Source organism: Diuraphis noxia, unplaced genomic scaffold, assembly GCF_037042655.1.
Source record: "Diuraphis noxia isolate RWA-SAM2 unplaced genomic scaffold, SU_Dnox_SAM2 contig0003, whole genome shotgun sequence".
Classification (NCBI taxonomy): Eukaryota; Metazoa; Arthropoda; class Insecta; order Hemiptera; family Aphididae; genus Diuraphis; species Diuraphis noxia.
This window is the reverse complement of record NW_028301713.1, coordinates 52,448,504-52,520,592: the sequence shown is the minus strand read 5'-3', so window position 1 is coordinate 52,520,592 and position 72,089 is coordinate 52,448,504. Positions and strand designations below refer to the sequence as shown.

At 27.8% G+C, this 72,089-nt stretch overlaps 1 protein-coding gene across 3 annotated transcripts; it reads left to right on the top strand.

Annotated features, from left to right (window-relative positions):
* The first annotated feature begins 13,169 nt into the window (after nt 1–13,169).
* Nucleotides 13,170–68,692, top strand: DAAM (disheveled-associated activator of morphogenesis-like protein). Of its 3 annotated transcripts, XM_089222812.1 has the most exons (16): nt 13,170–13,331; nt 17,784–18,535; nt 53,240–53,338; nt 59,199–59,324; nt 61,935–62,033; nt 62,103–62,375; nt 62,953–63,432; nt 63,506–63,623; nt 63,699–63,831; nt 63,892–64,018; nt 64,678–65,241; nt 65,307–65,605; nt 66,682–66,985; nt 67,121–67,375; nt 67,453–67,623; nt 67,711–68,692. In XM_089222812.1, the coding sequence occupies exons 2-16, from the start codon at nt 18,521–18,523 to the stop codon at nt 67,972–67,974; spliced, it is 3,327 nt and encodes a 1,108-aa protein (XP_089078938.1). In that variant the 5' UTR covers nt 13,170–13,331; nt 17,784–18,520; the 3' UTR covers nt 67,975–68,692. The 3 variants fall into 3 exon arrangements, with proteins under 3 accessions (XP_089078938.1, XP_089078939.1, XP_089078937.1); XM_089222813.1 differs by lacking the exons at nt 13,170–13,331; nt 17,784–18,535 and adding an exon at nt 30,883–31,035; XM_089222811.1 differs by lacking the exons at nt 13,170–13,331; nt 17,784–18,535 and adding an exon at nt 39,821–40,182.
* The last annotated feature ends 3,397 nt before the right edge of the window (nt 68,693–72,089 follow it).

Genomic DNA, 72,089 nt, shown 5'->3' with positions numbered 1-72,089 from the left:
CAAACTGGTAGTATATAAATGCACATTTTTCGATACATTTCAAAATTTTTTGAGAATTTGGTTTGCGCTGTTTTTTTGAATAGCAACACTTATTTTTAACACCATATTCGGATAGGCCTATTTTTTTGAAGTAATTTTCATGTATCAACTATGGCTCTAAGTTCAATATTGACTGAATAAGTGCCATGTCAATTTAATTAAATAATACATTGTTTTAATTATTTTTAAACATTTATAATTAATTATTATTGGTTACTTTTTGAAAAATTGTACGAATTTTTGTTTTAGAAATGTTATAAACACGACTAACATAATATGGATACAAAATTATTTATTAAAAATCGACTAGGTACAACTGGTACAAGTGAACAATAGTTATTTAATAATTACACAATAAATTAAATAAATTATAAACCATACAGTAGGTATGACCTAATAATATATACCAATAACCCATTATATTTACAAATTATATTAGATAGAATTACCTTATTTAAGTGAATATAATATAAAATGATTATGATACAGATTACAATAAATAGATTTATCGTACCATTTATGTGAACTGCACATAGTCACATAGATCTACCACTATTTTCCATTCGATTAAAATCCAACAATAATGAAGCACAGCCAATTGCACAGCTAGTCAGATTATACAACATAGGTACAGGTTTATTATTTGATCAAATTGAACTTATTACCTGCTACTTCCCAGACTACACTTTATAATGGGATTAGTCTTGTTCAACCGTACGTACGTCTTGTACTATACCGCTACAGTGATTATGCCTATATCCATTATCCAGCACTTGTAAAGTGTCAATAGCGACACTTAAAACATGAGTCTAAGATAATAGTGGCCACACGCTACACGCCCGTTAGGTTTTCGATCCTCAAAATCGTTCAATAAGTAAATATTTTTATACAATACAATAACAGTTGCATTGCATAATCTTAGTGTTATCTATTTATGGTTATTCTTAAGCTACAGCCGTTAATTGAATTGTCGTGTATTAATTTTTGTAGTGATGATATACGAATCACATGCAGTGGCAAAACTACGGCGATGCGAGAGTGTGCTTAGCACCCCCTGCATGTTCCGTGTAGTTATATTTTCAAATATCTATAGTTTTAAAAATGTAATTTTATTTTTTCCCTCATCTTGCATTCTGAGTTCTGACTATATCATAATATTATCATTGTACCTATTATAATCTAAAATTACAAAATATCAATTTATAATTTTAGGAATTGTTTTAAGAGATTGGTTAGGAGTGATAGTTGATAAGAGTCTAGTAATATAGACATACTCAGTATAATTCAAAACAAATACATTTTTATCGATATTAATTTTAAAAAAACCTAATAATGATCGAAAATTGCTTATGCCTATAACTAAGTCAAATTAAGTAGAATTATTTTAAAAATTGCATGGTAGATAGAATATACTTATATAAACATTCGGTGAAAATTTCATGTATCTATGGTAATTTGTTTGTTACATCAAAAACCAAAATCGATTCTGTTTAATAGGAAATTATATTTAACAGTTTTAATTTTAATTTAATAAAAAATAAAACTTTTCTCTAATAATGGTATTTTGAATAATAGAATAATCTGTATATTGGTAGTAACTAATATATACATATAATATTAAGGATGTGGGGGGGGGCAGAGCTCCCCAATGGTTGTTGAGTGTGATTCATAATAATTGCAGTTATTAGCAGCTTCAAAATTTGAACACTAGTTGAGCCACTGAGTAGAGTCGCCTGCACGAACCGCTATTATGGAATACTACCATGAACTATCACGATCTTAGCTTATAGTCACTACCACTTAGATAAGACTAATAAAACGATTAAAAGCAATGATATTATAGTGATAACAACTACATAATAATGCATATTAATTCATATTATTAAAAAAATAATAATAATAATGAGTAAACCATAAAAAATTATTAACAATAAGAAGTAATTAATATATTAGTAACTTTTTTCTCCCTCTAAACTTGCTCAAAAGTATCAAGTGTAACGTCTTTTCTGAAAAGTAATGTTCTTGAGCTAGTACTTTAGAAAGGTCATTTTTTGATTTTCGAAACGGTACTCGAAATAAAAGCGGTTAAAGGAGAAAAATGTACGATTTCATGATTTTATAATATTAAATTATTACGGACGACGTTTTCTACCAGAAATATTATTTCAAATGAAAAATGACAAGAGATCTTTTTTGTAATATTTTAGATTTTGTTCCTTACGGTTTAAAGTTCGGAAAATTTTAGCCATTTTTGAGCTATTTAAAGGCATTTTAATTTTGGGAGTTTTTTGTTATAATTCGATTAAAAACATTCGTAAAAACTTGGAATTTGGGTTGTTTACTTATATTAGCCTTACCTAAATATGGAAAATTTTTCAAAAAAATTCAGCGACTTTTGAGCTTTTTCTTTTCTTTTATATTTTTTTCATTTTTATAATATTTCCTAATTATAAATTATAATTATAATTATATAAATCGTACTTAAGCTGTTTTTATAACGCTTTGCAGTTTATCACCATTCACCATCATAGAAACGAATAAAATTAAATAAAAAAGATTACCTCGTCCGCTCAAAATCGTTTTTTATCGAATGCAATCATTGCATTAAAATCGAATACAGTAAAATTGCACTATATCCTGTCCGAGGACCGATGGTGCGATGGACAAACATCCACCGCCGAAATCCTGACCTACTTTTTACTTTTTGTTGTTGTTTAAACTTAAATAATTACGTTTAAACATTGTAAATTAAAACTTAACATTTAATTATCTAAACGTCAATTAAATTGATGGAGTCATGGAGAACGTGATGTGTAGTCTTTAATCACTTTTCGTAGATTAGTAGTTATAGCCGTATAAGTATGTATGCACTTACACTTTATTGTAAATAAGACTACTGATAAAATATTGTTCATATAGACCGTATATGTCTAATTGTTTTTATTTCTTTTTTGTTTTTGTTTTTGTTTTTATTTTTTTATTAAGATAAGATTCTTGCCTAGGGTATATCTACATCTATTGATATTTACAATGGTACATTTTTAACAATTTGAACATGATTATTAATTTATATAGACATTTAAATAGTTCGTTTTTGATAAATACGTACTTTTAAACATTAGATTGATGTGTTTTACGACTTTTTTTATATCTTTTGTTGTTTGTGGACTTGTGGTATAAGCTCACTTGTGCCTTATGAAGTTATACTAACATTTATGACGTTTTGTATATAAAAGGCATTATAATAGTATATCCATGGCTAGGTACATCACACTGGGGGGAGCATAGCCCCCCACTAGGACGATACCATAAAATTATATCCCACCCCAGAACGGCCAGAACTAATTCCATATAGGTATTACGCTACTGTATCAGAGCAATCAAAAATGTACAATTACACGTCAAAAGGTCATGATTTAATCAAGTAATTGCGTTGAGCAGTGTTTTGAAACTTGATCCACAGTTTCTCATATTTACAAGTGGTTCAGACTTGGTGATAATAGTGACCACAATCCCAACATTACCATGACAACGACAATCACCACCTGCACAGTCAACCGGTAATCGATATGGTACATATCACGTGGTGCCATCTTACGGACTACTAACGTCCCAACTCGTACGGTTTCGTCATAGCCAGCTGCCGCATGGTGGCGTGTACTGTGAATGTGAGTAGTGAGTGTACGCCGATTTGGTCGACTTATGACAACATATTATTTTATTACAACGTTTTCTCTCGTAAAATACAAAAAAATAAAATACAATATTAAATGGAAGTGCAATAATGTGTACCTCCCTATATTTTCCGTATCAGTGGCGGCGATCCATTTACTTAACGACCAACAGAGCTCTACTTGAGGATTTTGGAGCCTAAAAAAATTTTTTGTGAGGCCTCAGCTTAAATTTTAAAATCGGTTTTATTCTTTATTATTTTTAGAATTTTGAGCGGAGCAATGAATGTATTGATTATACATTTTACATTTTATTTTATTGATGTGTTTTTTTTTTGTGTCCATCTACACCATATGCATTGTTGAAATAATGCTTCGATTTTCAACTTAAGTAGCTTTTCCGGTGGAAAAGGTAATCTAGTTAGTATAACAGTATTTTTCAAAAGTGCAGCGAAAAACAAACAAAAAATTAAGAAAAAACGGGAATTATCAATACGAATCATTAGGAAAATATGCAAATTATTTTGAGTAAGAAATTTATATTTTTAAATCTAAAATTTGAAACTTCAATACAAGATTCTTCATAAGTTTTTCTAATTTTATAACATAATAAATTTTTACTGGAAAATCAAAGTTATGAGCGTTTGAATTTCAAATTTTTACAACATTGGATTTACTCGAGTTCACATGTATCATTATTATTTTGTTGTTGTTCAAAACCAAACGTTATGACGAACAATAAATAACAATTTTACATCAAATAATAGACATGTCAAATATTTGTTAATAGTTACTTACATTGCTGTCATTTAAAAAATATTAAGATGATCTATCGTTAATGTATGGAAATCTCTACTGTAGTACTATTACTTAGATTACCATTTTCTATATGCATAATGAAATAATACAAATATTTTAACTAATTTTTAGCTATTAATTGGAATTTTTGAATTTATTTAGAATTTTTATGGTATTGAGCTTTGAAAATATGATACAATTTCTTACAGAAATTAAAAAGTATTGAATAGACATGCTAACACTTTTTTTTGTTAAGGATTGAAGTACAAATTTTCTTTCTCTTCAGTTCAAATTTGTTTTGGTATAAGTAGATATTGAAACATAGTTATATTACAGTGTTTAATTAATGAAATATAGAATTCCAATATAATATAATGCATGTAGTAGAAATGATATCTTAACCCTTATGTTTTTTTTTACAATTTATTTTCTAAAATAAGTATAGGTATTATTAAAATATTAAATATATATTTTACTATTGAGACTATATTTTACTTTAATATAAACTTTTCATTATAACATATTAATTAAATACATCAATGCAGTACTAAAGTTTATGATTATTATAATTTTGTGAATAAGTGTTATTCACTCTTGCATTGAAAATAATATGTTTTGGCATCCAACATTTTTAATATTTTATACATAGATGGCGACGTAGATGTCGTCAACTTGAGAAATTGTGTTATTGTTGTTGTAAAATAAAAATTATTATCACCTTTGAATTATTTGTTATTAAAAAGTATTGCTTATCGGTAACAACTGAATTAAATAAAACACATTAATTAATATTATATATTGATAGATTTTCAATTTAAATATTAAGTCAATCGATGTTCAAAAGTCCTTAAAATAGTGCACAATACATACAAAAGTACATTCTCGTAAATATATTGCCTAAAGAGTGGGGCACATCTTAATCTTGAAAGTTATTTTTCAAATAAGATTGTATTGATAAAAAAAATAATTTAAGATAACAATATTAGTTTAAAATCCAAAAAAAAATGTTTTTTTATTTATTATGTGAAATATGGTCAACCTAAAAAGCTTAGTACCACATTATGTCCAATTATGCATACACACTCCAATAGTCCAATATAAACATAAGTTAGAAATTATTTTTAATAAAAAAAAAGCGGGTAAGTCGTGGATGTCGCTCTGCTGTACAGTAGTAGTAGTAGTAGTAGGTTACAAGTGGGTTACTGTAATGGATGAAATTAAATTTGAATCCAATGATATTATATCATTGTATACGAAAAACGATTCAGAGCGAAGACGGTTTATCTGTCTAGGATATATTATAGATTATTAAAAATTTTCAAATCTTAGATTTAAAAAGAAAATTTTTTATGAATTTCTAGTTTGAAATAATTTGCGAATTTTCGTGATTTTCATGATTTTTACATATGTTGTCAAAATTCAAACTTTAAATGCTTGTAAAAAAAAATTGTGACTATGTATTTCTTATATTTTTCAATTGGTATTGTAAAAATATGTCAGGAGCCTTGTATTAAATTTCAAATCTTAAAATTAAAAAGAAAATTTTTTATGAATTTCTAGCTTAAAATAATTTATGAATTTTCGTGATTTTTACGTATGTTGTCAAAATTCAAACTTTGAATCCTTGTAGAAAAAAAAATTGTGACTATAAATTTATTTTATTTTTTAACTGCTATTGTTACAATGTGTTAGAAGCTTTGTATTAAATTTTCAAGCTTTTCTGCCTAACAAATACATTTTTATAGATATTAAATTAAAAAAAACTAATAATGATCGAAAATTTCAAATGCCTATGAATTGTTCAACTTAAGTCAAACATTTTTGAAAATTGCATGGTGGATAGAATATACTTATATACACCTTCAGTGAAAATTTCATGTATCTATGGTCATTTGTTTTAAAGTTACATCAAAAATCAAAATCGATTTTGTCGAAAAATGAGTGTGCGTAAAATTTCCCGTTTTTCCCTTAATTTTTAGTTTGTTTTTATCGATTATTTAGAAAAGTATTAAGAATTTTTTACTTTTGACCCCCCAAAGTACCAACTAGATTCACTTTCTGATCGAACGAGGTACTGAAGTCAAAAATCGAAGCATTTTTACTGCCCCAAAACAAGATGACAGACCCAAAAAAAAAATAAAAACACACATCATGGTAAAATCAATATATTTATCGCTCCGGTCAGAATCTAATACCACTTGAATGTTTTTATGGTCTCGAATTAAAATAGCTTTAAAAAGTATCGGTAGCGCAACAAAGATTTATTTTCAAAATGCCTTAAAATACATATTATAGAAAGTAAACTATAATTGTATGAGAAAACTATACCATTCCTATTAATGGACATTTTTAAAAATGTTTAAAAGAATATTTTTTATATTATAAATAATAATATAATTATGTTAACTTGGGATATTAAATATTATCGATCCATATACGATTGGTATGGGTTAATCTGCCTCATGATTATAACTGGTGTTTCAAAAGTTAATAGTTTTGTTTTTAAATCTATATATATATATATATATATATTTTAATTTATTTTATATTATATTTATTTGTGTATAAAAATATTCGAGTATAAATTGTGTGGCGTCCTCGTAATTTATATTATTATTTTTTTCTATTTTTCAATATCGATAAGTAGCCTGTTACGTCCATGAGTTATATGGCTTATGTCCACGACTGTGGCTTGTGTGTAGTTGGTAATAATAATAGTTGATACTATATCATATTATCATCTTCACTTCTACAATTGTGGTCATTGAGGTTTATAAAAGTGAATACTAGTGTTATAAGTAACATTTGTAATTATTAATTATACTATAATCCCATTGTGTAGACTAGAGCAGTCATAATATATCCAAAATGATAGACACATGATATACAGATATAGTTAGTAATTATTATCTACTAAACTAACCAGTAATCGTCATTTATAAGTTATCCCAACATTTGATATTTGATATTTAAAAAATTTATTATTTGAACATAAAAATATTTTATGGGCGATTACACCTTCCCCTCCCAATGCTTATCATTAATTAGTAAATAATGCAAATCAATTAGTTTTGAATATTTCATAACCATAACCAATCAAAGATTAAAAATCCATAGATATCTACAGCAATATGATATCTTGACGTGTTAGAATTTATGGTTTTTCGCAAATAAAAAGTGATTTATTTAATGAAATATTTAACCACTTTGCTGTACAGTTAAAGGTGTGTCGAGTATACTTCGTGAATAAGTGGTGTTTCGTGATAATTTTAAAAATTACTAAAAGTTTTCATTTTCAACCTGCCAAAAGTACCGACTATAGATCCCATTTTATACCAATAAACACCCTTGAAGTTAAATCTTAAAGATTTTTTTTTATAATTTGTTTACAAGACACAAAATTATATACAACAAAAATTGAAAGATAAATCAATACATATTAAGAAGATATCAGCATAAAATTTGGTTCCTCTCTTTAACCCACGTAAAACACAGAACCACAAGGTCAGTTCAGATGAATACCTTGTGGCTGTGTTTTTAGCTTTAGAATTTACTTTTTAGTTAACGACTATTGACTAATGAATGAATTGAACTATTATCAAAGTTCAAGTTAAATTATTATCTATTAAAGTTTAATAATAGCCAATAATGTCTATTAAGAATAATACTAAAACCAATGTTAGAAATACTGAGTAGTTATGCTGAAAAAAACTGTCCTATGTTTCATGTGCCGTGTGAATCGGATCAGAGTGAAAACAAACAGCGAGCTGACGATAACCTCTAGAATTTTACAAATATACAATACAATTGGCTTGCAAAATCTTTTATGGTACCTACGGAACATTTGAAAAAATAATTAAATTTAAACCCAAATTGAATAAATTAAATTCTGATTTAGATGATTCCAGATGAATTGCTTTTAGTTTTTGATAATAATAGTAAATCGTACAAATTGTATAATTTAATGTAATTAAAAAAAAAAAAAAAAATGTAAGTAACACAAATTTAGGTGCGAAATTATACTAAACTACGATGTAGTTTTCGATGTATTTCAAGATAAATAAGGAAAAAAGTAAATCGTATAAATATAATGTCATCGATTGGAGGAAATATGTTTGAAGGGTGTTTGGTTGATTTACAATTTGTGTTACCAACAAATAAGTATACTAAAAAAAAAAAAAAATATTTACCAATTATACAATAACAAAATATATACGTCATGTATTATACATAGTATAATATCTAGCACTTTTATTATGTTGATATACCAATAGGTACCGATCAAGTTGAATGATATATCTGAGATTTCCGCAATTTTTAAATTTTGGATAATACACTAATCATTTTTGTTATAAGTTAATATTATTATTATATACGTATACAATGTTAAGTAAATTACCATTGAAAAGTGATATAATTTCGTACCTCGTTACATTCATTTAATATTTTTATTTAAATAATACGAGTATTCACATTACATTACATAAGGAACATTGTTTTTATCACGTTACAATACTTTTTCATTCAAAAATAGTGCATTCTAAATGACGTTAATTTATCAAAAAATTAATTACAAAATCAGTCTATTACGACTAATAATTAGTTAAAATTAATAAAATAAGAAATACAATATAAATTATAATATTATAGGTGTTTGTGGAATATTAATAATACTATAATATATTATAACTTGTAGAGCATGTATAGGTATAACATCAATGACGTATGTACATATTAATGACTTAATGTTTGCATGAACAAAACGTATAAGTAATAATTCCTGGGATCTTTAATAATATTGTTGATTATTATTCAAAGATTTCAGAGTCGTAAACAAATTAGTGAAGCATATATATAGGTATTTATTATTTTCCAAACATTTCATGTTATCTATAATTATTAGTAATGACTATGCATATTAACGACGTGTAATTACGTCATTATTGGCTTTTATTTCTCACAGCAGGGGTGGTCAAACTTGTCTTGATATATATCTATTGATGATAATATGTTATGTTTAATTTGTAGAGCCATAAAAATACAAACAACTATTGTCGACAGCGGTCACTGTGATTTTATTAGGGGTGGGGGAGTACTAAATGTATAATAATAGATTCTAACAAGGGGGATCGGTTTTGAAATCATCTGTGACCGACCGTTTGGTTGCCCCTGTTCTAGAGTTTATTACAGAGAAATAATTACGTGTATTCACTTAATTTTTGAGATGTCTGTCTAATTTTAGTTATTGAAAATTGGTATTCAAACTTCACAGATTTCAAACATCTAAAGAAATATTCGTCATATATATTTTATTTATATTTTATATTTTGCTCTTACTTCCTACATAAAATACAATGTGAATTTACCCTACGTCATTACTTTGCAAAAATGTTAGATTTATTATTATTTTTATATATATATTCGAATTCCTGTAGGGGAGTCATTGTAAAAGGCAGTTTTATAAAATGCATTAAAAAAAATTTAAATATTTGTTTCACTTGTAGTATAATATACTGTATAATATACTAGGTGATATAAATTTACTTCAATTTAAAATTACTTTTGTGATGCTTCTGTCTCGATGTTTAGTTTTAAGAAACGTATATAGAGTACCTACCAAATATAGGTATACTCCTGATGAGTATTTTATTTTTTGATGGGATATGTTTTTGATAACCGATTTTCTAAATTCAAAAGTATGGATGGATATCTTTTGAAATAGTTATTAAAAAGGAATCTAATTAGTGTATTCGATAGTATCTTCTTTTTTTTTAATATCCTCAAACGACAGTAAACTTTAATTGCTTGTATTTGATTATTGTTAGACATGTCAATTGTCTATGTTCATAAATGCACAATTTATTAAATCAGTTAATGGTCAATAATTTCTGAAAGAAAAACATTATTTTATACTTCAATTGAGAATTAACTGTCGAAAAAAATATACCATAGTTAATAATAATAGTTATAAAAAAATACTTTAATAGCAAAAGCAATATTATTTAATTGGTATAAAAAAATCGTTTGAGAATTATTAAAATATTGAAAATACCAATAGATCTACGCATCTACCAACACAAACTACAGCTTTCTGCTAAGTATTATTTCAAGACATAAAGTTTCAAATTTTTTGACGTTAATTGTTAATGATCAACAAAATTAATTAAGGTTCTTGCAGTAGACCATACATTTTTTTCATAAATATTAACATTAAAGAATCTAATATTTATTTATTTTAACATTGTACATTATTATACCAGAATATATAGTATAATTATTTATTACGCACTAAGTACCTGCTATAAACAGACAAAATCTATTTCTGCAACTTTAAAATGTGGTAGATTATAATATATGGGATGCACGTGTCACCCTTCGTTTATAATAGACATTTCGTAACCAAAAATAAATGCCTGCTCACGGACAGACACATTTCATATGTATATCACTCGAGGAAAACGTCATCTGCGATCATTTTTTATTTTTTTATTTCAAGGATTAAAATGGAAAAAGTCATAATTAATAATTAATATTTAATAATATTATATATACATATAGGTGGTATAGGCAACGTCTTTTGAAACATATTTTATAATATTACATGGCATAGGTTAGGTTAGGTATTTATATACATATAATTATATAATTTATATATATATATATATATATATATAATTCAAGAAATGCATATTGTACAAAATACTACATATCTTATTATTTTGAGTAGGTACTTGGCTAATTACTGTCTATAAATAGCTAGGGTCTAGAATCTGCATTATATTTATTACTTATACTATAATGTACTATATTATAATAATCATCATTTTAATACTATTATTCCATGATGGGTATATATATATATATATATATATAATTCAAGAAATGCATATTGTACAAAATACTACATATCTTATTATTTTGAGTAGGTACTTGGCTAATTACTGTCTATAAATAGCTAGAGTCTAGAATCTGCATTATATTTATTACTTATACTATAATGTACTATATTATAATAATCATCATTTTAATACTATTATTCCATGATGGGTAGATTTTTTTTATAAAGTTAATAATACATATATATTTAAAGTATTTACAAAATTTTATTTTTTTTTTTCATGTGTTAAAATGCGAACATTTAATATTATTTGTCTGTTTCAATCACTTTAAGTTTTATAAGAAACTAGCTGATCCCGGGGCACTTCGTTGCCCGTTAAAAACACCAACTCTAGGTATACAATATGATTCAAATTTTTTGATCAAAACTTCTCGTGACAAATTTTCGTGGCTTTACCCTATCTTAATCTCCATAAATGATTTTTAACATAGTTATTTATAATATAGGACTAAAAGTATGTTCAATCATAATATTTTATCGCATTTCAGCTTTGTATAATAAAGGTGAAACAATTTTTAGATTGGTACCTAACAAAAAATTTCTAATTTCTTATTATTCCATTCTAAATTGTATAACCAATAACAACCATATAATATACACAAAAATATATTTAATATTATTATTTCCATACAAAAATATCTCAAATTTGCAATAAAAAAATTAAGGGTAACTTATATCAAAATAAAATATAGCCTATAGATTCATGGGACTGTGTAACTTTCTGATGGTAAAAAAAAAAACTTTTAAGTTACCTAGTTTAATAGTTCCCGAGATTAAACCGATCAAACGAACAATTTTTCTTCTTTATATTATATAACCTTTTTCAAATTTTGAAAAATCTTGTCTTAGGGGGTTTTCGCATTATAAAATGAACTTACTGAGTACTGACACAATTCCATACTCATATCTTCAGTGGTTCCAGCTAGCTGATTTTTTCATTTTTACCCTTTTCACCCCTTCTATAGCTACGGTAGGAGTTGAATTTTGAATAATCTTTTCTTAGTGAGTATCTACACCATGAAACAAAACTACTGTCCATATTTAATACTCATAGCTTCAGCGGTTCCGGCTAATCGATGATGAATCATCCAGGACAAGTAATTTTATTTTTATAGATATAAGTACAAGAGCATGTAATATAATATAGTGCATTGTGTTAAGACTATATTATGTCATGTAGACATTTATAGTATTTAAATTATAATCCTTATAATAAAAATATATTTTTATTCTTAGGAATAGACATATAGGAATAATATAAAGGGAATAAAAGGATTATTTTTAATATTTACTGAAATAGCGGGACGATAAATTAATACGAATTTGAGGAAAGCCACAGAGTTATTGCCGAAATTGGAAAAGGTATACAACAATTTTAACTTACTCGTTATTAGTTGTATCTGTATAATATTATAATATACATGATATACGACTTATATATGAATTAATGCATTATAATTTATAAGTAAGTACACTGGCAATTTAAAGCGATTAATGATTATATTAGAAAACTAATTTAAATTAATGTATAACAATATTTATACTAGGTGGTACTCCTAATTTAATATTATTATGAAGACTAGGTACGATTTCTTATACAATTCTTTAAGTTTCGGAAAATGATCGCTGTTGAGCAGGCGTTACAAACCTATTTGAAATTACCGCCGCTATAAAATAGCCAATGGGGTCGAGGTGGTTCGTATTATCGATCGATCTGAGAAGCGACGTACGCGCCGCCACTGGTCCACTCGCGCTTTCAGTCATCTCGGCCGCGTACGAGAATCCGGACTTCCGGTTATCCATAAGTATTGTTATCATTTCATAACCTGGGTCCAGTGATAGCGATTGTATAGTTTTGTAATTGTGCGAATAGTGTGCTCGGCAGCAACTGAATTAATCATATTATCGACGAAATAGCCAAATAGGTAAGTAGTAAATATGATATACACTACAATAATCCAACACCGTATATCCGGTGTAAACGTATATATTTGTTGAGGAGACCGGTACACCTCACCCTGCTGATAATCACCCTTTGTTTTCGACTGTTATACCTACCTTATTAGGTATTCGTAGTGTGGGCACACGTCACACGCGGCCCTACTGTCATATATACCAACTATACAATAACAATATTATATTCCGAGTGTCTGTGTTGATTTTCTTCTGTAATTTTTTAATAATCGTAATATTATAATTCTTTTATATGTAATAGACAGTAGTCATACAATGAGATTATGAGAGAGTTGAAAGTTTTTACTAAAATGTTTCAAATTTATATTTACCATCATATTAAGTGCTTATATAATATACTTATTTCAATATCTTTTAATCTGAATTTGAATTATTATTTAAAAAAAAAATGTTTTATTTACCTGATTAATATATAGGTATTATTAAAACTATAAATTTAAACTCAATAAAATTTAATCATATTAAAAATATTAAAAATTAGATTTATTATTTTAATTTAATCATAATAGTAACACATGTAAAATCATAGAGTAATATTATTAATATTATACTTTATGTGTAAAATAAACAAATAACACATGCGGTGCAGTCACTCGAAAATCAAATTATGTATGTATATGACTGATATTAGCTACGTATTTCATACACATATTATTTGAATAGTTCCATCGTTGTAACAGAATGAATGATAGAAAAAATGTTATCTATGATTAAACGAAAACGAAGAATGTAGGTATTGATTTTTTCAACTACCTCATCCATAAAAATAGTAAATAATCAACTTTTATTTTTATATAATTAAACGGTGTTTATAATGTATCTAATTATTCATATTGATGTTAAGTAGTTCATACGTAATCTCATTAATTAATATATTATTATATCACCAATCACCATGGAATCTGTAATTTTATATATTATATTTAATATGCTTTAACACTTATAATATCTACCTGTAATATTTCTATTAATGTATGATTTCTTTATATATTTAAAGTGCTTAAGCACTCAGCGCTGCAGAGCTATATACATCACAAGTGTTTTCATACTGATTGCAACATAATAATTGAATTCTGAGTAAAGAATAGGTAGAACGTATAAAACGATAGAGCAGCATTTCCCAAAATTTTCTTCAGCCGGATTCCTTAGAATAAAGTAAAAAAGATTTCGGACTCCGTTATAAAAATAATTCAACCTATCCATAATAAGTAATAATAATTTGAGGGCCCTTTTTGGTATAATGGCACACGTCACACGATATGCAAATCACAGTTTAGAAAACGCTGCGATAAAGGAATAATGTGCGAATAGTTATATCCATGGCCACGATCAATTTTATAACATTAGGCAGATTATAATTGGTTACAAATGGTACAATATTATTGATTAAAAACTCCAAATTTTTTCATTTTTAAGGCTAAAGGCTATCATACGGAGCGAGGGAAATTATGATTTTTAAATTGAACACCTAGTTACATAAGCGTGCCCAAACATTACCGACAGGGTAGTCAAACATAACATATTAACATATCTATGTAAATAATATACCTATATTCTTATCCGCCACTAATTTATAAAAATGCATCTGTTTAATTAATTTAAAACGTATGCCTTCTATAAGATTATATTGCTTAGATATTATAATGATATTGAATATTGAAGGGGAAAAGTAGTTCGCAGAGTAGTCAAGTGTCTACCTTGACTACCCGGGTGCACGCTTGTGCCTAGTTATATATGTATATTGCAAGTATAAAAAGTACTTACCTAAATATCTCTAAGCTACTTTTAGTTTGTGAAACAATTACTCAAATAGTTAAATAATATAATTATTAAATGATTACGATTACGTGTGATATCAGGTAAGCATCGATACAAAATTTATTTACTCCGAGTTAACTAGTTTGAAAATAATAATTATTAACCAATTATTAGTTATTAACAGTATTCGAGAAGCAATTTGATTATATGTACAAACAAATAGTAAATTAAGTTAATCAACTACAATTTATAAAGTATAAATTATAAGTATAACTTAACAATATTATTTATTAATAACTTTAGGTATGCGCTAACTTATCAGTGGGTTTTATGTATGGCATAATGACATAGGTATGTTGCAACACATATTTAAATATGACAGTTTAAGTATATTTAAAATTAATACATGTAGGTATTGGATAGTAGATGATTTTATTTTTTAACAAAAATAGTATAGGAGAACTTTCTTAAAAATGTTAATACTACGATTAAATGGTAAAATTAAATAGTAAGTTATTGATTAACTTTGATCGTCAATCATTTTGTTGATTGTTATTTTTAACACGCATATAAATCGAATGATTTAAATATGTTTTGACAATTTGAATTAGAATTGACAACAATTAAGGGTTGATCAATAAATAGTACTCATAAGTTGTAATAATATTAGGAATTACCTACATGATTATCAAAACATTCCAAACTATGAAAAGCAATGGCGTGTTTACGTATTGCGTGCGTGCGATGTATGCAAATTCCACAGGCCCTTAGCAGGGGTCCATTATAAGCCAACAAAAAAAAAAGCAAAAAGAATTATAATTCGAAACAATCATACAGATTACAAACAAGTACAAAATAACGTAAAAAAATATTTTACATTTTGCTTTTACTTTTATTAAAATAAATTAAAATTTATAAGGTATACAATTTTTTTATAATTATTTATTTCCTACATACGTTAATGTCATTATAAAATATAGATTTTAAAAAAGTAGCCTAATATGAAGTACCTACCTACATAAGGCATTTATTTTTTATTTTTCATTGATATCCTTTTTTGAGTATCTAGTTATCTCAAAATTATCGAATGTTGAACGATTAGATAGTTATTGAGTCCAACCAGCAGTCTTAGAAAAATATTTTTCTTCCGAATATGAAATTAATAATGTTGTAAGTGAAAAAATAAAGAAACAAAAAATATGATTACATAGGTACGATAAAAAAATAATATGATTTGTTATGACTTAAAATAATTGTGTATAAAGTAAATATTTTCAAAACATAAATACTATTCGAGACGGTGAACTATTATAACTGGGCAGTGGGCACCGTGTAGGTGATATACATATATATACATAAATAGTATCGACCAGGCAGCGCACCGGAATAAAATCTACCGACCGAACACCTTCTCCAGCACCCCAAAAAATAATAATAATACGTAACCTGATGTCTCGCGTGGAGTCTCTCACTAGACGCCGACCGCCCCCGCACGCACATGCCTGACGATGAAATACGATTTCTATCAATCCTTTCCACATGTGGCACACGCGCACGCGTTTACTGAGCACGGACATTTAATATCCATTAACGACAGCGGCACCGTCGACGTATGTTAATGTAACAGTATAATGGCTATATACTGTGAGCAGAGCGTATACTGGAGTTTACAAGACTACACATATTAACATAACAATATTGTATTCGTGTATTATATGCGACGAAAAAACGAAAACAGTATTGGCCATATAATATTTTGTTTTCGTCCTTTATCTAAACGCCAACGATAAGTTTTAGCAGCACTTACCTTACGTAATATACTAATACGTGAGTTCCACGCATTGGTGCAGGTCGTTTCACTAATCACTACAGATTCTGTTGGCCGATTAATTCCATAAAATATGTTTTATTATTATTCTAAAACATTTAAAAAAAATAAAACAAATTTAACGTACTATATTTAGCTGGTACCATCGAATAAAACATAATTTACAATAAATGAAAGAAACTACAATAGACAATAGTTTGTTGACTCCCCACGCGATTTATTTTCTACATCAGTATTCAAATTAAAATTATAACCATAGGAATATAATTCCATTTTGATATTTTAAAATCATAATCATACGGTATGAGTACTGATATGAGTATATGATATGAGATACTGATATGAGTATATGACCACTACTCCGCTATGTTAATAAGGCCAAAAAGGATTCAATTTAATATTACAAATACTCTTAGTTATTATTAATTACTTGGTTATAATTATTAATTATTATGTAATAGTAATTTGTTTAAATTTTAAATTTTTTGATCCTATAAACCATCTGTATATCTCCTACACTGTATCTAATATTTTAATTAATAGTTTAAAATAATAATATAAAAACGAGCGGCAACGTCGTCGACCGCAATTAATAGGTATAGGTATAGCGTGTAGCTATATAGGTCTTCAATTAATAGGTTCACCTATATACCTACCTACCAATTTATTATTATTTACCTTTATATATTTTATAACGGTATAGCACATAGACATAATAATTATTATTATGTCTATGGTATAGCATTACACATTTATACAAAACTATTACGTATAAGCGTTGAATCGTCAAAAATGCAATGATTTTTTTTTTTTGCAGCTGTTCCGGTGGTAACGGTCCCTAGCCCAGCCTCGGCGAATCCACCCCTGCAACGTACGTGTCTCCCCGTACAGCAGGTATATATATATATAAACACACACCACATATATACATATATATACCCTACGCACGCACACGAGCCCGCGCACACAAACACACCCAAACGGCGAGCACACCCAGTCCGTCGTGTGTATAGCATTTAATAATAATAATAATATTATAAAAGAATAATAATAACATGGCGCGTGCGCCCTGGCACAATGGTCTTTCGACGGCTTCGGCGGCGGTGGCGGAGGAGAAGCATCGGCGGCGGCAGCAGCGAGCAGCTGTTGGTTTGGTGGTCGTGACGTAGTCATCGTCGTCGTCGTCTGCCGTAGAACAACTGAAATATTATTACTATTATTATTATCCCTGTCGAACCGGCCGTCGTGCACACACCGCGACCGCGTCCGAACCGGCGACCGCCGCCGCCGTGCGCGTGGAGGTGCCGCCGTCGTCGCAGCAGCAGCAGCAGATAGCAGAACAGTCGCCGACCGCAGTGTACAGCCGTTTGCCGCGTCCCGCACGGTCCCGTTCAGCCGTCCCTCGGTACTCGTGTATCCCGACTGTGAACGTGAAATCGTTACGAGAGAATATCGACATCGATCGTCGTGCGATCGCGATCGGCGAAACGACCTGCCGCAGTCCTCGTTGACTCGTTGTTATGCCGTCGGCGCCGGACACTCCGTAACCGAGGAATGACGACCGGTTTGGTGAGTACCAGCTACTATAGCTAACTAAGTTACGATAATGTTATTATACTTAAGTGAAAAATGTGCAAACTGTTTTTACTTTTTCTTTCCTGGTATAATTTTCCCGGTGTAAATCTGCTAGATCCCAACGGCCAGGATATTGAGTGGGATGATAAACCGGTGCGCCAAAAAGCGTTACCGATTTGTATTGGTTCCGGTAAATCAACGCGGTTTTTAAATGTTCTACACGTCCGGTTTACCCGGGGGTTCTACACGTCATGTTGTAAATTATTAGATATTTACGATAACGATATTAATTTGATAACAATAATTAATGATAAAAATTAAGGATCACGACTTTTGGGATGGCGACAAACCGCCATCGGTAAGTTTTCTCGACCCCCTTGTAGTTGTGTTTAAAAAAAAGTAAACCACCAATGTTTCTACACCGGTTCGTGCCGAAGAATTTTTTGCATAATATGCTCCAAGTCTATGAAAAATAATAATATTATTTTTATCTACCGGTTTCCGCCGACCGGATTTCCCGCCAAAACAAATATAAATATAACATTTTATGCTTTCGTCCTCGAAATTGTTCGGGATACCGGTTACCGTCATCATCACCATTATTTGTTAATAATAATAAATATTATAAACATTTAACACTCATGGATAATTCTATAAAGCATACGATAATAATATGTGTCGTGTTAAATTATTGTACCCAAGTATAAATATAACTAGGTACTGTAACTAAACTGACTGTCGTGTCGGTTCTTAATCGGATAACAATACAATTTCATTATTATCATCACGATACCATTCGATCTTTATGGTTTGCTGCGTAAAATACTGAAATGCACGTCTGGCTAGTGATAATACTGATAACGACCATAACGTTATACCGTTATTCGACGAACTACATTGACGTTATAACAAATATCAATAATATCAAATTATTATTTTATAATATTAGTTAATGTTATATATTTTTATTATACAACATTATAAAGCTGTTAGAATTAATTTTAGTAAACTTAAATTATATCCATCTAGACATTCAGATAAAAATAATAAAAATACTAGAAGTTTGAATTAGTTACTACTTACAATATTTAATATTATAAAATTATAGGTACATAGTTATGGTGTTATATAGTGTGGTGTCATATAGTGCAACCTATGTTTCTGTCGTCTGCCAAAAATACGTAAAACTATAATTATTTTAGTCGTCTAATCTTTAAAATTAACAGAATTTTGTTTAAAGACAATTAACAAACAGTAAAAAAAATATAACATTTTATGCTCCAATTTAGCCCGTATAATATTATAGAAGGTAGGTTCTTATTCAACTTGTTTTACTTGGTTAATTTATTTTTTAAATGTTTAAATGTGTTTAGTTAATAATCCGAGAAATAATCTAACATCAGTGAAATTATAGTGTGTGTGATAGTTGGTTGATTGTCTATTGGTGATTTGGCGTTTAATGTACAAAGTTCAATGTTTATACAAGATGAAAAAAAAAAATCAAGATTTGTTTGGTATTTATCTGAAAATTCAAAATAATATGATATATTTGAAAAGATGAACATCGACTTGTACATTGGTTAGGTATCCTCTGTAAATTATCCATACTTGAGTCATAGAAAAACATGTACGTGTTCTCAACTAAAAACTAAATGTATTCCTTAAAAGGTCTGTTAAAAACATACTGCTATAATGTTGTTTTTTTTATTATTATTGAATATAATGATATTGTACGATTCCGATAAGCTAAAAAAGGATTCTGTTTGTATATAAATGTATACAAATACAACTTTTATTAATAGTTAGGTACAGATTATAGAAATAAAAACACAATAATATATTATTGTGTCAACGTACTCGTATATGCGTATTATAATATTACGTTATTTGAATAACGGGTAATTTATTACAAATTCAGAAAATCTGAGAAAGTAAAATGTGTATCGTAGTATGTAGATAATAATATTTATCAATTTACGTCAAACGACATTTTAAAATATTATAATCTACCTATCTCATTTATGAGTCTTTGCCACAACAGAAATGCTGTCGAAATATCATTGTTCGCATCAAACGCATTTAATAATGACGATCAACCAACCAGTGGCGGCTCGAAGGGAGTATATTTGAATCACGTGATTCACAAAAATATTAATGGGTGGTTGGGTGGGTAGGTCTTATAGTTGGAAAAGGTAGATTGGACCATTTTTGCAGGTTGGTATTTAAATATTAAATTATAAATAATAAACATAATTTGTGTACTCAGCAGATAATGTACAATAATAAGTAATAACTAATAACTATATTTTAGGGTGGGTGGTGTAAAAATATTAAACGTGATTCGAGGGAAAAAAAGTTCAAGCCGTCACTGCAACCAACAACGTATTAGCTTAATGAATAGTTGATACCTACGATTATATTGTATAGTATAACGTTTGTGTGTAACACTATTTTCGATTTTATTTCTACCTATTAATTTTAACTTTTCTAGTAGAGCTAATTTTTTTTGATATCCGCCAAAAACGGTATGTTTTCTGTTACTTTTAACATATTACATATGAATGTATTTTTTTCAAATATGAACTTTTTTTATGTAAAGCTAGATGTACTAAACTACCCATAACATGAATATAGATTAAATGGGTGCTTGAAATCACGTCATAGAGATACTGAAACGTCTGAAACTACTAAATAAAAACTAACAAGCTTAAATTAACGGTTAATCATTGGACGCAACGTGTATGAGTATAATTTTAACGATAAGAATGACGTGTAACGATGAACAACGGAAATCCTAATTTAAACCGAATAATGCCCATATCATTCTGTTTTGTTTAGGATTTCAGGAGAAATGATTTAAAAATTTACCAATTCTTGGCAGATATAAATCGTCTACCATTTAGAATTTTAGACAGATGTTTCACTACTTGATTATTCAACCATTATAAGTGTACCAAAATATCAGCTGCTAACACGTCAAAATGAATCCAATATATTAAAATATATTATCGAATTTTCGTCAAATATTAAGTATATCATGTTGTTGAATGTTTTGTCGTGACTCGTGGTGTTGGATGTTGGTATACTATTGAGCTCGCTATTGAGTATAATATCTAAACTGTAGATAACGTTAATAATACATTATGTAAGAAACTGGTCAGATTATTATATCTGCTTGTTGGAGTTTTACATAGTGTAAATAATATAATTATAAAACCATTGGTTATACTTTATACTACACAGGCTTTTACTAAAAATACATTAAAAGTATCTTAGTATGTTACTTCACGTATATCATATAATCATTGGTTATTTTTATTATTATATTAGATTAAACCTCGGATTAAACAATAATAAGTATATTTAATATTTATAATAATATAATAAATATAATAATTTATCATATAAATGAAATACTATAGAGATTCTAGTTATTTTAATTAAATATTTCTATATTAAAACACCCATGACATAAATTTCATACCGTAATGTCAATCCTAAATGTAAAAACGTGGTTACTAAATTATGCAGGCACGGCTTATCGATTTTTATGATAATTTTTGCGATTGTAGTTGAGAAGGGTTATCACGTTCACTTTTGGGTGCATCAAGAAGGGGCCACACTACAATGCTTGTTAATGAAACGTAATCTAAAAACGGCCATGTATTGTAGGGAACAAGTTCTTCCCTATGTATAGTATAATATTCTAGGTACCTACTTCCACAATGGTTGAAAGGTCTGATGGGCCGCGGCGCTGAGCAATAATAAGCGACGAGTGTGACCCTTCGGTTTTTACGATCAACGACAAGTCATTTCGGCGAATACTTGAAATAATGTATATTATAACAACTGTAGTTTGATGTTTTCAAACTGATGTTTTTTTTAAACATTGTATCGGCTATTAGATTTAATATTTTGTGTTACACGGTCATTTGTCAAAATTAAACAGAAACACTAAGCGTAAAAAATTGTATTTTTCTCTCACGAAAAAAAAATAGTACCTACTTAAAAATATACGAAATTATTCGAATTGCCATTTTATACTCTGAAAATCAAATACTTTTCCGTTGTGTGAATATCATATCGTTTAAATCAGTATGATGCTGATCGCTGATGTAAATTATTGTGTGATCCGTCAGAGGTGTGGTTTAAAAAATGTTTTACATCTTCATGCCGTCTATCGTAGACTACCCAAATATTATTACGTATTATTATATTATATTTTAAAACTTTTATTATTTTTTGTAAAAAATTGGGCAAAAAAATCCCAGTAAAGAAAAACCTAGTTCTATTATACTGATGATTGAAGAGCACGTTAAATTAATTTAAATATAAACAATTTTTTTAAATGTTTTTTAAAATTGTATATTAGAAATAAAAAGAAATAATTGATATTTTATACATATTAGTTATTTTATAAGAATTCTTATATCCTAAAAGGCTAAAATGTGACTGTGAAAGTACTATTATACATATAGAATATTGTACACAAATATATAATATTGTATATACATAAATTAAAATATAAATAATATATATGGTTATATTACTCAGTCAGCCACGATACGGATTATAATAATAATAATAATATATAAATTTAAATTTAATATGATTATAAATATTATAATATTACCAAGTCATTACAGCGCTTTTCAATTTTATGAGCGATTGCTTTTAGATGGTCTTCAACATTTTATTTCGCAATTTTGCATTCTTGAACAAAGTTCTTTCAATCTCTATTCTGTACTTTGGGTTCCAATTTTTTTTCTTTTGTTGAATGGCTGACATGCATCATTTAATGTCAACTTTGCTAGATCTGCAGCTATACTTGATTTTTAATTTTTTCAATTCACTTATACTTACGTATTGTAGGTTGTTTTTGATCGACTTAATGTGCAAAGCGATTGTTCCATCTTTCGGTTGAATTTTTTGTCTTGTGGGTACCATGAAGGGTTATGAACATTTCAAGTATCAGGTAGAAACATATGTTGTAGACTTCGAACTTCACATTAATATTAATATAATTAAACGTACATCTACGACGATTAAGCATCTTGATCACTTTTATTTCGAATATACTGTTGAAAGTTTAACAATCTGAGATTTTTTCCTAGTAAAGGGATTTTTTTTCCACAATTCAAAAAATTGCTATCACTTAATATTTTTTAATATTAATAGTAATTCGACAATTAAGTTTCAATGTAGAGGGCGATATGAATATGGTGATAAGTCACTGCCTAATATAGATTTATATTCTTTATATTTATGACTATATAAGTCACGTAACATAAAATATCCAAACAGAAACAATCATTGATCCACATTAAATATAATAAGCAGTTTCATTACTTAAATGTAAGCCAATATAATTAGCATAATTCGTATGAATACTTATAAAGAGTAATGAATATTAAAGAAGTTAAATTATAATTTCCAAAAAAATATTTAAAAAATTTGAGATATATTCAACTCATAATTTTATAGTTTAATAATATGTGTTGAATATATCCCAAATATTTTTAACCCTATATTTTAGATAAAATATAATTAATAATTGTACACCGTTGTACACTGACATAGAAACACTCAAACACATAAAATCAATATTCTACAACTATATAATATATTATGCCCCTCATGGCCTCATCTATTCAACTCTTCACACGTTTCACTGTGCTTGAAATTTTCAAAGTATGCACTTCTTCTTTTCGAGATGATATCACCACTTTTATAATTTTTTACGTTTTATAATAACACTTTATCATTTTCACAAAGGCTAATGCTTCAGTATAATGGAAGGCAATTTTTAAATTTCTGGAGTGCTTTGAATTTGTATATGTACAATGTACAATGTACTTGGTTATATTCAAATGATTAACTGAATTTAGAATTTAGATTCAAAGTATATTGAAATGCATTACACACAAATAATAAAATTGTCCTATATTTAAATATTTAACTATCTTTACTTGGTTTTATTGCGTGCTATAAAAACAAATTGGAATGCAAATATTTAGTATAGTATTTAATTTAGTTAATGGTAGGTATAGTATAGACATTACCAAAAATATTACAATTGCATGATAATCTCAATATACATATTTTAATTTATAGCACCTATTAAAAATTAAAATACATCAGTAAATATTCGTTTTTATTTTGTTATAATTTTTTATTTTTTGACAATAATGTAATATATAGGTAGAAGTGTTATGGGCGATTGTAAATTCCAGTAATTCGTTCAGTAGTCGATTTTAGGATTGTATTGGATTCATAACATGTTAATTTCACCGATACTTTTTTTAACCTGAAGAAAAAATTCAAATTCCACCAGTATGTATGTTTTACCTGAAAAATATGTTAACTCCACTGGTACGTATATTGACCGGGAAAACACGTAAACCTTAACTTTCCGATGTTGAAATCCACAGATAATAACTGATTTTTGTATAAATATACATTGACAACCGTCGACCGTCTTACTAACTGATATCTCAACTCTCGACGACTGCAGATAATTGATAATTATCATATATCTTCGTGATAGGTGAGTTGATTACCGAGATCTATTTCATATTAGTTGATTTTCAGGTCATAATAGGTAGGTTGATGAGTTGATTCCCTATTGTTGTAGAATCTTATTACCGGTAGATACCAATTTATAAAAACAATGTGATAGACATTTTTACCAAATTACTATATAAATATGTTTTACATGTTTTTACTAAATTACTAAATTTTTTGTATTTTTTACCTAATTACTATATATTTTTAATAATTTTTTTTTATAAATAATAAATATAATATATTATACAAAAAATATTAATAATAAAAAATTGAATGATTTTCAAAATATGAAAAAACGTGGTTTTTGAAACATTAAAAAAAATATATAATGGAGCCGGTAATCAACTCGTACATACTTCTTGATGACCTGGAAATCAACACATATACGTACCTCTTAATCACCCGGGAATCAACTCAACGGTATCGGTGCAGGTAATCAGGTACCCGTGAATCAACTCGTACGCAGCCGAAATTTTATCTATTATTGAGTATTATGTGCCTATTCCCGAAGTGAACACGTTCGATAACATTTTTTTGAAGGTACATTTTAATTTGCTAATTGATTTGAAAATGAATATAATATTAACCTGAATACCTAATCAGTGAACGTGGCAATGTTTTAATTTGTTTAAAAATAATGTTAAGTTTAAAAACAAGTAATTTTAATGTTTGGTGAAGAAATGTGGTGGTGCGAAAACTAAAAATTATCCACTGTTTTAAAAACGATTGATTTCGGAAAAAGTCGAACAATAATTTTCCAACGATCACTACACATCATAACCACAAATCGTTAACCGTTACCGAAAATGCACTTAGAAATTTAACATTAAGTACTGGTTTAAAACGAAAGGCAACTGAGAATAATTGTAAAGCACCGAGAAAAATAACACAGATGAAAATTCATTGAACGGAAATAGGTAATAGCCAAATACAGGTTAGAGATGTACATTATGCTAAAAAAAATTTATACGACGCAAGGAGAAAGACAATAATGTCAAAAATACCTTAAAGTTCTTTGGACGTTCATAATTTTTTAAGTCTAACCTTATGTATGACAAACAGAAACGAAAATTTTCTTCAATATAAAAGTAATGAAAATAGTATTATTATATTCTGTTTTAAAATAAACTCTGAAGCTATGTGTAAATCAGAAATTGTTTACATGGATGGAACGTTTACGTATTGCGTCAAACATTTTTATGCAGTTTTTCACTATACATGGACACTTCAATGACCATTACGTTCCTTTGTGTTTTTACGTATTAAAAGATAAACAGGTGTCCTCTTATATTGAGTGCTTTAAAATTATTAACGAAATATATTCATTCTATGATTTTGTTTTTGAAACAAAAAATACCATTATTGATTTTGAAAAAGCAATACACAACGCATGTGAATTAATTTGGCCAATTGTAAAATTGGTTTGTTGTAGGTTTCATGTTACACAAATTTGGTGGAGAGAAATCCTACTATTTGATATATAAATTTAAATCTGTAGTCTGCAAAAAAAATATATAGGTAATATTAGGTATTTATATTAATTATCGATGATGATCATTATATTTATTTTATTAATTCTTTATGTTTTAACTCACTAATGATCATTTTTGATTAATAAATTATTGTAGGTATCTAAATGCATTACATATTATATAATAAATCTGTATACCTACATAAATCATGTAAATAGTAAGTATCTATATTTATTATTTCGTATATAATACCACTGAGATTTACATTTTTTTTCTGGTAAAATAAATGTACTGGTTGAATTTACATGTGCTGGTACATTAGATATGTTATACAGTGTGTAACAAAAATGTCAGAAAACAAATTGACATAATATATAGGTAGATTATATGTAAGGTATGTTACTATTTTAGATTCTGAACGAAGTGATGAATGTATTGATTTTACAATGATGTGTGTTTTTTTTTTTTTTTTTTTTTGTGTCTGTGTACATCATAACTAGTCGAAATAATGCTTCGATTTCAAACTTTAGGGGTGGTTTCCGATGTAAAATTGAAGATACTTGGTGCATTATAGAGGTCAAAAGTAAACATTTTCCAACAGTTTTCAAAAAAATCGAGAAAAACAAAAAAAAAATGACAGAAAACGGGAATTTTTACGCAAAATCAGTTTTCGACCAAATCGATTTTTTTATATGGTTGTAATTCAAAAAATAATCACTTTAAATACTTGAAATTCTCACCAAATGTTTATGTTAGTGTTCTCTATATACAGTTTAATTTTCAAAAATTTTACCAGTTATTAGGATTGGTATTTTCTTTACATGATTAAATTTTCAAAATATTTTGACTTTTTTTGAGTTATTTATAGACCACTGAAATTTACACTTTTTTTGAGAATTTTTTTTTGAAGTGCCGATAAAAAAATGTTGGACGACCAAAAAAACTTGAAAATTTAATACAAGGTTCCTTATGAGTTTTTCTTATTGTAGCTAAAAAAAATTAAAAATCGTAAGTCACAATTTTTTTTAATAAGCTTTTATAGTTCAAAATTTTACGAAATCTGTCGAAAACGCGAAAATTTGCAAGTAATTTTGAAGTTGAAAAATCATAAAATTTTTTGCGTTTATAACTAAGGATTAAAAATACAACACTAAGTTCTCCATAAGTTTTCCTTCAAGTAGCTATAGAGAAAACTCGAAGTATCATTATAGAAAAAATTTTAAGTGCGTTTGAATTTTAAATTTTTACGAAATAGCGTAACGATAACGATTTATCCTGAAACGATTTTAAATATTTGTTATTATTCAAAAAGTATAAGTCCTAGATACTTGAAAATTTTACCAGTTATTAGGATTGGTATTTTCTTTACATGATTAAATTTTCAAATTATTTTGACTTTTTTGAGATATTTATAAACGACTGAAATTTTCAATTTGTCTGAAATTTTTTTTTTGAAGTGTCGATAAAATTTTTTTGGCCCTATCAAAATACTTGAAAATTGAATACAAAGTTCCTCATAAGTTATTCTTAAAGTGATTAAAAAATTATAAGAATACATAGGCACAATTTTTTTTTATAAGCGTTTATAGTTCAAATTTTTACGAAATCTGTCGAAAATGTGAAAATTTGCAAGTAATTTTGAAGCTGAAAAATCATAAAAATGTTTGTGTTTATAACTAAAGATTAAGGATACATCACTAAATTTTCCATAAGTTTTACTTCAAGTAGCTATAGAGAAAACTCGAAGCGTCATTATAGGAAAAATTTTAATTGCGTTTGAATTTTAAATTTTTACGAAATAGCGTAACGATAACGATTTATCCGGAAACGATTTTAAATATTTGTTATTATTCAAAAAGTATGAGTCCTAGATACTTGAAAATTTTACCAGTTATTAGGATTGGTATTTTCTTTACATGATTAAATTTTCAAAATATTTTGACTTTTTTTGAGATATTTATAGACGACTGAAATTTTCAATTTGTCTGAAAATTTTTTTTTGAAGTGTCGATAAAATTTTTTTGGCCCTATCAAAATACTTGAAAATTGAATACAAAGTTCCTCATAAGTTATTCTTAAAGTGATTAAAAAATTATAAGAATACATAGGCACAATTTTTTTTTATAAGCGTTTATAGTTCAAATTTTTACGAAATCTGTCGAAAATGTGAAAATTTGCAAGTAATTTTGAAGCTGAAAAATCATAAAAATTTTTGTGTTTATAACTAAAGATTAAGAATACATCACTAAGTTTTCCATAAGTTTTACTTCAAGTAGCTATAGAGAAAACTCGAAGCGTCATTATAGGAAAAATTTTAATTGCCTTTGAATTTTAAATTTTTACGAAATAGCGTAACGATAACGATTTATCCTGAAACGATTTTAAATATTTGTTATTATTCAAAAAGTATGAGTCCTAGATACTTGAAAATTTTACCAGTTATTAAGATTGGCATTTTCTTTACATGATTTAATTTTCAAAATATTTTGACTTTTTTTGAGATATTTATAGACAACTGAAATTTTCAATATTTCTGAAAATTTTTTTGGAAGGGTCGATAAAATTTTTTTGGCCCTATCAAAATACTTGAAAATTGAATACAAAGTTCCTCATAAGTTATTCTTATAGTAATCAAAAAGTGATAAAAATACATAGGCACAATTTTTTTTATTAGCATTTGAAGTTCAAATATTGACTTAATACGTAAAAATTACGGAAATGTTCAAATTATCTTAGATAGAAATTCATAAAAGTTTTTCTTTTTAAATCTAAGATTTGTGAATTTAATACAAGGCTCCTATCATATTTTTACAATAGCAGTTGAAAAATAAAAGAAATATATTGTCACAAATTTTTTTTATAAGATTTTACAGTTCAAATTTTGACTAAATACATAAAAATTACGGCAATGTTCAAATTATCTTAGATAGAAATTCATAAAAGTTTTTCTTTTTAATTCTAAGATTTGAGAATTTAATACAAGGCTCATAATATACTTTTGCAATATCAATTGAAAAATAAAAGAAATATATAGCTACATTTTTTTTTTACATGCATTCAAATTTTAATTTTGACAACATACGTAAAAATCACGAAAATTTGTAAATTATTTTATTCTATAAATTCATAAAAAATTTTCCTTTTATACCTAAGATTTGAAAATTTAATACAAGGCTCCTTACAAGTTTTTCAATCTTTATCACAAAAAAAATGTCCATCGGAAATTCAAATTAAATTTTTATTAGCATTTGAATTTCAAATATTGACAAAAATTCGTCAAAACCATGAATATTTGCAAATTATTTTGTAGTTCAAAATTCATAATATTGTTTGTATTTATATCTAAGGTTATACAATTTAACACCAAGTTTTCCATAAGTTTTGCTTCAAATAGCTATAGAGAAAATTTGAAGTGTCATTATAGGAAAAATGTTTTGAGCGTTTGAGTTTTAAATTTTTATGAAATCGCGTAATGATAACGATTTATCCTCAAAACAGGTATTCGTATATCTATGATAATATAAGGTATAATGAATTATGATAACTACACTAATTAATTAACCGTGCCTTATGCAAAATGAGTCTTAATTGAAAAATAAAATATTTGTTTCAAAATAGAATATATGACAATATTTAAATATAATATATCCTAGACTGACAAATCATCTCCGTTCAGAATCGTTTTTCGTATACAATGATACCTATCATTGCATTCAAATTTAATCCCATCCATTACCGTAACCTACTGTACAGCAGAGCGACATCCACGACTTACCCGCTTTTTTTTAAATTTATATTTATATACATTTTTAAAATTTAAATATTACTTGGTTATTGATCGTATAGATTATTGATAGGAACAAAAGTTATTACATAGTAATCTAAAGTTTTCAGCTATTTTTGTTACATCTATATTTGGGGTTTTTGTAAAAAAAAATGTTAAAATTCAGTATGAGCTTTTTATAGTTATATTTTAATAGCTCATTAATCAGTGTTATATATTTAGTATGCAGGTACATTATAATAAACTATTGACGAATGTATAAACTTGTCTTATTAAATATTTCATGGGTGACGTCAAGATAACATTTCAACCTTACAATAATGTACAAATTACAATGAATGATTACATATCTCTTAGTCTTCCACTATAATCTCTATTCGCTATACGTAGGTAGTTCAGTTATTTATTAATCCGTGCTTATTTTGATAAACAAATTTACTCATTTTAGGTATGCGTACAATTGTGTTTCAAAAAATACATTTAGTCTAACTTGTGCGGTTTTGTTGTCCTCTATATAGTTTAAAATAAAAATCATTCTTGTATGATCGTATATTGAATAGATTAAAAAAATTCTCTTTTTTATACTTAAGAGTCATCTTGGTGACTAGGTTGAATGGTTAACGCGTTAACTGAAATACAATTTTGGATATCCGGCATTAGAAAGGTCAAGGGTAAGTTTTGGTAAATTTTTATTGATAAATTAAATGGTTAGATTAAATTTGACAGAAGTGATTAAAGTTTATATTGCATTCAAGTGGAGACTGTGATTCCCATACTGTAATAACGCAATAACGCCCATTGAATACAATGTTGTTTGTTGTTTTTAATCGTACACACATGTCATAGAATTATGACAGCCGCAAGTAATTTATCCCCACTTAAGATTATTGTCCTTCCTTAGGGATACTGTGTAACGTAAATAAAACGTTATATATATTGTTTATTATAATCAAAAAACTCGACCAAGTGGGAACAAAGAATTATATTTTTACTATATACGATTTAAGACTAGATACTAGACTACGATTTATAGCATAGACGTATGATAGTACACTTGCTTTAGATGGATTTCGATAAATTAAATAAATAACATTCCAGTAAAAAAAAGTACATTCCTAAAAAAATGTTGACGTGTTATATTATAATTTACATGCTCGCGGCTAGAATTTGTGCGTATATTGTTTTGCAATTATAATACGGTTATTTAGTTAATGATTCTCCTTACAAGGTAATCTAGTTGATATAGGTATTCCAGGTTATCATTTCATATGTTTTTTTTTTTTTAGTTTCTAAATAAGTATAGTTATATAATTTATTGGTAGTATGTTATCATTGTACAATATTATGACGTTTCAGATTTTCAGATTATAAATTCATAGTTGTCTATGTTTAATAGAAGATGGTATCTATTTATCTATTTAGTATATATTTTTAATTGAATAACAAAAAACCATTTAAGTATTATGCCATGTGTAAACAATATTTGTACATTTTTAATAATAATAAACTAATTATAAGAACAAATATAATTGCATATTAAAAGGTGGTACAGCAATAAATTAAAATGTAATTAAAAATATTGTTGTTCCTTATTAAATTACGTAGTTACATATTTGAGTTAACAACAATGTCTCTTTAACATGCAATATTGATAACGTTTTAATTATCATCTATGTTATACCTACGCGTCCGTAATTTAATGTGTAATAATAAAACAACATAAAACAATGTGATATGTGTTATGTGTGTGACTGTGTATGTGTAGCGTGTAGTTATATATATAGTCAATAAAAGTATAATGATGTATATGTGTTTTTAAGTTTGTCTATTATTTTATTTATGATTATTTGTTATGTATTTAACTCAGTATTTACTCATTATGACGATTTACTTACCTATTAAGAACATTATTTTAAAGTCACTATCTCATAAAAAAAACGCCATTGTAATACCAAATTGTTTAGTCTCATCCCCGCGTACTGTTTACCAAAAATTAAAATTAACTAGCATATTATTTTATTTAAATTCAAGAACATTATCATTTACCTATTTGTATGTGTAAGTTGTTTTTAAAACATTGTATTTTTTAAGAGAGTTGTAATAGTTGATTTAAGAGCATTTTAAATTGTAATATTTTACAATACCTACTCACAATTTGCTTAAATTTAAAACATCGTTAAAAATTCACAATCATAAATACAGTTCTTACCTATTATTTGATAATAGTTCAATTCACTGCAATATTAAAGTTAAAATCAGACAATAATTGGTTATGTTGAACGCAAAATTATAGTATGTTAGACGTAGACAATATGTCATATAGATGATACATCGATAAACCGTCATTTATTTAAAAAAAGTTCTATAAGTTTTGAATACCAAGCACAACACAACAGTATTAAATTGAGCTTATATGCAAGTTTTTTTCAAACTGTTATTGTAGATTTGTTTTGAAGTTCTCATGAATCTTTTCATAATCATTGTGCTATGTAATTGATATTATACGTATTACATTAGCACGAGGTTGCAATGCGGTGTTAATAATAATAATAATTTAATAATGAAACAATGTGTTACTCAATCATCCGTAGCTTTAATATTATATTTTTTCTAGATAATTTTTAATGCATAAATATTAGGTACCATAGGTATTACCTACTATATTAATTACTATCAAAATTATAACTTAAAACAGTATAAAACGTACGTATATAGGTTAAATTTATGAAATTTTGTTATTTTATAATAAAATTAGAACTAAAATATTCTGAAAAATGTAATATTTATGCATATGAATTATGTAATACACTATGGAGATAATTAATAGTTATAATATAAATATTTAATTTATTAACAGCAATAAATCAAAATACCGAGACTAATATTATACATTCTACCGTTCCAGTAGTCAAGATTGATCTGAAAATACGATAATGATTAATGAGTCTACCATAATTAGGTATTGTATAATACCTGAATTTTTATATCATGTTCACTTGACTAATAGGTATTTGTGTTATATTATGTAGAAACATGGGTCATCTTCAAAATATATCTTTTGTAAGTGTTAACAATATTATGCGAGCAATGAGGTAGTGATAAAACTTAATTAGACCTCTATGAATACCTACCCTAAAATTGTATGTAATTAATGTAAGCTGTTTAATTGTTGGGTAAAAATAATTCGGAATCATTGTCATGACTCATGATCATCATGTTGGCAATATCAGTATTTCCAACATTTGTAGAAAAATTCAAGTACCCACAGGTCTTTAATTTTGAGTTAGGTACATAAAAGTGAACAAAATAATACTATAGTAAAATATAGTAAAATCAATACATTTGTCGTTTATTCGAATTGCTACGACGTTCATTTTTTAAGTACAAAATAACCCATAAATTATGTACACAAATCCGTATAATATATATATAATAAAAAAGGGGGGAAGCGCTTAGCTAAATAATTTAGTGTACCACACAAGGCCGTAGCTAGAAATTTTCTATAGGAGTGTCCTCTTTCATACTGCCTCTTAAAATGATTTTCTGGTAACCACATACTAAAATCCATTCAATGATTGGAATAAATTTATATCTATTTTGTTTTATTATTTAAACTTTTATCTATTAGTACTGCATTATTATTATGCAATACAGGCACTATCAATACACATTGGGCACTATACTATGCATTTACTATAATATTATATTAAGTGTTTATTCAATTTAAAAAAAAAATGATTTAAAAAATAAATATTTTAAATTTTAGAATATACTAGACATTTTTACATTTTCTACTTTGTTAAAGGGGGTTTGAACCCCCTAAATTCTCCCCATAGCTACGGTCTTAGTACCACGTATAGAATAGGTCAATGACAGTGTTAAATTTAAATTTGTAATTTAAATGATCAATAATAATTGCATCATGTAGAGACGATGTGACAAGTAACAATAATCTCTGTTTCTAAGGATATTTTTTTATTAATTTTCATGTGGTGGGTTGAACTATATTTTTTTTATGAATACTTATAGTAGGTACAAGTCAATATCGCGAGTCGTGACGTACCTACTTAAGAAATTAGAACATATTATTGTTATTCAAAAAATATAATAGTCATTGAAATTTTAAATATTCTACTATTACTAAAATTATGACTTCCTAAAAAAAATAAAATTTTAAATGTTTTATTCTTATATTTTTCTTGGTTATAAATCTTGAAGAGTGTTATACAAGATTGAGGATTCCTCATTAGATGTTCTTAGAGAAATTTAAAACTCAAACTAGGTATATAAGAACAATTATTTAATAAGTGTTTGAAGTTCAAATATGTACTAATATGTTAAAATTATTTTTTACTTTAATAAAAGATGCATATAACATTTTATTTATGACATTTATATTTTATAATAATTTTAATAACTAAGACTTGAAAATGTACGAGATTTCTTACAAATCAATATAATTTGTTACTGACATTTAATCTTCAAATTTTAACGAAAACCAACAATTTTTGCTGTAATAATATTTTACATATTATAATAATTAATTAATGATAACAACATTTTAAATTAACTACCATCTCCCTCCCTGGATAGGCTACTGATATAAACTATGAAGCATTATTAAATGTAAACACACTTTTATGATAAAATACAATTATCCACTTCTTAGTAAGTATGTGCAATGTGACGACTATCACTTTTTTCTTGATTAGTTATACGAGTACTTATATTCAAAGTTCATTACACATTTTAATTTTAACATTTACACTGTAGTCACAACAAAATAACTTACTTAATAATATACTGTATTTGCAGCATATGTAGGTACATTGGTTTTACACGCATATAGTACAGATTTCGTGCTGTTTACTAAATGTGGACGTATTACGTAATATACATAATTTCTTTTTAGATTTATACGGTTTACTATAAAATATGTGAGCTATACTGCTATACTAGTATCTAAACAAAAGATACTTATACAATATACATAATAATTTATAAGAGCTTATCTGTATGACGTTATGAGTGCCGTAAAAACCAGGTGTGTTGAGTGTGTGCAACTCCCGGGCCCAGAGCCAAAGGAAATTTTTAAGGGTCCACTCAAATCTCTCAGACTTAAACTTTAATTTTTTTAATTATTTAATTTTTATGTTGTTTCTAAACTTAAAGTTATACTTATTGTTAAAAAAAAAATGTCTTATCAGGAAAATAAATATGGAGATTTTCAAATAAGTAAATCTTTTAGGATCTAAAATCACAAAATTTTAGATTTACATAATATAGTTTTTGCTGTTAAAAAGGGGGCCAACAGAGTTTTCACATACGGGCCCAATCAAATCTATAGTTACGGCACAATTTGTGATGATTATCCTAAGTGTACAATTTGTTTGTATTTATGGTATTTTCACCTAAGTATTTAGGCAACTCTTCAGGAGATAATATGCCTTGAAATTAAATGATGATAATTTTAAAATACTATACTGATATTATATCAATTTTATGATTTAATCTTAAACATTTTTAAGTCTAATGGAAAAATGATTTACATATATTTTATAATAACTTCAACATTGTAAAATACAATAGATTTTTCAAACAGATATTTTTTTATAGTTTCAAAATGTAAACGCACAAGTACCAAAATCTGATTTAAAATGATTTCGTATAGAATTATAAATATAATTATTAATATTGTAGTTATTTTGGACAAACATAAGGAACCAAACGAATAAATCGTTTTCTTATCTAAAAAAGTGAAATTAATTCTAATTTATTTATGTTGTATAATTTAATAATTTATCGACTACGCACCGTGTGTTTAAATATAAATTGTTGGGTAAATAGCTTAAGTTGTTTAACAATTTTAATTATTTTTAAAATATATTGCTGAAATCGTCTGATATTGTACAAACACTACAAACATTAAAATTAATATATATTATATTATATATTATTTTTATATCTATATAATCTTATATGAAAAATTATATTAATTGTGTGCTCATCAGGATAAACGTAATAATATGTCGAGTAATGTGTGTAATATCATATAACAAATAAATAAAATCAAAAATATGTAAACAAATAACAAATTAAAATAATCATTAAATATACAGTTTTTTGAGTAATGGAGAAAGTAAATCGATTTCCGTGACAACTGTAATAAAAAATCCTTAATAATTTAAACACTTAATTATCACACGGGTTATCACATCTATCTACTTTTTCTTATATTACGATTTTGTTATGTCATTAAATTGTGATTATATTGTGACCTTTTGCAAGGAAATCACTGGTTGTGGAAACAATTTTAGTGATGACAATTTGGTAACTTATAACATATTTGGAGGTTAACAAACATGTATAATTTGTTAAATTTTTATAGGATTCATGTTTATAAAAACGAAATTGGTTTCATAATAATTTATTGTAGTTAACACGCGCGAAACAACACGTGTATACCTACTGTAAAGCTTAAATAGTAACCAATTTCACAATAAATTAATTGATAACTTGTTTTATGACAATATATTATATAATTATAAATATTTTACCGTGCAATATTTTTTAAACTTAATTTTTAATGAGATGGAAATTGCTTACCTACTTGGCTACTCATCATACGCTTTTATTGTCAAGAAATGCGACACATGCAACACATGCGCATATCAATAAGATACATCACAATAAATCAATTAAATCATCACATTAAACATCATTCAATTAGAATCTATTATTTGTCGTAACGGTGTCATAATTTGTATCTACTAATTACAATATCAACAAATTCAGGGAATAAAATAATAATGCATTTATTTCTAGTCCTTGCATCGTTATAACAATTAATATAACTTAAAAATATATAGATACCTATCCTATAATTTATTGTTATCTCCTTATACTACCTATACTGATTATTTATAACGCTCTAATATATTGAGGGTGACTGACGAGCACGAAGTGATGTTATAGTCATGGTGACACTGTAGTAAGTTGATGCTTTCAGATTATGTCGTAGGTACACGCTACGCAGACTCCCCCGTGTCGAATTTGTGCACAAAATGAGTGTATATGCTGACACCAAAATGCCCGTGAGCTGGGGTACACAGAAAACCAAATTACACCGAGGGCCATATTTTATAAAAGAGAGTTTTTGCACAGCACCGGTTAAAAACTACGTTAACGTTATTTACCAAAAACACGTTTGTGCGCATGCGCTCCGAATATCGGTTCGGTTATTTTGATTATCGTAATCGGTTATTTTTAATCATTTAACGGGTACGGTAAATTAATTTATCGTGTTAAATGATCGGCTAAAAATATACGGATTATCAAAAGTTTATAAATATTCTTATATGTCTTTGATAAAGTAATGACCAGTGACCACATCTTATTAAATTAAATTAATAACATTTAAACAAAGGAAATCGTGTTTTTTTCGTTCGAATAAAAAAAATAATATATTTAATTTTATTAAATTAAAAAATTAAAGTAATATAGTATGAACTCCTCGAATAAAAAGGAAATTTAATATTCAGTACGGAAGATGACTTAAGTCTTTTACGGGAAGTCTGGTCATAATCCGTATAATGATTATGGACAATGGTCCATCATTCAAAAAAAAAAATATTCTGTGGTCAAATAAATAATTTATTCTTCGAGCAATAAAAAAATACGTTGAGTATTTGTTGAAAATTTGGGCAAAAGAAAACCGTGCTAATTTGAAAAAGTAATTCATAATCATATTCATAGGCGCATTAAGGGGGAGGGGGGAGCGAATAAGTGATATTTTTATTAGATTAAATAGATTTTACTTGAAGCTTGTTAAAATTATTGAGACTATTAAATGGTTAGTAATAAAATATTTTAATACAACCAAAAAAATAATTTATTGATGTTTATTTCTTTATTTATAACACGTCTATTGTAGTTTATCAGTTACAATTTATAATATTCATATTGAATAAAAATATAAATGTATAAATAAAAAGCGGGTAAGTCGTGGATGTCGCTCTGCTGTACAGTAGGTTACTGTGGAAAATTAAATCATGTAAAGAAAATGGCAATCTAAATAACTGGTAAAATTTTCATGTGTCTATGACTTATATACTTTTTGAATAATAACAAATATTTAAATTCGTATGAGGATAAATCGTTATCGTTATGCTATAAAAAATTTAAAATTCAAACGCACTTAAAATTTTTCCTATAACGAAGCTTCGAGTTTTATCTATAGCTATTTGAAGGAAAACTTATGGAAAACTTAATGTTGTATTTTTAATTCTTAGTTATAAACACAAACAATTTTATGATTTTTCAACTTCAAAATTACTTGCAAATATTCGCGTTTTCGACAGATTTCGTAAAAATTTGAACTATAAACGCTTATAAAAAAAAATTGTGACTAACGGTTTTTAATTTTTTTTAGCTACAATTAGAACAACTCATAAGGAACCTTTTATTAAATTTTCATGTTTTTTTGGTTGTCCAACATTTTTTGACCGACGCTTAAAAAAAAATCGAAAATTTCAGTGGTCTATAAATAACTAAAAAGTCGAAAATTTTTGAAAATTAAACTGTATATAGATATCACTAACATTAACATTTGGTGAAAATTTCAAGTATTTACAGTGATTAGTTTTCGAATTACAACCATATAAAAATATCGATTTGGTCGAAAACTGGTTTTGTAAAAATTCCCGTTTTTCTATCATTTTTTTTTTGTTTGTCTCGATTTTTTTGAAAACTGTTGGAAAATGTTTACTTTTGACCTCTATAATGCACCACGGATATTCACTTTTACATCGGAAACCACCCCCAAAGTTTGAAATCGAAGCATTACTTCGACTAGTTATGCTGTACACAGACAAAAAAAAAAAAAAAAAAAAACACACACACATCATTGTATTACGAAATTGTAATGATAAATATTTATTTAAATTTGATATCGACTATCGACATACCGTATTTATATGGGTAGGTACGACATTTATGGTAATGCAAAAACTATAGTTTTAGTTATTACGCTATTTCTCGTTTAACGGAACGTTATTTTTACCGTAAAGTTTAGCGTATGTTTGCAAAAACTCTCTAATATAATATTGTTCATTTTTTTCCCCTGGCTAGGTCGGGCAATTCGACTATTATGTCTTGTATAACGATATTGTGTAATTTCAATATCGTGTGAGGCGGTCAAATGAGTATAATGAGACGAGTATAATAATTATGACTAGGAAAAAGTGAATTATTTTTCTAATCAATTGGTATAACACGATAACACACTTAACGTGTTTACGTGCGAGGCATCCGCTAGATTGCGGGTAGACAGGTATGAGAGGATGGTAAAAAAGCGACGGCAGACGGATTGCGCGTGTCTCGGAACGCGTGTAACAGCCGTCGACGCCGCCGCCGTCTGGTGAACCGCGAACGGCGCGAACCGATCGCACTATCATCTATCGCATTCAGTCGAGCGTGGCATGCCCAACCGGTTATGTTTACCGGCACATTATCGCGACGACTGTGAAGACGTACAGTTCCGTTTTATACCGTTCGACGACAGTGACGGTTTCGTGTGCTCGCGTTTATCTACCGAATTTAAACAAAAATAATAACACTCAAATACTTACGTAGTTATTTTTTTCTATCTCGTCGGTACACACATATTATAATATTTTGTACGACACTAATTTTCACGCCCTGTATTTTCATCAACTGATTTACATTGAGGAAATCCTGTAGACGAGCGTGTTCCGCGCCCGATGCACTCCATCCGACGACGACGAACTTAAGCTATACCGATGAAGCTGATCAACCTGGTAAGCGTTGTTGTATATACAGGTATATGCCTATAATAATATTCGTCGTTCTTCGACAATAACCTTAGTTTGATGACTACCAACTACCCGAACAAAAAATTGCACGATAGTGCGTGTGGACCCCGGTCATGACATTGAGACAGATACGCAAAGGCCAAAGTCATCTGTGGGATGGGACTGGGAGAGAGTCCTGCATAACAATATCAAAAACTTAATAGGCTTTTGTCGAAATATAGTAATAAGTTTGACAATAATCAAAGGTATTCGGCATGATACTTCTAAGTACTGAAACCTCTGACCCGTTTGTCCCAATGCCTGATTTTTGCCCGGCACGCAGTTCGCACCAGAATTCAGAATACCGTATTTTTGTAGTAATTATAATCGGTGTCAAATATCTTAGAAAATATTTGTGTTTCCGAACACACATACATAACCATACTCGCCTCAGAAGCTATAAAATATACTGGATTCGTTCACAATAAACAATTTAAAGGGAGTTTAACCGTTTAAGACCACCACCTGCCAATATTATATTATATTATATTATAGTTTCGCACTGACGCCACTTACAAAAAAATATGATATATTACTCCTTTGTATATATATTACTGACATTAGTTTTATTGTTTGCACGCCACACAAGAAAAAAATAAACACTAATAATTCAATCTCGACGTGTGTGGTAGTGCCATTTTTTCAGTAATATAATCGCTTAGAGTAGAGTATATATATTATATATCGCCAGTAATGTGATTTAGTCATTTGACTACTCGATCGCCAACGTATCGTATTCGACTTTATTGGTTTCCTTTTGGTTTTTTTGTTACGTTTTATATCTCATCACGATACGGTGGTCTTTTGTTCCTAGCCATGCACTAACTTGATGTTCTCCCACCCCTAATTAAATTAATCTGGCACAATATCCGATAGCTTACATTGACACTAATTTTGTAGGTACTCAACATCATTATAGGTATTTAATAATAACTAATAATATGATATTTTAATATTTGTATATATATATATGTATTAATTATTCCCGATTATTCAAATTTAACTTCTACCTAACTTATACAGTGAATTGCTAAAATCGTCGGTGACGTATTATTTTCAAATCGAACCAGGAAAACACAGTCATCAATAACACGGTTTTACGATACTGATAATATTTATCTGTTTTCTGTTTTCTTGCAGGCCGTAGCTTAAAAAGTAAATAATAATATTATTTATGTAATATAATAGGTACTATAATAGTGTAATAAAGTAAAGGTAGGTAGGCATTATGGTATAAATATTTATGTATGTAGTATAATATGACCGGTAGTAAAGCAGCAATAATTACGACTTTCATTCGATGTATACATTTTTGTTTGACTACTGTAAAACGTTTTTGACGCTATAAAATTGACTTGATCAATATTAGAAGTCAAAATTCCTGTATATTACGTATGATGAATTTAGAAAATCACTCAGGACTGTTGATAATCAAAATCATATTTTCAGTCATTAACTTAAAATCGGTCTATTTCATTTATCAGCGTAACTTATGATTTTGTGCTTTAATGTAACAAAAAATATAATATACAAATACATATACTATTATAGTATTACTTGCAGTAGCTGGCACTAACGTTAATCAATACTTTTGTAGGGCCATATTAGGAATTTTTGAAGTTTTCACGGGCTATTAAAATTATAATAATATGTAAAATGTACATTTTAACAAAGATAATACTATAAAAATTAATAAAAGTATGAGTCGTGTAAAGCAATAAATTATAAAAGTAAAAAGTAAAAATATGTAAAAATAATTTATTTGTTTTAATAATATTGGATTGATTTTCAAGTAAATATAATCGAATCTCTATAACATTTTACATCTCAATATACAAATGTATTACAGTATATACTTTATAGTCTAGTGTGGCTCCTATGCGGACATCATAAATTGTGTGATTGAAAATTGAATTGTCATATCATAAAAGTATTATAATAGTTGAAACCGATCAATGGAATCATTTAGAGATGATTAATTTGTTTCAAATTAATTAATTTAAAAATTATTCATAATTTTACTAGCTACGTACATATGGTATAGTTGATTTTTTTTAATAAACTTCCATATGTATGAATTTATAATATTTTATTTCTGTTGAATAACCTGTTAGTGTATACTACTACCAGCATTTTTCAAACAACTAATGGATTATTGTTTCTGACGTTTTATTACATAAATTATATATTATATTGAATAAATATATATTTCATATTTTATGATTTATAATATATGACACCATTACTGACTTACTGTCGAGCTTACTGTGTATGCAATGAACAATTATAGTTATTTACTTATAGCCTATATGTACTTGCTTAATACAATAATATATTATCAGTTGTAGTTTAATTTGTTTGTATTGTATGTATGCAATTGATACGTATTGTATACGTTGATTATTTAGTCAAATGAGCTAAACTTATATTTTATGTAAGTATCTATATATTTATAGTAATTTTATCATTCTAATTCAATAGTGACTCAAACTTTTTCTTTTGATATGTCTATTAGGTAATTAATTATTATGAATATTAAGTAGAATCTGTTATGTAAATTAATATAATGAGAAAGAAAGAAAATTATGTTAAATGGAAGCGAAAGGGGTTAATAATTACTTATAACTATTTTATAAAATTTATATTTACCAATTATTCACGTAAGAATATTTAGTTTGAAATCAAATATAAAATAATATGCACTATATCGTTTATGAATATCGATAATTATATATTATTATGTATTTATTGTTTATATGCTACTTACCTATAATATGTCTATGATTATATTTAATCTATTGAATTTTCCTATTTATTACACAATATGTGATGTAATTACGATATATTTCATGTTTACCGATGTCTTGTCAGATGAACCATATTATAATATCCATCTGATGGTATTCTTTTATAATATTTTTTCAATTTATTTAGCAAGATTAAAACGATTAAATTAATTGTTTTTATGATAAAAAATATTAATATTTGCTAGAACTACAGTCTCATCAGTTTTGTCTTTAAAATATCCAAACGCTATACGTACATATATTAGTGTGTTTAACCCGCCTATATGTCGTTTCCGTCATACAAATGTACAACACAGCAAAAACTGATTTGCGTGGGAAGCAATATTGTTGAGAACATTATAAGCTGGGAAATATTGTATTAATTTTTTTGATATCACTTTTAGGAAAACAGATCTTATTGTTTCAAAATCCAGAATTTTGGAATTTTTCAAACTTGAATAACTTATTTTGTAGTACCGATATCGAAAAAAACAAAAAAACAATATTTCATAGCTAAAGTAACTAATATTCTATACAATATACATAAAATTAGCTGAAAAATAATTTATTGACTATTAATGTGACAATTTTAATATTATAGTTCGATAAATCCTGATATTAGTAATGAATAATAATTTAAATGATAATATTTTTTTTTTAAATCTGATGTTTGTCTTATTAATAAATAGTTAGCGACGTTTGCGTATGCTCATTTTTCAATAAATCACTCATCATTTTATAAATTAAAACTCAAAAACTATGACTGTCATCCAACAGCTATTACACCTTATCACTTAATTTTTATGTCGTAATATGTATGTTATAGAGTTAGTAAATTATGATTTTTAAATGACTATATTTTAAAATCAGTCTTTGATAGCATACGTAAAAAAAACGATTTCATTAAATCATTCAATTAGAGCTGATGTACGATATCTAATAATTTTCATCATACTGATTTTTTTTTTTTTAATGTTTTGCTTGGCAAGACTTTAGCATCGTGTATATAAAAACCCTAGTACTATTGTTCAAAATGCCTTGGGTACTTGGCCTGTTCATTCAAATGTAGTATAATATATGAATATCATGGATATATTAATATATATATATATATTGAATGTTTATATTTATATAGGTACTTAAATTAATATTGGTTAAGTGAATTTTGTTGTAACTTGAAAGATATAAATATTTTAATAATATGATGCACGTGTCGGTTAGGTACTGTCGTGTCGGCTTAACATTGATTTAACAAATAATAATATATTATAAATTAAGTACTTATTAATTAGTTATTATATTTTCCGAGTTCAAAATTAACACTCAAGTTTATACCTTATATTGTTGTACGCTTCATATTACTGCGACTTCTGGAAAATATTAGTCATATGGCGGAAGACCAATAATTTAATTTAATAATGATAGTAACGTATTAATAATGTCCATTATTGTTTTAATCGGAGCGAAAATCAAACGTATAAGGAAAAATTGCGAAGATACACTAACAATCAGGTTTTCCGATCATCTAATTAAGCTATTCGGCGAACCGTTAACCTAGTGACCAGTAGACTATTATGTGTATATACAGGGTGATTCACCAAGCATACTCCGTTTTTCCTTTAATAACGCGTTTATTAAAAATGTGATTTTTAAAATTTTCAATTTTACTTGTAAGCTTCATATTTTCATACACCCAGATTTTTATGTAATTTAAAGAGTGTTTAGTGAAGATATAAACTATTATTCTATTTTTATGTGAACAAACTTATTTACTTTAATTTATTTAGCAACAGTTTCTTTTTAAATATTTATGTTTCTAAATCTAAAATTCTAAAATTAATTCGTGTAGCCCGTGTAGCCGTGTAGGAACCTACTATAATAGATTCAAATCATAGGGGCTATATTAATTTGAAAATTACAGTTAACAGTAAGTAACAAATTATGAATCCCATAGTTTGTAAAAATTATCCGAGCTTAATATAAGCACCTATACTTCATATTTTTGGTGAAACCACTGTAAAAGACTATTATCCTTAATACACAAAGTTTAAAAATTTAGAAACCATACTAGGTATTGTTTGAATTTTGATTTAGACACATTAACATTTTTCAAAAAATTGATCCTAGTAACAACTTTCAGTAAAATTTCTTGAATTGTATAATAATTTTAAGTGTTCGAATATAATATTATGGGTTTCTAGGTTTCAGCGTAATTCAATATTTCCGATTTTAAGAGATGTATATTATTAATTTATAGAACAGTAGCGAGCATGCTTTGGTGAATTACCCGGTATATACCCTGTAATAGGTCTACTTCTATACCTTTATTTTATAGAATACCGCAGTCGTGGTAGGAGGCGTAGTATACATATTATTCAGATACAACGTTTGGCGCTCATTTTAATAGACCGTACAAATCGTCGCGTCATAGTGGTTAAAATTATAACGATAAAGAAAATCGTTGCAAAATGAAAAAATAATGATAAAGTAATAAAAAATCTCGAATCGGAAATTACTGCCTAAAATATAATCTAAAAATGTAATACCCGTTAGATATTGCCGTTAATGTAATACCTAATAATAATTGTGATGTTGACGTCTATATAGCAGTAGCCCCGTGTAGGTACTATATTGTAATAATATACATAATATCGTAGGCGTTAAACACATAAAAGAGAAAATACTTGTATCGCGGCGACGGAAACAAACAGACGAAACAATAATAATAATATTGTAAACAGTATGCCGTGTGCTGAGGCGGAATTGAATACTAATAAAACGCACGACTGAAAATTCGAAAAAAAAAGACGTTTAATCATTGATATTCTGGTGTGTGTACTTTGACACGGATATAAATTAATATACTTTTTCCGAACTCTTATATAGGAATCTAGGTATATAGATAGATACTGCATTAACGACAATAATATAATAGTATACGTCACACAATATTATATTAATATTATTATTGTTTATCGACGACGACGATGACCCGGAACGTCTTTGCCGAAGTTTAAGTGGGTAACCATAGTTCTACGTGGGGGGATGTAAGATCATTGTCCGGCGACAAGTGTAAACATTTGGGGGAGCAGAATTCTTTGGTCCCGAATTTCTATCAAAAATATATGCACGCATGCATGCATATTAATAAAATACATAAACATTCTAAACAAGCCTTATTTAAAACCATATAATAATTGTGGGCCCTAAATCTGTAAATTTTGATGGGAATAAACTCCCCTATAATAGGTGAACCAATTATTATACTATATTGTACGTAGGTATCGTCTGCTATAAGACTAGCAAAGGTTTCCTGCATATTATAGTAACATTGTAGATGTCAGATGTCTATAATATTATCATATATATTAAATATATGATACGACCCAAATAATTTGTGATCAATAGTAATAACTAATAAGCATAATGATCAAGTTTTTGACGCACGGACGCAGAAACGGTTTTAATGGCATCTGAAAATGTTGCATGACTTAAAACTATTATGCGTATTGTGTACCACCAATGGTATAATTCACAGTGTTACAACGTCATAAAATAGAGCGCGGTACTATGGTCTGCGCCATGTTTTGGATATTCCAACGGATCGAGGTGTCTGGTCGTTCCGTCTATACTATTGTACGATAATGCTACCTAATACCTATCAAAATCGTGTTAGGTGTTCAGAAAAACAAAAAATAAATAAATTCCCATGACGTAATTATAATAATTATGTATATAACTATACAGTGCGCACGAGACCCGCGTCATTTAGTGTTGTCGAGCTGGGTACCCACACAATATGGGCTTTCGATGTTCTGAACATCTGTTTTTTTTATATTTCTCGTGGTGTCGGACAAGTACCTGTGTAGGAACTATTTACTATACATAGATTTAAGTGCGACGAAGAAGCGTAACTCATTTATTATTATTTTTTTTCGTTGGTGAAAGCAGATATTTTGTGTTTTGGATATTCTCCCTTATTAGGTACCTACTTTATCTATATAGTAATGATAATAATAATAATAATAATAATAATAATAATAATAATATCCCACGACGTCTCGTTTTGCTAATTAGGTATACGAAAAACTGTATAATTCGTTAATGAAATTCAAAAACAATTCGTATTGAATTTATTTATATATATTTTTGAAAAGTGTTGCAAATATTTTTTTTCCAATATGTAAGCTGGTGTTACGCTTGACCTTCGATTTTTGTTTCAGCAATGTTAATTGTCTGTACGTATAACAATAAAACAGATGATATCGAACTAATTACATAGCCACATAGGTATAATAATATGGGATAGGTACTGTGGTCAATTTTTTGTACATTTTTAATAATTCCGGTTTACCATTTCGTACATTGAGTTTGGTACTAACACAATATTACTATACGTTATAATAATATATTACGTTTTATTTTGCGTTCGATATTTTATTTTTGCAGCACATTGAAATCGTTTTAGTATCAACATTTGAATTTGTCAGTTATTAACACATTTTTTTACGAGTTTTTTTACTATACGTGTTACGTGAACCACATAAACACAGCAGCATAGTATTCGGCTATTATTGTTTGACAATACGTTCATACATTTAATGTAGTATACTGCGTTACTACAGGATAATTTTAGCTATTTTATATTATGTAATGTTAAATGTCTATTTTTTTTTAAATATTATGTTCCATAAGTGGTGTATAGCTTTAGTAAATGTATATAATTTACGGAAATAATTCATAGTTTTAATGTATAAAAACCCTTGTCAAATATATACGAGCTTTGCGAAATGATCAAGGTAAGCCACATAATATGTAGGTATATTATTGTTGTCGGCAATACCTTCTATAACAGCTTGCATTATAACTTAAAATCTATAGGAAATCATAAAAACTTATTGAGGTTTGCCTTTTGACTGAAATTTTCTAGGAATGTCGTTTGTCCTATATATAGAAGTGTTTTTTTGTTTGTATGCAACGATCTTCGATTTTGGATCAATAATATATTTTTATATTTAACAATTACTTAAACATAAAACTTATATTATTTCTGTATTCGTGGCAATTGTATTACACTTGTCAGTTTTTCAAATAATTAATTTAGTTTAGTGAACATTTTTAATTTATGCTTTATTATATGTATAGGTAAACAAAACTTGGTAAAAAATTGAGCTATTGTAAAAAAACCCACATACAAGCATACATAATGTTCTTTCTAACAAGTTTCATAATATAGATCAATCTACTCAAACTTTTTAACTAACGAAGCTTCACGTGATCTGCTGAGCGTAAATTTGGTATGTTACGCACTTATAACACGGGACAATAAATGCTAGTGTTTCGTCATTCTCAATGTACTGAACAATATATCATTATATATAACTTAACTCTAAAGCATTAAACAATTTGATATTTGATAGTTAATCGATTTCAATGATAATTTTATTCGCAACTAGAATTTATTATGTTCTATTATTTAAATTGGTCTCGTCCTGTTTGCTTTCAGTACCAGCTGTACACCTGTAGCACTGCTGACATACTGTGTGCCACGCGCGTATGATATAGTAATATAGTTCTTAAATGAGGATAGTTTTAACATAATATTTAATATTTTAGACGTTATCCTGCAGCATTCTGAATATATTATTTTTATTGTTAGAGTTAAATATGAGTCAAAAGTACAAAATTAACATTTGGCCTAGTAATGTGTAAAAAATACGTGACGAGTATTCTAGTCTTTCAACGAATTGACATGTTTTTTCTCTTTAAATACCTATCCACTATCCAGCACGTTTGATTCCAAAAATCCTTACGTGCTTTATTGTTATATTAGTAAGTGTGTTCACACGTGTATCGGTTTGATAAATAATTTAGTTTACACCAAGTGGGTCAGCGGCATGAAATTAACGTCAAAACAAAATATCGGTACGAGTCTTCCAAATATAATAGTTCTGCTGATCTGAGGGCAAATAATGCATATTTTTATAATATAATATTCATTATTAAATTGTATTATATGTATTTACTTATAATGATTATAATTTACAAGTTGTTTCCCGTTGAAAAATAATAATAATAACTACAAGTAGAATTACCACCACATTAATAATTACGCGAATCTATTAAAGTGATAAATTGTTATATTAAAATAAAATTTTAGTAATAAAACATGTTTGCAGTCAGTGACACTTATATAATATCGAGTATAATATTAATATGGACCACGTAAGGTAGTTCCTGGGTATAATACATAACAATGCGACATCTCGTTTCTCAATACTTGATAATATATGCCAAACGTTACAAAAACAGTATTTTTTCGACGATTCTTGTTCTATAAAATAGCGATTGCCGATTTTATTTCGTTTATTACAGAATAGGTAATATTAATATGTAATATACACACGCACGCGGCGTATCCATTTACTCTTACCGAAAATACGTCTCAACACATTATTTATTATTATTATTAAGTATGTATTTTTTTTTTTTTATTACGCACACACTGCAGAGTGATCGTTCACTCATAAACGCGTGTAAAACTTAGGCGTATTTGGTTTCCATGTATTTGTCAAACGTCACGTGCCTATACCGCAGTCTGGTATATAAATATATAATATACCTACCTACTGTTATGCAAATATTATCTTTTATTTACCACTGTTGCAGGTTAGAAAACAGATATTATAATATTAAGCTTGTTGCATCAACTTGCTCGACGTTTAGACTTCATATTAATATTATGTTTCCTATACCTATATACTTTCACATTCCTTCTCACATTATACTTCCCGGTATAAATAATAATAATAATAATATATATAAACAAATTTGGCGCAACATATTTCCGCTTGGCGACTGGAGGTCAATAACGGCGGCCACCGCCCGCAACCCATGTAAAAATATAATAATAATAATAATATAATATCCTCGTATAATATACCATGGTAAAATATTATGCGATCACCCGTGGTTGTCCTATCGACCACGTGCGGAGCTCGCATTTAATCGTCGCATTATGTAAAAGAAAGAAAAAATATATAACTTATGTATCTCGCCGTCAATCGCATCTAAATGAAAACGCATCGATCCGCTGCACAACGTCGTCATATAAATATTATTATTTTTTATAATTATTATATATAGTAAGGTACTATTGTTGTTTCAAATGATAGGTCGCGCGCGTCGTGAAGACGGAAAAATATCGCCTGATCAAGGTTACCCAGATCTCGACGACTCCCCGCCAACCTATCACCGGTGCGGTATAATAATAATTGATCGGTTTCGTTTTTTGAATCTTTTTTTTTACGAATATTGTCGTTTTGTACTTTTGTCGGAATGATGATGATGGATGTCAGCCAGCGTGGTCTGCTGTACGTTTGATACGCATATATTGTTATCTATATGTTCTGTAGGCTGCTACGTATATATATATATATATATATATACATATATATCGTGTACTTGTTATCCATGGCGGCAAGGCTGCATTTTTTGAAAGTGAAAACCAGCGCGTGGTTCATATCTAACATATCGTGTACCAGTTGATAGGTACAGTCAACGACTTGGACGATGATGATGATCGACTTCTGCGTATATTATACGCGCTGATGGCTACGCGTGATTTATACGGTCGGAGAAAAATTTAAGTGAGAGAGAAAAAAACATCGACGGCTGACATTATTCACGGTGTTTTTTTTTTTATCTATCTCTCCAAATTTATAAATCGTTCTGTGATAGAGAAATTAGATGGACTACCCATTATATAATGTTATATATACATTTATATTATATACTTATTAAATAGCTGCTCGGTATATAATAGAAGTAGATATAGGCACCTCGTGTAGTATAATTCGATTAGCGAGCCGACAAAACCTGAAGGCCGAGAGCACTTAGTTCTATTCGAACACTGTAGTTGGTATACCTTTATAATTTTAAAAACAAGTCATATATCTGCAGTGGTGGATCTGAAGGAAATATCATCCCTTATAATATGTACCTACGCTGCAATGTCATTGCTATCCTAACCCATGTTAATTTTTTAATTAATAAATCAAGTTTAGTATCCTTAAGAGGTATATGAGGACTAATATAAGAATTTTTTCCAAATGTATGCAGGTTAAGTTATATTTTAATATAGTTGATGGAAGTAAAAGAGAAATCAATCAACATTTGTAATAAAGCTTTGCCCCTTCTCCGAAATCGAACTTATGATTCGACAACGACATATAAAAATTACATATACATACATACTATTATCAATGCAGCTACACTTGTATATATTTTATAAGATCACACTTTAATCTCATCCGATGTGTATTAGGTAAACCTTGGAGTGATTCACCAAATATTCTCACCCCTTTTATCATTTAATGATGAATTTCAAGTTGTTAAAATTCTAACTGCTAATTTTTAAACGTATGTTTGAAGACCAAACTTAGATTTTGAATACCATTTAAGGAATGCCCGACATTGTGGTGAAACAAATGAGAACGAAATTCGCCTTTATATTTTACTGTTTGTATTATATGCTGTTAAAATTTACCTATGTACAATTATATGATAAATTTATGACGAGTTTAGTGTCTTTTAATAAGTCTATTACATTTAATATTAATTATTATAATTTTTCAGTCATCAATGCACCCATATATTTTAAACTTGTATAAATGGGTTATTATGTTAAATACATAAAGTTAAACAACTCTGAAACTATAATATAGATTGAATTTTAATTTCTATAAATGCCTACATGTACAACTATATAAACGTTTTCAGACAAATTTCTGATTGGCAGTTTTCGGTACAAAAGTCGGTTATATACTCTCTTTAAATAAAAATTGTGTAAAAAATCCTACCTATTTAACTAGGTAGTACCTAAGTAAAAAAATATAGCAGTCAAAATTTGAATAAATGCGTTATTAAATGGAAAGTGGGTGCAAACATAGTTGATGAATACGCACTGTACATATATATAGATATCGTCGAAATTTAGTTTCTAAAAATATTTTTACTATATTATAATATGTTAGGTATATAATATATAATATATATTATTATTATATTTGTTTCAATATAATAATATAATCTTCGTTTTTTCTAGCTATATATCTTTTCTCTCTCCTCTCCATATGTTTAATATTGAGTATTCTTGGTATGACAATAATAATGGATAATTACTGGTCTATGTTTAAACGGAGTATTATACATACATACAATATAATATTCTTTGTAGTCATGAACCATCACAATAAAACCACTTATTTTATAACCTTTAAGCTTGGTAGTACAAACTAATTATGTTTGTTAACCAAACATGTTGATTTGTAAACTAATATTGTAGTTTGTGTGTACAATACGAGTATATACATACCTACTTTAAATTATCATATTATTAGTCTTCTACGTATAAAAGAGCCCTTATATGCAACATTTGGTGGCGAAGCCAACCACTGACAACGCCAGTGACTGGATTTGTGTGTGAAACCATCCATATAATATTATATGTCTTCGTGTTTTTTCATCAGCTGCGCTGCTACGTGTGAAGGAGCTCTAACAATATGGATTATGGTTAATTACTTTAGAAATATTATTATAGATATTTTCATTTACTAAGCACAACTACGTGATCGAGAATTCAATGATAATTACTGTATGATAAAAACCCGATCACATTATTATAATACCTATGTAATTGCTGTTTATTATATTTATAGCCCCATAGGTATGATAGCTAATATTGAACGCAATTAATTGATAAAAATAAAACAAGTAGTTTATTATGATTGATATTATAAGTACTTTTATAATATCTGTTGAACCAAATGCATTATGAACTTATATAGTATACATAAGTAAGTTATTATATATATTATCTATCTGCATAGATTATAGAAACCTGGTTGATTATAGAATTAATATTGAATACGAATTTTATTATATTATATAATGTTACTATGTTTGACTAGCATTAATGTAGGAGTTAACCGGTGTCTAGCTATACTATAAAAACAATTTGCTCACGTTAAGGCTGTTGGGTCGGTGTCGTTGTAGGAACGGGGGGATTGAGGAAAGGATTCTCCTATAGTAGGTACATTATAATATAATATATTATAATAATAATATACCATAATATTTTAATACTTCTGAGATAGCCTTATGTAATTATCATGTTATGATTTTAGCATTTAACATTTTTTTTATTCGCGTTTCAGACTGTACCCCGCTCTATGGCGGGTTTGGCGGAGAGACTATCGGGAATGATGCCTACGCCCAGCGTACGGGGAAGAAAGGGCTGGTGCGGCTGCCTCAAGGTAAATATAATAATTATAATAATAATGTAGTAATCATATTTATTAAATATATTTATAGAGTATAGTTTAATGGTCACTGTATCAATTTCATATTATTTTTAGTAATTGCATTATTGTTCTAAACGATATTCACTCACTATGTACGCTGTTAAAGGTACTTATATTAAAATATGCGTTGTGTTACAACATGGCTATGGACGATAACATAATTTATTATCTTCATAATATAAGCTTATAAATAAATACTCTGTAATATTATGTAGGTATGTGTCGTATAAATAATATTAATATGTATATGTGATATATGTATACATGGCGCTAACTGCAACACCGTGACGATTCCGTGTTCCGAGTTTGTCATCAAGGGCGGATTATATTATCGTCGTAATTGTCTAAGTCTGTTTAAGCCGTTGAAAGGACAAACCGCAGTGTCGACTGAAACCGCAGTGAAAATGATTTTAATTGACATCACAGTAGGACGTCGTAATAATAATATAATAAACAAGACAAGTGTCACTAAAAAATTACTAAAAAAAAAATCAGTTTTATTGATGACTTCTGGTTTTTTGGTCGATACAAATTGTTTATTAGGATTCATATTATCACCAAAAGAAAAGTAATAATATCTGATTATTTGTTGAATCATTTTGAAACTCGAGGAAAATATAAGCAGAATGCCTTCTATATGATACTAGGTACTCGAGATACAATATGTTTACGAATTACGAATATGTATATAAGATAATATTATTATCATATACCTACACGATGATTGAACATTTTGATTCGATGAGTTTTAAACTTATTATTATTAATAATTTAAATATTATAAAACAAGCACCAAGCATATTATCAAGACCAGATGAACTGATGAGAAAACACATACGCGATATAAACCTAACTCCTAAGACCTAACAGTACGTTCTAAAAAAATCAATCAAATGGCTGCGTTCAAATAACTACACCGATAGTCTCCGCAACCTTGACTTATTACTTCATAAAAATATATTATACATTATAGGCATTGAAGTTAAATGGGAATATGTAATATAATAGTGACGTGCGAACTAATGCGTGTTTCGCTGTTAAATTAATAATAATATTATTATTTTTGACGTCTTCGGTCATTAATTATTTTTCCAGATTACCTCAAGCCTAAGCAGATATACACTGTTACGCAAGGGGGAGCACTTTAGTTTCATTAAATAACTTCTACAGTATAACAAGGAGTACCTACAGTTACGTTGTCGTCGTCGTTTATTCATACGCTTCATGTTTTCCACATATTATGCTCTGCTGCATTCTTGTTACTTGTGATAATAGGGAATCACAAATTGTATAATATATTATTATAGCAAAGGCATTCTTTGCGATAGCAGACGTAGTAGTTTTTTTTCCCCATAATATTACAAGGAAACATTTACTAGAATACTTTAAAAATCACAATTAATGCCTGAATATGCCAATAATTATCGATTAGGTATATGATTAGGCCTCTTGGAAAATGGCCAGGCGGCTGTCATTAAAAACGCATATAATTACATTTTTTAACAACTATTTATCACTATACTGCTATAACAACCATTAATCGGTTAAATTGTCACTCGCCAGACTCGAGTTAAAAAAATATCATTATTATACTCTGAGAATATTACTAACAGCGTTAGAAAGAAGTAGGTCAGTATTTCGGTGGTGGATGTTTGTACATCGTCCCTTCGGTCCTTGGACAGGATGGTGTAATTTTACTGTATTTGATTTGAATGCAATGATTGCATTCGATAAAAAACGATTCTAATCGGGCGAGGAAATCTTTTTTATTTAATTTTATTCGTTTCTATGGTGATAAACAAAGCGCTATAAGAAAAAGTTCAAAAGTCGCTCGAGTGTTTTGAAAGTTTTACCATGTCTAGGTAAGGCTAATATATAAGTAAACAACCCAAAATACTACAAAAAATATCGCTTGTAATTTTTCATTTGAAGTAATATTTCTGGTAGAAAACGTCGTCCGTAATTATTAAATATTATAAAATCATGAAATTGTACGTTTTTTCTTTTTTAACCACATTTATTTCGAGTACCGTAGTTTCGAAAATCGAAAAATGACCATTCCAAAGTACCAGTTCAAGAGCATTACTTTTCAGAAAAGATGCTACACTTGATACTTTTGAACAAGTTTAGAGGGAGAAAAAGTGTTGACAGAATAAAAAAGAAAAAGAAATAAACATAATTGTAAAACCAATACATTACTCGCTCCGCTCAGAATCTAAAATGTTGGAATTAATTAACTTGGATAAAAAACAAAAATGGATTAACACTAACTTATTGGTGATTAAGAATAAATTATAAATTTTAAGCCCGCTGCAGGAACATTAGACTTTAAAGTTTAAATAGTGTTATTACTAATATTACTATTAGTAATTATATAGCTCGTAACCAAAAAATATGTTCAGTTCTTTTTAAAATTAACAATTTTGTTGGTGTATATATAAATAAAGCTCTAAATGATGTTTTTATTTATTACTTTTATTCAATTGAGATTTATTTGAGCAGATTTAAATATATTCTAAGATATTCAGATTATTTTTTATATTTTGTGCATATTATAAATATAAAAGTGAAGTAATATTTTATTACATTTATTGCAATTCTATGATAATATAATATTGTATACTGATATCCAGTACAGTAGCCAAGGGTGAAGTTTGGGTGTTTATACCCTCTTCCATTGATATTTTTTCTTCCGATAAATGTATTTTTAAAATACGAAAAATATAAGACTTAATTCAATTTATGCTTCCTCCCATCCTGTTCCAAATTCTAGCTACACCACAGTATATATCTATATGATTAAATACCATAACATTCAATAAATTAGTTAATAGGTGTCTATACTTTGATTTCAACTATAATAACTTTTTTATAAATTAATTTATATTGCTAATTATTATTATGGATTATAATTTAAACTCACGTCTGTTAAGGTTAAATTTTATACTTTGTAGAAAATCAGTTAGGTTATAATAATATAATATTTATACAATTTATACGTTACTTATTTTGTAATATTTCAAACTAAAATTATTGTTTATTATTACTATTACGAAATTAGCATTAGCTATATTATTGCTAATTTATTTCAACAGTTATAGTTATAGTCGAATAAGCATATTTTAGAAAAGAGAAATTGCGTAACAGTGTAAGAAATAAATAGACAATAAATGTTTGTGTTAATCTAACATTATGCATTGAAATATAATTAAGAAGATAAGGAGATTAAATTAAAGCTTTGTACAGCTAAATAACGAGGCTGGTTGAATTAATGAGGAAAGCATGATGATGAGGGCTGTGTTTAGCATTGTATCTAATGACATCGTAAGGAAACGACTAACCAGACATTAAAGGAAGGAGGTACGTGAAATCACAAACATATAATCTACAGTGTGGCTTGCGCAGAGAGGAGAGTCGTTAAGACCAAGTTTACAGGAAAGATAAGGAAGAAGATTATGATTGGGATTAGATCTTAGGCAAGATAAGCTCAAAGTTATAACTAAGATTATAAGATTAATTAGACGGTTAAAAAATAATATCATCAACCACTTTATTTATTTTATATTATTTATTTCAGTTAATCAACGATAGTTGTTGAGAAATGGTTACTAAATAATCTACTATAATTATTACAATTATTTTGTTCAGAATAAAATTGACCATAGCACATGTTTTGGATTACCTGTGGCATAGAAATCTTTATTAATAACTAATAAGGTCCTTTCGAAGTCTTTTTTCAATTATCCATTGTTCGCAAACACAATAATTAAATTTCAGGAAGTCTCAATTTCGCCATTCGTGTATAATATATGAACATGTGACCCCCGGTCAAGCACACGCGATAAACATATTTAATAAGCCATATCGTATTGAATCCTCAATGGTTTTGTGTCTGACGACTGATGAATATGGTTAACCACTGTGCTGAAAGTGTGGAATTTTTAAATATTCACGTGCTGACCTAGCCCAAGTGCGTTTTCCTTGTTAAAAACAAATTTGCTGTAATTGGCAGCTCCGAGCTACAAACGTGCATAATCGTTTAGATTAATCGATGGAGCGGACCGTGTTTATAATATTATTATGCTTTCTCCGACATGACTCATTTATTATCATTCCGAGTTTATACAAGTTTATATACCTAGGGATATTGTCATTGGTAATTGGTTCTGTATACGTATGTAATAACCAATAAGTAATAACAATAATAATGTTATATACAAACAATTATAAAAATATTGAAATTATTATAGCATAATATATATGCAAGATTATTGAGAATAAAGTGTACAAAAATAACGCCACAATGTACAATTTCGTATTTCATAGTATTATTTTGTATTCTGTGATTGTCTATAATATTATATTTTTTATTTTGTCCACTTCAGTAATATAGGTATACCTATAGTGGCTAGTAGACGATGACGACAAAGATACCTCGTTAAATCTTGACAAGTGTTTTCGTCGTTTAGACCGCGACTTCTACGGATCGTATTACCGTCATCAATGGTTATTAGTTATTACTATTATTATTGAAATCGTATTTCTCTTCATGGTACAATGAGAAAAACATCGATCAAGTTCAGATTACGTAACTGGTAACTCGTCATGTTTCAAGATCGTTACTGACGATGAAAACTGTATAAAAGGATTACACATGAAAAATTAGAAAGTAGAAAGAATAGTACTCATCACAGACGTTTCGATTCTTAATTTTTTCAATACGTACATCTGTATAATAATGCGTTACGTGCGGTGCTTTAATTAAATTTGATAATATGATCTATCCGTATCCGTCTGACAGTAAGTGATGATCAAAGGATATTTCTTGTAAAACTTCTATAGATTTTTATCCAGAGGGCAGAGACGCACGTTTATTTTATAATGCTTTATAATTAGACTTTGATGCACTCGAAATGGTTTGATCGTCCCACCACAGAGTTTCCTATCCTTATATATTATTATAGTTTTATGTATTAGTGTATTATTATATTATTTTCAAAAAATAAGCAATTTTCTTTCCCAGCAATAAATTATCGATTTCGAGTTATAATTAAGTTGTATAATACTGTCTAATAATTTGTTGTTAATACGATAATACTTATGTTCGGGATAAATATTACAATAAAAAAATAAGAGATAATTCACTCTTAAGTAAACTCTTATAAGTTCAAGTCTTATCTGTTTTTAAATTATAGTATTATACCTACTACCTCAGAGCGACGTATTAGTTAAATATTGGTAAAGAGTATTAAGCGTGTATGTTAGGAAACGGGTATTAACAGTGGTGGTGTGAACTTTTTTTACCATGAAGCAATTATCTTAAATAAGTACTCTGATGCTTAACTTTTCACACATTTAAAAATCAGGTCGTATGTGTAAGTATAAATTATCAACTAGTCTATCCGTCTAAGTCCTGGAGACTAGTGTCATTGGGATACCCCCCCCACTTTTACAAGAGTTGGCTGTCTCATAAAATAGCTATTGACAGCGCCTGCACTGATAAGTAACCGTTTATTATATATATTTTTAAACATAACACTGCTGTAAGGTGTTCTTATTAAAACAGTTTAATATTCCTTGCATCTTTATAAAGAGAATAAAATATTTTTTGGTTGATAATATATATGCGTTTATAATATAATGTATTACAGGCGTGCATAAATGCTAAACAAATGTTATTGTTACATGTTTATGTACATAGTAACACATAGTAAACGAATGTAGTAGACACTGTAAACATATAATATAAACATTACACAATATAATATACCTAATTATGATTGTTTTACGTAATATTATACGCATTTTCCAGGACGACGAGCCACCAGAGATCACGTACATCGTGGTCGACTCGGGTACTCTAACGTTGCAAAAGATGACACCCACCCTGCCCATGCCCGAAAAGCCTGAATTGGACAGACTATTCGCCGAGTTGGTTGTAAGTATCGCGGATTTATAATTTACTAAAAGTATTTAGTATAGCCCCTGTAAATGCGCAATGTGCATAAATATTATATATTTTTTCACATAATATAAATAGTCTACGTTTATATCTGGACCTTATTCTCTGCCCTTGATCGATTGGTTTCATTCCTACCTATCACTTGTCCTTTAATTTATTTCGATGGTTATAAAAACATTCATTTTTGATAAGCCATTTATAGACGTACATATATTTAAAATACATTTTCGTTACCATGATTTGTATAGTCAATGTAACCTAACCTACAGTTAGTATCAAATTTTTCATATGATTATTTTTTTTTACCAAATTATTTCAATTAATTCCTAATTATAATGTTTCAGCCGTTTTAGGGTTTATTATAGGGTAGGTTAGGGGGGGGGGATATGCGATGCCTGTAGCTTATATCTGCATATCAGTGAATGTCTTATAAGTCCCTATCGCCCGTATGGGTGGTGTGTTTGGGTGAGCTTATATTTATTTCTCTATTGTTTTTTAAACGTATACCTGGGCTACATAGGTACTCTCTATATATATCATTATTTTCGAAGGCTTCTCATGGGCTTTTTATCATATTTTAATTTTAAAGCGAGTTATGAGTATTTTAAGTTACACAAACAATTTATAATACTCATAACTCGCTTTAAAATTAAAATATAATAATAGGTCTATGATGAGAAGCCCTCGATAATAATGTTACCTTTAATTTTTACAAGAAGTCAATTCACTCTAAATTTTAAAGTAACGGAGCTAAACGTGTTCTGCTGAGCGTAAAATTTGGTATGTTACGCACTTGTAAGACGGAGACAACGCGTGCGGGTGTTGTGTCCTCTTAAATCATTTAACTACCATACTAACATATTCTACCGTTTATGGGTAGATATTTGTTAGTGCATACAATTTTATATTCTTTTTCTAAATAATTGAAGTTTTCAAAAATAAAAAATGTCATAAGCATGACGTAGTTTCTTACCACAAAATAAATAAATGTTGTTACCTACGAACCTTTGTGAAAAAAGTGTATACTCAGAAATATTTATAGCTATATGCATCATTGCATCAATGATAATTCTAATATTCGCGGAAAATAACGCGTACCTATACTGCGAAACTGTTGAATACACTATAATCAATGATCGTTATTCGTTCTCAAAACGTTTTGGCTATCCATAAAAAATAACTCAACTTCTTAAATAAGTAGAGAAAATTGCAATAATTATGTTCATACTTATAATGAAATTAAGATCTGTAGAGTTTTTTGTGAAATAAAATAAATTGTCAGTTATCTGTATTTTTATCAATGCGTAAATCAACCACCACGTTTGCTTGACTTGTATAAAAAATGTGTCCACCTAGGAGTCTGCCTCTTTTTCCTATCACTAAATCGGCCACCATTAAGGTTTATTATTTTTAGGTAGGTATAAACTTATTAAGTATTATGTATATATTATCTTGTAAAAGTATCAGTAGGTTTTACTTCGCACTCGTCCCCATTGCCGCTGTCATATTTTTCTCTTTTTTTCGAACGACGTGCATGAAAAATCGTCTCCGATGTTACGCAATTATCATTTTTCACTTATATAACATGCACATGCACAGACATCATCGACTCATCGTGCGATCGCATTCGACTCGCGGTATTGTTGTGTACAGTGAGAAACTCTCAAGGGAACTACGAAAGGACTTTTGGGACTAGTTTTTATGACCTATAAAATATTGACTGACCACACACACACGATTTAACAACCGTCCTATTCGTGTTACGTAATGTTGTGTTATTATTTCTTATTGTTGGATGTGTCATGTATATATACATATATATATATATATATATATATATATATATATATATATATATATTATGTATGTATTTGTATATATATTGTATTGTTGAGTTTGTTGACCGGTCTTAATTTAATATTATAAATGCGTATATTATTATTACTATTTTTCATCTCAAAAACGTGACTAAAAATCAAATATATTTTCGACTGTGAATCAAATTTTTCATTATTGCCGACAAATAAAGATTTACGATTATTGTGCACTGTGGAGTGCATATTGTTGGTATGACCATTGCCTTTTATTTTCCCGTTGAAATTTTTTGAGTTTGTAAAACAACTTTGAGTGTGTTCCACATTGTTAACGCCTTAAGATATAAATAGTAAATATTATTTATATGGTACGATGAGTATGCCATTTTTCGATTTTATCTACGATATTTTGAGAAAATAAATTTCAACATTTCCATGTATATGAAAAACTACCAACAAAAAGCAACAAATACCTATCAAATAAATCTCTGTGCAAACATTGGTCTGTTTTTTATAAATTTAATACTTAGGTTTTCATCAGAATGTATTTTTTTTCAAATTTATTATTAGGTTCTTACTTTTGCTTTTTATAAGAAATGTAAATATTTTACTACAATATTATTGTTATAATTCCATTATTTATTTGTTTGGAGCAATCAATAATAATAAATATATTGACTCATATAATTAAAATATACTAAATAATTAATTAATAAATCTATGACGATATCTGTAAAAGCTATATTTTAATTTTTTTTTATTTATATTATAGGAAGAACTTGATTTAACTGCTACCAATAAAGCAGCTATGCTGGAACTTCCCGAAGAAAAGAAATGGCAAATTTATTGCAGCAAAAAAAAGATATTAGAGGTAAAATATATATTTAAAAGTTTGTTGATAAGATTTAATTTCCAATAATTAACATATTAAATAACTTAGGATCAAGAAAATACAACAGATCTTTCACAATCGCCTGAAAATTACATTGAACGTATACAATCGTTGAATGGGGATGAACAGGAAAACATCAAGTTATTTGATTCTCTAAAGACTGCTCTTCGTACTCAGCCTCATAGCTTTGTACTAAGATTTGTCCAAGCTGATGGATTAGTTACCCTTTTAGGAGTTTTGTCATCTATGAATTATGATACTCAACAAGGAACTATGCACACATCAATTATTGGATGTATAAAAGCCCTTATGAATAACTCTGTAAGTGTATTATATTTAAGTTTATTAAAATGAAAATTACTCAACTGAAAGAATTTCCATATGTTAAACATAATTAAATAACAATATAATTGTTGTTAATTAGTTTTCAATATTTTTGCTTCAATAGATTGATTTTCTTATTGAAAATCCATACTAACTTGTAACTTGTAAGTTATAAGTTATAAAATATTATTATATGAACCAAATTATTCAGCTAATTATCATTTATCATAATTTCATGTAGGTATTTATATAATCATATAAAGTTGTAATAAATAGCAAGATAAAAATAATAAATGGGGGAGGGGGGGAGGTTGTTGTGGCCAGGTGGATTAAGGCGTCAGTTGCTACGCACACCATTGTCGGTTCGAATCCTGGTCATGAGTGGCATAACCTTCCAGGCAGTTCTTGCTATCTGGAAAGAGAGGCTGCCGCCCCCCACCTGGGCATGGCAGAAACCTAAGGGTGCCCATTCAAAATTAATTTATAATTCAGAAGATTGTAGTTACTCATTATGTAAAAAAATAAATATCAACATAAATACACATTATTAAATAAATGTATTTTATTATTTTAGACTGGAAGATCTCACGTGCTAGCACATCCATCCGCTATAAGTACCATTGCTCGGAGTTTACTTACTGAAAATCCTCGTACCAAAGTTGCTGTATTAGAAATTCTTGGTGCTTCTTGCTTAGTTCCAGGAGGCCATAAGAAAGTTCTTGATGCTATGACAGACTATAAGGAATTTGCTCATGAACGTGCCAGATTCCAAGGCATTATTAATGATTTGGACAGAAACACTGGCATATATAGAGATGATTTGACAGTTAAAACAGCTATTATGTCATTTGTAAATGCTGTTTTAAGTTATGGACCAGGACAAGAAAGTTTAGAATTCCGGTTGCATTTGAGATATGAATTTCTACAATTAGGGCTCAAGAATATTATTAATAAGTTAAGAGAACATGAGAATCAGACATTAGATAGACATATGGATTTCTTTGATATGGTCCGTAATGAAGATGAAAATGAATTAGCAAGAAAATTTGAACAGGTATAATATATCATGTGAACTTAAAAATATGTTTTATGTATGTCTTATTTTCTTATTTGTATTATAATTACAGGAGCAAGTTGATACTCAAAGCGCTACTTCTATGTTCGACTTATTACGCAGAAAATTAAGCCATTCTCCTGCATATCCTCACTTTTTATCACTTTTTCAGCATTTTTTATTGCTGCCCCGTAAGTCATCGAAAAATATACATAGGTATCTGATATGTCAAAAATAATATAATATTATTGTTATTAATATTATAGTTGAGTATGGAAGCCTTCCACAGCACTGGCTTTTGTTTGACCGAATTGTACAACAGATAACTCTTCAAACCGATGCTGGTGCTGATAATGATGTATCACCAATTAATATTAATGTCAAAGATATTATTCAACTGTAAGTAATCTAGTCCAAAAAGTTTTTATTTTTTATTTATACATTATGGTTTCGTTATAGTTTGGCTAAAGAAGAAGAACTTGTTGCTGCAAAAAATAAAGCTGAAGAACTCGAAAAAGAAAATATCAGTATTTCTGCTTCACTTGCTAAAAAAGAACAAGAACTAGATTTAAGAAATCAAGAAAAAGTAAATATAGATTGTGTTTGACAAATATTTTTAGAAGGTCAATATAATCACAATTGAAATGAAAAAATACATATATTAAGAGGATGTCAACGCACTATTTATTTTCTCTCTCTGACCCATGCTCAACATAGACACAACATATTTATACAGAATCATTTTTTTCTATTTTTTAAAGTAATTTTAGAGTAAAATTACCTATTGAAAAAAAAGATAGAAAATAGCATTTTTGAGGGAATGAAATATAGATTTTTCTAAATTTTGTTTCAAAATAATTTAAATTTTGTTTATATTGAAAGTCGAATACTAAATCAATTAACAATAAAATATAATATTGATGTTATTTCCTCAAAAATATTATTTTCTATCTTTTTTGTAATGCCTGATTTTACTCTAAGATTACTTAAAAACATAGAAAAAACGATTCTGCGTTAATGCGTTTTGCCTATGTTGTATATGGGTTAAAGAGAGAAAACAAATAGTCCACTGACATTCTCTTAAGACAAATACATATTACTATATTATGGTCTCACAAAATATTTTACTTTTTAAGGTTATACTAACGAAAACTATGATAATTTTTAAGTGTTAATAAATGAAAATAACTCAATTTAGTTATTAGGTTAGTTTCATAATATTCATGAATTTTGTATCAATTTTAGGAAGATATGGAAGCCAGTATTTCAAGAATTAAAGAACGTTTGGAAAAAGAAATATCTATTCACTTGGAAACAAAACAAAAGATATCTGAACTCGAAGATACAACAAGTGAATTACAGCATAGAATTACTTACGAGCAAGCGGAGAGGAGAAAGCTAGAAGCAATGCTTACTAATGGAAGTTTACCAGATGATGCTAAAGTCAATTTTAGCGTGCCTCCTATGTCTTCTATTCCACCTCCACCACCACCACAACCAATAACTAAAAGTTGTGGTCCCATTCCACCCCCAGCACCACCACTACAAATCCCTCAATCAAATCTTCCACCGCCACCTGGTTGTCTTCCTCAATTAGTTGGCAGACAAAGGTCTGTTGAAATTCCAAAACCATCTGCTCCGCTGAAATCCTTCAACTGGGCTAAATTACCAGAAACTAAAGTGGCTGGCACTATATGGGCTGATATTGACGAAGGAAAAATGTATTCATCTATTGATCTTGAAGCAGTTGATAAACTATTCTGTGCATACCAGAATCAAAAGCCAACAAATGGCACAACAACAGCTATTGTGAGTAAATTGCTTGATAATAAAAAAAAAAGTTATAATATTGATAAACTATCTTCTTTTTACAGAATGAAGGATCGTCTGAAGATCTAAGACAAACTGGTAAAAATAAATCCAAAGTCTTATCTGTTATTGATGGCCGTAGAGCTCAAAATTGTACTATATTGTTGTCCAAATTGAAAATGTCTGATGAAGAAATCGCCAGAGTTATATTGGATATGGATACTAAAGATGTTTTACCATTAGACATGGTTGAACAACTGTTAAAATTCACTCCAGGCCCAGATGAAGCAGCTTTATTAGAAGAACATAGTTTTGATTTGGACAGTCTAGCCAGAGCTGACAGATTTTTATACGAGATTTCCAAGTTCGTAGTAAAAATATATATTTGTGACTTGTAACTATTCTTTATTCGTATTTCATGTTTAAAGCACCCATTTTGTGTTTCTAACACAAGTACATATTGATTTAATGATAAGCTACTAAAAAAGTCAATTAGGTAACTACTTCAATGCATTTTAAACTTGTTTATCACTACACAAAGTAAAATAGTTATAAACCTTCTCAATAATACTTAATTATATAATATTTAGTATATAGAAGTAAATATTTTTTACTATTTTCATTAGTTAATTATTATCTGGTTGTAAGTGAAAAAAATTTTTCTAGTGAAAAAAAAGCATGCATATTGGTTGATTACTTTGTCCATGATAATAATTTAATTTTGTAAATAGTTATTATTTCCAAATTCTGCTTTTGAAGTATAATTTTTATTTTTAAAGTTAAAAATAAGTGATTTAATGATAAATTAAAGTATTTCATATTTCGCATAGTTTTCAATAGTTTCCTACGTTTGAATGATTACTGAACTTTAGACTTTAGAGTGACAAGAAAAAATTTAAACTTCATCTTATCTATATTTCAAAAATACATAGTATCATAATTTAAATTAATAAATACAAATATTTTGATTATTTCATTTTTCAATTTTCAATTCAAATTTTTCCCTGTTTTCCATTATATTTAAGGTATTAAAAATTTATATATATACAAATAATGATTTATTTTTCACTATAAATCACAGTTATATATTAGATCAACTGTTTCCCAACTTTTATAACCACAGCACTTTTAGGGGAAAAGTTTCGTGTTTCGTTCAACTCCAATGTCTGTAAAACAAATATTTTATATCAATATTTTACTAATTATTATTATTTAGGTGAACTATTTTTCCAAAGTATAATATAAAATAATTTTCTTAATATAAACATAAATTTGGTGAAAAGCTTGAGATTATCTCACACACCTTGGAAATCACTGTTACTAGATAATTGTGCTCTAAATTCACAACATTTCTTACACTTAAGACTCAATAACTTGTTTTTATGCAATCTATTAGAAATTAAATATAATATTACTAAAATGTTAACTATTTTTTTTTAGAATTGCACATTATGACCAACGTCTTCGTAGTCTAGTATACAAGAAGAAATTTATTACCTGGACCGGAGAAGTTGAAGGTAGAACCAAAATTGTGATGGAAGCTTCACGTGAAGTAGCTCGTTCTAGAAGATTAAGAAAGTTATTGGAAATTGTATTAGCTCTTGGAAACTACATGAATAAAGGAGCCAGGGGCAATGCTTGGGGTTTCCGTTTATCATCTTTAAACAGACTTACTGACACTAAGTCAAGTTCTGTTAGAGGCATAACATTATTACATTACATTGTTGATATGGCCGATAAGAAGGTAGTGTATTTAAGTTTATAAATATAATATATATGATATAATATTATATATTGCCATAATATGGGTATTTTTTTGTACATATCAGCGCAATGATCATAAATAATGTGTTATTAATTAATTTTTTTATTTGAATAGTTCAAGGACATTTTATTATTGGAAGAAGACTTACCTCATGTAAGAGGAGCTTCAAAAGTAAGTTTGGCTGAACTTGAAAAAGACATGTCACAGTTAAGAAACAACCTGAAAGAAGTTGAACGAGAAATTGAGTTCCAAAGAGTACAACCTGCTGTACCGGGTGATATGTTCCTACCAGTAATGAAAGAATTCTTAACTACTGCTACCTGCCGATTTTCCGAGTTAGAAGACTTATTCCAAGATATGAAAACTAGAGTAAGTTCTTATTTAACTTTATAACAATATCACTTTTTAGGTACCTAAATGTTGTAAAAAAAATGTTTATTTTATAGTTTGATAGAGCAGTCAGATTATTTGGAGAAGATAATTCTACAATCCAACCTGATGATTTCTTTGCCATTTTTGATTCTTTCTTGACAGCTCTTTATGAAGCACGTCAAGATAACTCCAGTGTTAAAAAGAGACGCGAAGAAGAAGAAAAAAGGATAAGACAAGAAGTGGAGGTTTGTGTTGTAATGTTAAAGATCAAGGAGTAAACATAAATATTATATTAAAATATATGTTAAATTAATTTTTTTTTATAATTATAGTTAAAGAAATTAACTCTTGATCGTAAAAACTGTAAAGATAGTGCCAGTGTTTTGTCAAATGGATCTGGAAGTCGTCAAGTTTCTATCAATGGCACATCTGGTGACAAAGCAGAATTTGATGATCTAATTTCGGCCTTAAGAACAGGTGATGTTTTTGGGGAAGATAGTATGGCAAAAATGAAACGTAGTAGAAAATCCAGGCATTCGCCTCCAGCCAGGGAACATAGCAGGGACAGAGTATTAAATGTTACTCGAAAAAAATAAAAAAATAATGTTTTTATGTGTATTTATTGTTTATTTAATTATATTAAAAATGACTTATTAGTAGTTCTTGCATTTTATTCTACTTTCTGTGATATACATTATGTCGTGTTCAAAATTGTGTATTGACTACAAGTCCAACCTAATTGGCTTGCAAATGCTCTCCTTCATTTTCTTGTATAATTTTATTCTTTTAAATTATGTTTATTTTTATTTTTTTAACTAAATTATTTAGCTGTAAATTGTAAATAATTATAATGGTAACACCATATATTAGAACGAACAAAATATGTATAACATTTTTAGATAGATTATAGATTTTTTTGTAGCATACATTTAAATTACATTTGATTATTAAATTATTTCAACAATAAACAATTATTTTTCATTGAAACCTAAATTTGGAAGTTGGAGTTTTTATACTTTGAAAATAAAATAATAATTATGAAACAAAATATTTGTTTAATTTTTATCTGATTGTTACTAATTTTAATTACTGTAATTGTACATAATATGCAATAATTGTTTATATATTTGTTGAAGAATTGTACTATGAAACTTGTATAAATAATTAAATAAGTATTATTTTAAATATAACATTTTTTTATTGAAACTAGATATGTTAACGTGTTTTTTAACGTATTATCAATTTTATTGTTTATTTAAATTTAATATCTTCAATGTTTTTATAAAATATAATAAGTTATTATTACTGTGTGAAGTTGTGTTGTAAATTATGTAATTTAAAATTATCCTAAAAATGCAATATTAAAATATTATCCAAATTCATGGCTGAGTATGAACAGTAGCACAGTATACTGCATACCTACTTAGTAGTTTATCTCAACAATTTTAATTATTTCTATTAAATTTAAATTTATCTCGTTTATGTATTTCTTACAAATAAATTCTATAGTTATTAACTTATAATAATTATAATAATTTTAATTTGTGACAGTGAAAATACAATTTCATAATTCTAACCAGAAAATATTATTACTTTCCTGATAAAATACTGTCAGTTGAATTATAACAAAAACGTACAATCTACCTACTAAAAATAATTATCAATTGATAAATTATTCCAAAAATTAGTTGAATTATGTATAAAAATATGTTTCAACCAACATATTCCATATACAGCCATTTATTTATCTGAATGATTTTTTTTATACATAAACTAATTACCTATATTTTATAGAAACATAAATTTCTATTTTTATTTGGTGCTATTAAGTTTTATTATTATAATTTACTATTTATTTGGAAAAAAATATTACTTTTTCATTACCTACAATTATTTTACAGTTTTAACTTTTATTTAATAAGTACTCATGTACTCTCAAGGTTAAGCCCAAGATACTAGCTACTAAGAAATGTGCCTATATATTTATTAATATAATATATCTTAATTCTTAATATATCTCACGCCAAAGTGCCTTCATTGGTTGGTTCTTCCCTCAAGACACTCAAGCTAAAACATATAATAATTTTAGAAAAATTACATCATTTATGCTTATTGTACTTTTTTTTTATGTACAGATTATATAAAATCTAAATTAAAAAAAAAATCTTAATATAATTACAATACATTTTGTCATATAATAATTATTTAAGGGATGCACAATTACACACTTTAAAAAATTGTCATTAAACTATCATTTAATCAGAAGTATGAATAGATATTAACAAACAAAGAATGTTAAAAACCTGTAATATGACTGAAAAATAAGTATATCCAAAAATATATAACTTAAAAAATGTTATCAATTTAATTTATTATTTTTAAATTGTAGGCATTCTAAAAAATATCAAAAATTTCGGAATTAAAAAATATACGATGTATCCGAATTGGTTCCCGAGTTGTTCCGAATTGGTTCCCAGAAGAATGCATCTTCAATTTTTCTTCTCGTTTAATACAGACTTAGTACTGTTTACAAACTATGCAGGTATGGTTAAAAATTGTGGTTTTTGTAAAAAAAAAAAATAATAATAAGTAATATAATAATAAATAATAATACATTTTTCAATTCGTCAATTTTTCTTTATGGTAAAAATAAATAAATAATATAATAATAATACAGTTTTTCAATTCATTAATTTTTCTTTTTTTATAAGTATAATAGTTAGGTATGTATTAATGTATTATCGAGGTAAAAATTTGCAACAAACAATTTTCATAAATTTTAATTTAGTAATTTCATTAGTTTTGTATTTGTCCATTTCTATTTATATGAATAAATTTAGGTAGGTACTTCATAGATCATAAAAATATATTAGTATGGACAATGTTAGTATCGGCGTATAAAACCAGCCAAAAGCATATTTTGTTGAAAACTTTTCGTTTTTTCAAAATTTTCACATCGTATTGAAATTCCTGTAGAAATATTGGACATCACCTATATAAGATTATAAGTGGTCTAAACTGAACATGGAAAATTGTATTTGGTTTAAAAATCACCTATCTGACTGTGTTTTTTGATATTTTCGAAAATTTTTAAAATGTGCCTTCGGCTGGTTTTGAAATTATAGTATTATAATGCTTCATCTAAAAAATAAAAAAAAATAAGAATTTAAATAAATGCCTAATAAATGTAAACATAAAAATAGGGTGAGAATTATGCTTAAAATATCATACTGTATAATATTATATTTCGCTTTCATTGACGTGATAACATTTGTAAAACTCGTTTAAGATGAGGTGATACCCGCATGTGTTGTCTTCGTCTTACAAGTGCGTATCATGGAACATTTTAAGCTTAGCAGATCACATAAAAAATTAGAGTGAATTGATCTCTTAAAAAATTTAAAAGTAAGAATATTATTTAAACAACCTCATAGGCTTTTTACTATATTTTAATTTTGAAACGAATTATAAATATTTTAAGATGTGCAAAAAATTTACAATTTAAAATACTTATAATTTGCTTCAAAATTAAAATATAATGAAAAGCTCATGAGGTTGTTTAAATAATAATCTTACCTTTAAATTTTATTTTAGGTTAATTCACTCTAATTATTTTTAAACTAACAGAGCCAAACGTGATCTGCTGAGCGTAAACTTTGCAATGTTAGGTACTTGTTAGATGGAGTCATGGAGACAACAGATGCGGGTATCACGTCCTCTTAAGATGTAGGTACCTACCTATTCGTTTACTGCAGTTTACCGAAATGCTGCGATTCATTTAACGTTATACTTAAACACTTACATTAATTCAGGAAACACCAACGTTTTTAAGAATACTCTTTTTTACATAGCCACAGGTACCTGATATACAGTTTTTAATAAATTTCTGGAAAAAATCATACATTTTATTGTTAACATATTCTAAGCTTTTCACTCTTAAATGACAAACATTTTTTGTATTTATTGTTTTTACAATGTTTTTTTTTTTTATATTATTTGTATATGGAAATTAGTGGAACAAATGCTTTGATTTTCAACTACGAGTAGGGTATTTGATTGAAAATTGGATTTTGTTTATATCTTTGAGAAGTAAAAATTTGAAATGTACGTAAGTAGGGGAGCATGGGGCTATATGATACACTTTTGATTTTTTCATATTTTACACAAAACTGGTGTAGCAAATCAATTTCTTATTTTTAAATACCATTAGATACTCATGTAATGATTGATATGATTACAATAACCAGTGAAAAAAATATATATTTGTAAGTAAAAAATGCATTTAAAAAAAAATAATAATTTGTATCACATTACCCCAGGATGGGGCAATGTGTTACAACTGCTGAGGTTAAATGATACAAGTTACTCAATAAACATTTTTATATAATGATGAACCTTACTAGACTTGTCCAAACAGTAATTATATTAGTTACTAAGTAAGCCCATATTGAAAATGAATATTTAGCTAAAATGTACAATGTATACACAATGTTATGCAAATATTTAACAGGAAAATAGTTCCAAAAATTAAAATAACAATCACACTGAAGTTTTTATTTTTGATACTATGTTTGGTGAACACAATTTTTTAACTTGATTGATAATTAATTAATAATTTTAAAATTTAATTATTGGTTAGGTACTTTAAACTTATTCAAAAAGTCAAGTAGGTACTCACAGTTAATACAATATATTTAACGAGAGCAAGTAT

Coding starts and splice junctions, on each gene's coding strand:
- DAAM (XM_089222811.1), top strand. Junction 53,339..59,198: donor GCTGGTGCGGCTGCCTCAAG/GTAAATATAATA, acceptor CGCATTTTCCAG/GACGACGAGCCACCAGAGAT. Junction 65,606..66,681: donor TTTTTATACGAGATTTCCAA/GTTCGTAGTAAA, acceptor ATTTTTTTTTAG/AATTGCACATTATGACCAAC.